Raw genomic sequence first — 72,089 nt, 5'->3', positions numbered from 1 at the left:
TCAAACTTCACACTTATTATTCCTGGCATGAATTCACACTTCATCCTAACATACACTCTTCAACCTTTATGAACTACACCCGATGACATGAAAACTTAGCTAACGCAGCGCAGGATTGCCTTCCCTACAAAAGTGTGTTGCTACAATAAGGATCCCCAGTTACAACAGTATTAGCTACGTAGTTCCGCTTGTATTATCATTTTCCCCGCACAGCGGACACATAAACAATACAAACAAACAAAAGACAACGACATAACCTGTAAGTCTAACTGTCAGTTACAGGTCGGGGCTAACAGGACCCTTTATCTGTAAGAAATAGTAAACATTTTGGAATTATAACATGTGTTAAAATGTAGGTACTAAATATTTTGAATTAAATCACTGGTTTTAAAAATGTATCTCACGCTTTAACGATAGGGGAAGAGGTCATTTCATATTAGGGGGGGTTATTAACTTTATGGAAAACAATATTCACACAAACACCGCTTAGAGCAGCTTGGAGATTATTAGCCATGTAAGCGGGGAGCAAAAGAGCGGATTTAACCAACTCTGTACAAACCCCGACACGGGGTATGATAACTCTGACGCGTACGTCTAATGATTATTGTAGATGTTTACAACTGAGGGAGTTGACAGTAGGTCAATGAGATGTATAAAGGCAAATTGACATAACGGACCTCAAAGACCAACAGCCTACTTAATAATATAGAATGCAGGGGTGTGTAATGAACATGTAACCATTATAAAACTAAAACAAACAAAAAAATGTCTCGAAACACACACATAGTTAGGGACAGAACGTGGAGCATATACTTTAACAGTAGCTGGTTGGTTTATTGTTGTTGAAAGCTTGAAATGTACACCCATTGAGAAGTGATTTTGCAGCAACAGTTTTAAAGTGGGTAATCGTATCATATATATATATATATATATATATATATATATATATATATATATATATATATATATATATATCCTTGCATGTTTGAATTAGAGCTCCTTTAAAGTGTTTTAGATTATGATAATAATGTTATATTATTTTTGTTAGACTTACAGGTTATGTCGTTGTCTTTTGTTTGTTTGTATTGTTTATGTGTCCGCTGTGCGGGGAAAATGATAATACAAGCGGAACTACGTAGCTAATACTGTTGTAACTGGGGATCCTTATTGTACAACACACTTTTGTAGGGAAGGCAATCCTGCGCTGCGTTAGCTAAGTTTTCATGTCATCGGGTGTAGTTCATAAAGGTTGAAGAGTGTATGTTAGGATGAAGTGTGAATTCATGCCAGGAATAATAAGTGTGAAGTTTGATTTCCTCCCTTCTGTAATAAGCAGCCAATGAGGTATTTTTTCCTTTATTCATGTGTTTAATCTGAACCCGTTATAACGCCGGTTAAACTGTTATGTATGTAAGCACTTCAGAGTTATACCAAGCTAATAAGTCACTCCTAAGATAATGTTGTAAGAGTGTGCTTAACTGTATTTTTAATTTACTTTATAGTTCTCACTGAAGGGGATAATTCTCACTGAAACTACAGAATAAAGCCGCCAGTTAAAATCATGGAACGGTTGTGCTCGTGGTTACTGAAGGGAGCTACAAGACCATTATTCGTTTCGAATTCACCAACTCAAAGACGCTTGCCCGCTCCATCATAACTCCGTAAGTTTTCCCTCCCTGTGTAGATCAAACGTCCTGCCTGTAAATCCTGGGTATGCCCACATCATTAATGAATAAGATGTGTAGAAAACTGTTTAGCCATAGTTAAAGGCCTTTCATAAAGAGCCTGTCATGATTGCCTGTGCCTCATGTTTAACACGTATTGCTTGTTACCGAATACTCCTGTTGTACATTTAATATCTACTAGCCGATTTCGTCGCATTTGCACAAATTCTGTCATGTTACTGTGGTCTTTTTAAAAGTCAATAAATATGTGTGTAGAGTGTACATGTTTGTTTCACTGTAGATCTGTTTAAGACCTCCTAGAAACACCTAATTTCATCCCACAGCATTAATTAATAAGCTGTGTAGAAGCTGTTTAGCCATAAGTAAAGGCCTTTCATAAAGCAGCTGTCATGATTGCATGTCCCTTATGTTTAACACGTATTGCTTGTTACAGAATACTACTGTTGTACATTTAATATCCCCTAGCAGATTTTGTTGCCTTTGCACAAATTCTGTCATGTTACTGTGGTCTTTTTAAAAGTCAATAAAAATGTGTGTAAAGTGGCCATGTTTGTTTCACTGTATATTTGTTTAAGCCCTCCTAGAAACACCTAATTAAAGGCCTTTCATAAAGAGGCGGTCATGATTGCATGTGCCTCATGTTTAACACGTAATGCTTGTTACAGAATACTACTGTTGTACATTTAATATCCCCTAGCAGATTTCGTTGCCTTTGCACAAATTCTGTCATGTTACTGTGGTCTTTTTGAAAGTCAATAAATATGTGTGTAAAGTGTACATGTTTGTTTCACTGTAGATCTGTTTAAGACCTCCTAGAAACACCTAATTTCATCCCACAGCATTAATTAATAAACTGTGTAGAAGCTGTTTAGCCATAAGTAAATGCCTTTCATAAAGCGGCTGTCATGATAAACCTGAATCTGAAAGTACCTTTAGGATCTTTTCTTTGGGGTTCTAATCTCCCCGTGTGTACATGCACTGAAAATCCTTAGGCTGGAGCCATCTGGAAGCTCTGTGCCTGTACATATAAAGAGAACTCAATAGGAAACTAGGCTGAGAAACATTATTTAGATGGCTGTTTAATTGTTGTTTAAAGCCTGAAATGGACACAATGCCCAAGGGACCTTGTTTCTAACACACACACACACCCACACACATTCCTTGTTTCTCACCCACACCCACACACACCCACACACACACACACACATATTCAGGTCTTAAAAATGGCTTGTTCTGGACATTTATAATGCCTATGTCCCAGCGCTATCTATAGCCCCAGACATTCCTGCTTCATAGATAACAACCATAAGGGAGATAAAACTGGGGGGTGGAGGGGGGGCATGGGCCCCAAAAGTTCAAACACCCTCTAACACATGACCACACGAACAGGGGGGGCGGGGCGGGGGCACATATTCAGTACACGTCATCAGGTCATAAGGTCAGCAATCAATCAATTTTGACACATGCCGTATCCTATTACTCTCTTACGTGCTCGTAGTTTGTCTATTTTATTATTGATGGATTGTTCGTTCGTTGGCTAATAGGACCGATGTTAAATGTAGATTACCCTCTCGTGACGGATCCTTACAAAACCAGGACCGTCATCCACGATATCTCCGTCTTTTCCTCCTGTGAATGATGGGGATGAGAGCCCTGTTGGGCGTCTGAAATCAATCTGCAATCCAGAGATTGTCATAAGGAGCTATTGTCTGTAACGCTCCGGGTGTCGTGGGTGTGGAGTCAGACGCAGGAAACAGAGAGTTCACTACTGTGCTATTTAATGCACTCACGAAACACTGGGTATTCAAAAACAAATGCCCCAAACATGGGGGACGAACACAGTACAGCAGAATACACGACCAGGAACAAACACGTTCGTCTACTACCTACACGAAGGTTACAATAATTAATCCCGCACAAAGAAACAGGCGGGCCGGCTGTCTAATTAAGACCAACTAATTACTAACATACAGGTGCTAACAATAAACATACAAGGAGGGGGAGGAAAATAAAATCAGTGGCAGCTAATAGGCCGGCGACGACGACCGCCGAGTGCCACCTGAACGGGAAGGGGAGCCACCCTCGGTCGAACTCGTGACATTGTCCAAAATGTATGCCACTCTGGGCATCATTTCAAATACAATAATCTTAATTTTGTTTAGTTTATCTGTTCCTAAAATCATAATATTTTACATGTCATCACATATTTAATATTTTGAAAAATATCACTATATCTCGAAGACCTAAAAGATTTATGACAACAAAAAAAAAGTACGATTGGAAAATGTTTTCATTCCAATTTTCTTTAACTTTTTTTGACTAATATTGAATACAATGCTATAGGTTTTATCAGGTATCAAGGTAAGACCCAGATGCAGACCGTGTCGAAGTAACAATGTTTATAACAGCAACAGGGGCAAAGGTACAGGACAAGCTCAGGGTCAGGGGCAGGCAGAGTGGTCAGACGGGTGGGTACAGGGTCAGGACAGGCAAGGGTCAAAAACCAGGAGGACGAGAAAACAGACACTGGGAAAAAGCAGGCGCTGACACAAAAACGCTGGTTGGCTTGACAAACAAGACGAACTGGCAACAGACAAACAGAGAACGCAGGTATATATACACAGGGGATAATGGGGAAGATGGGCGACACCTGTAGGGGGGTGGAGACAATCACAAAGACCGGTGAAACAGATCAGGGTGTGGCAGGTTTAGGTCCAAAATGTACATATGATAGATATTGCTATACTGATATGATATATTGGTACAATATCTGAAATCAATATATTTGGGATTTTGAGTAGTTTTATTAATACAGTGGAATAATATACCATGTCAAGTTTACTGTAGTACTGGAGAAGGCATACTATATGTTTGCATCCCAAATGTCACCCTATTCCATATATAATGCAGCACTTTTGACAAGAGCCCTATGGATCAAAAGTAGTGCACTTTAAAGGGAATATAGTGCCATATGGGATGCAGTTTATGTTAGTTAGTGACAGATGTAGCTGACACATCACATTAGCTGTTGCTTGCTAACCAGACAAGCTGTGTGTGTGTGTGTGTGTGTGTGTGTGTGTGTGTGTGTGTGTGTGTGTGTGTGTGTGTGTGTGTGTGTGTGTGTGTGTGTGTGTGTGTGTGTGTGTGTGTGTGTGTACGCATGTATTTGTGTGTATGTGCGCGCATGTATTTGTGTGTGCACGTCTGTTTGTGTGCGTTCATTGCCGGGGGTGTTTGGGCTTAGCTGTTTTGTCTACACCTCACCCACCTCTGGCCGTAATGTGGAGGACATTAGTAACCTGCTGGGCCTGAGCCTGGCTTAACACAGAGTGGCACCGGTTCCAAAACACTCTCCACGTCTAACATTACATCAGCTTTCACAAACAATATGTTCAGAATAGCACCATACCAACATTCCTCGGTGCCCATGCACTGTGACACACACATTCTTCCCTTTATAGTGCACTATAAAGGGAATAGAGTGCAATTTGGGAAACAGGTTATGTTAGTTAGTGGCAGATGTAGACGCTGGATAAATGACACCTCACATTAGCTGTGAGACAGGCTGTGTGTGCATGCGTGCGTGCGTGTGTGGCTCTGAACTCATTTATGGTGTTGGATACTTTGGCCTCGATCACAGCAGACACATTTCCAAGAGTTCAAATATTTACATTTGTCCAATCAAGCAGCAGACAGTAGCGCATATAGTTCAGTTAGGTCATTAGTGTCCCACTCCCAGCTCAGAGCTTAAGGGATCCAGTACTGTACTGTAGCTCACAGAGGTGGGACCAAGTCATTGTTTTACAAGTCACAAGTAAGTCCTCAAGTCTTAGCACTCAAGTCCAAAGTCAAGTCCCAAGTCAAGACCGTCAAGTCTCAAGTCCTAAACTTTGAGTTTCGAGTCCTAAACAAGTCATAATATGCTCTTCACCAAATGTAATACGATTTCATATTTTTAACAAGAGTAATAGTTAATATATTACAATTACGCAAATCATGAATGCTTTTAAAAAATATATACACTGCTCAAAAAAAAAAATGGAACACTAAAATAACACATCTTAGATCTGAATGAATGAAATATTCTTATTAAATACTTTTTTCTTTACATAGTTGAATGTGCTGACAACAAAATCACACAAATTATCGATGGAAATCAAATGTATCAACCCATGGAGGTCTGAATTTGGAGTCACACTCAAAATTAAAGTGGAAAACTACACTAAAGGCTGATCCAACTTTGATGTAATGTCCTTAAAACAAGTCAAAATGAGGCTCAGTAGTGTGTGTGGCCTCCACATGCCTGTATGACCTCCCTACAACGCCTGGGCATGCTCCTGATGAGGTGGTGAATGGTCTCCTGAGGGATCTCCTCCCAGACCTGGACTAAAGCATCCGCCAACTACTGGACAGTCTGTTGTGTAACGTGGCGTTGGTGGATGGAGCGAGACATGATGTCCCAGATGTGCTCAATTGGATTCAGGTCTGGGGAACGGGCGGGCCAGTCCATAGCATCAATGCCTTCCTCTTGCAGGAACTGCTGACACACTCCAGCCACATGAGGTCTAGCATTGTCTTGCATTAGGAGGAACCCAGGGCCAACCGCACCAGCATATGGTCTCACAAGGGGTCTGAGGATCTCATCTCGGTACCTAATGGAAGTCAGGCTACCTCTGGCGAGCACATGGAGCGCTGTGCGGCCCCCCAAAGAAATGCCACCCCACACCATGACTGACCCACCGCCAAACCGGTCATGCTGGAGGATGTTGAAGGCAGCAGAACATTCTCCACGGCGTCTCCAGACTCTGTCACGTCTGTCACGTGCTCAGTGTGAACCTGCTTTCATCTGTGAAGATCACAGGGCGCCAGTGGCGAATTTGCCAATCTTGGTGTTCTCTGGCAATTGCCAAACGTCCTGCACTGTGTTGGGCTGTAAGCACAACCCCCACCTGTGGAAGTTGGGCCCTCATACCACCCTCATGGAGTCTGTTTCTGACCGTTTGAGCAGACACATGCACATTTGTGGCCTGCTGTTGGTCATTTTGCAAGGTTCTGGCAGGGCGCCTCCTGCTCCTCCTTGCACAAAGGCGGAGGTAGCGGTCCTGCTGCTGGGTTGTTGCCCTCCTACGGCCTCCTCCACGTCTCCTGATGCACTGGCCTGTCTCCTGGTGGCTCCTCCATGGTCTGGACACTACGCTGACAGACACAGCAAACCTTCTTGCCACAGCTCGCATTGATGTGCCATCCTGGATGAGCTGCACTACCTGAGACACTTGTGTGGGTTGTAGACTCCGTCTCATGCTACCACTAGAGTGAAAGCACCGCCAGCATTCAAAAGTGACCAAAACATCAGCCAGGAAGCATAGGAACTGAGAAGTGGTCTGTGGTCCCCACCTGCAGAACCACTCCTTTATTGGGGGTGTCTTGCTAATTGCCAATAATTTCCACCTGTTGTCTATTCCATTTGCACAACAGCATGTGAAATTTATTGTCATTCAGTGTTGCTTCCTAAGTGGACAGTTTGATTTCACAGAAGTGTGATTGACTTGGAGTTACATTGTGTTGTTTAAGCGTTCCTTTTATTTTTTTGAGCAGTGTATATTTATTACTTTCCAAATTAACTTTATATTTCCATGGAAATACATGGGTAGCCATGAAAAAGTCCCCCCCCCCCCTTAGTAATCTACTATCAAGGATCGCTATGGGGCTCAATCGGGCGATGTAGGCTTGTACACAATCTCCCAACCTTAACACACACAGACACACACATACCCTCTGTGTGTGGTTACAGTAGGTTAACGTATATCAATGGTTTTAGGAACAGGATTTAGCAGGATTTAGGCTACCAACTGCCTAGCTAGTTGTAGCTCAATCTTGAGTGCAATGTTCACGTTCCCGCACTGACTGACTGTGTGGAGGCTCATTGATTTAACCTTCCATTGGCCTACATGCTGCACTAGCAAAGATATAAATGATATAGCTGTCAGCTATATTAGCCACGACTTACCGTTCTTTGTGCTGCTTCAAATGTTGAACAAAGTTGGAAGTTGTTGCGCCTCCGTCTGTAATCTTCTTCCCGCGTGATTTGCAATTTGCAATCCGTTTTTTGTTGATACAGCGTAGTCTTTATATCTGAAAATAATCATTTTGGCTATCATCTTTCCAAGGGCTCCATCTGAATTTACCCGCTGACGTTCCTCCTCACTGCCACGAACAACTTTTTTGTCGGCTGGCACAATTTGATTGGCTGCTGTCCGATTCAAACTGTAATCTGTTAAATGAAGAGTTGATGCGCTGCACACTTTTTTAATAGCATCATTTTCAATATCTGGGCTTGGGGAGGGTATCAAGTCAGGTCGAGTCAAAAGGCTCAAGTCCAAGTTAAGTCACGAGTCATTGGTGTTAAACTTAAAGTCGAGTAAGTCATCATATTTGTGACTCGAGCATGACTCGTGTCCAAGTCATGTGACTTGAGTCCACACCTCTGGTAGCTCATAGTAGTCTCCCTGACACAGAAGAATCAGTCGCACACACACACACTCACACCGTCGACCGTTATGGATGTTGTCCCCATTCCCTTCCTCTTCTGTCTGTCTTTCCCAGCTTCAAATGCACTTTTGAGGTGGTTTATTTTCATCTAGATTCTGTTTTGGACCACTTCAGTGGTCCCCCCCTGTTTTCTCCTTGATTTATTTTCTCTTGCTCTCTGTGTTAGCATTGCAACTGAAATGACAGCCATACAGGGGTCAGAACCAGGCTACCGTCATATATTTATCAGTGAACATATGACCGGATAAGGTGCTAAAAAGTCTTCTGAGATGTCATTTCCACCCACAATGTTAGTTTTATTAGGTTCATTCTAAAAACAAAAACCAGATATGTATTATTAACAGTATAAAATATGGAATACATTTTTAAAAGTTTCGTAAAGATCTTATGAACTATTCTCTTATTGATGCTCGAGATCATTGGTTATATTATAAAGAGCTATTGTTGGGCTACCTACATAATACTGTATAAATCTACACTGAGTGTACAAAACATTAGGAACACCTGCTCTTTCCATGACATGATCCCTTATTAATGTAACTCGTTAAATTCACTTCAATCAGTGTAAATGAAGGGGAGGAGACAGTTTAAAGAAGGATTTTTAAGCTTTGAGACAATTGAGACGGATTGTGTATGTGCCATTCAGAGGGTGAATGGGCAAAACAAAAGATTGATGTGCCTTTGAACAAGGTATGGTAGTAGGTGCCAGGTGCACCGGTTTAAGTGTCAAGAACAGCAACGCTGCGGGGTGCAACTCAATCATATTATTAGGAAGGTGTTCCTAATGTTTTGTACACTACAGTAGTTCTTTATTTCTATAAGTGAGGACTCTGTGTATGATTCAATAGCAGTCCTTTAAATGGGAGGCATCAACGCAAAATGATATACATGAGGATGAGATAGCACCCTATTCCATATAGTGAACCACGATGGGCCCTGGTCAAAAGTAGTGCACTATGAAGGGAATTGACTGCCATTTGGGATGCAATTTATGTTAGGCAGAAGCCACTGGAATACAAGGAAAATCTCTATAGAGATAAATGATGTTGATTCAAAAAAGCGGAATAATCACTCACACTCTATAATACAATCAAAGCCCTCTAGTTATGTCTAGCTTACTCAATGCAATTCTTGCTTCAATGTTTGCACGGCTATTCTTTATCTTCTGTAGTCACAGTACCCAACCTGACCACGATTATTGAATGAGCTTATATAAGGTGGATGATGAGCTATGCGTCTTGATAGGCACGCTCCCTGTGAACACACTCCTAAGTTGGGTAATATGTAATATATCGCTGGCTGGATGATACATTTCAGGCCTGTGAAGTAGAATGGCTGTGCAGAGTGCATCATAATTCCAGCTTCATTCAACTGTGAATCTACAACAGTGAGACCATGAATCCAGACATCTCTGCCATGACATTTTACATATGTTGTGTACACACATAGAAAAACATACACACTAACATTCCACATATACTGTACGCTGTACATATAGACATACAGTACAGACTATACAGCTCATCATATACACACACACACAAAGATACACACACTCTTCATACGTATCATACACTACCGCTCAAAAGTTTGGGGTCACTTAGAAATTTCCCTGGCCTTCTAGGCAGAGTTGCAAAGAAAAAGACATATCCCAGACTGGCCAATAAAAAGAAAAGGTTAAGATGGGCAAAAGAACACAAACACTGGACAGAGAAACTCTGCCTAGAAGGCCAGCATCCAGGAGTCGCCTCTTCACTGTTGACCTTTCAACTGGTGTTTTGTGAGTACTATTTAATGATGCTGCCAGTTGAGGGCTTGTGAGGTGTCTGTTTCTCAAACTAGACACTCTAATGTACTTGTCCTCTTGCTCAGTTGTGCACCGGGGCCTCCCACACCTCTTTCTATTCTGGTTAGAGCCAGTTTGAGCTGTTCTGTGAAGGGAGTAGTACACAAGCATTGTACGAGATCTTCAGTTTCTTGGCAATTTCTCGCATGGAATAGCCTTCATTTCTCTGAACAAGAATAGTTGGACGAGTTTCAGACGAAAGTTTTTTGTTTCTGGCCATTTTGAGCCCGTAATTGAACCCACAAATGCTGATGCTCCAGATACTCAACTATAGTCTAAAGAAGGCCAGTTTTATTCAGCTGTGCTAACATAATTGCAAAAGGCTTTTCTAATGATCAATTAGCCTTTTAAAATTATTAACTTGGATTAGCTAACGCATTGTGCCATTGGAACACAGGAGTGATGGTTGCTGATAATGGGCCTCTGTACGCCTATGTAGATATTCCATTACAAATCAGCCGTTTCCAGCTACAATAGTCATTTACAACATTAACAATGTTGCTTTTCTTTCAAAAACATTTCAAGGACATTTCTAAAAAATAAGCATTTGTTCTTAACTGACTTGCCTAGTTAAATAATAATAATAATAGTTAAATAATAATAATAGTTAAATAAAGGTAAATTAAATAAATATATATATATATATATATATATGTCCGAGTCTGTAATACCAACATGTTTTAAGCAGACCACCATAGTCCCTTTGCCCAAGAACAGTAAGGTAACCTGCCTAAATGACTACCGACCCGTAGCACTCACGCCTTGTAGCCATGAAGTGCTTTGAAAGGCTGGTCATGGCTCACATCAACACAATTATCCCAGAAACCCTAGACCCACTCCAATTTGCATACCGCCCTAACAGATTCACAGATGATGCGATCTCTACTGCACTCCGCGCTGCCCTTTCCCACCTGGACAAAAGGAACACCTATCTGAGAATGCTATTCATTGACTAAGGCTCAGCGTTCAACACCATAGTTCCCTCAAAGCTCATCACTAAGCTAAGGATTCTGGGACTAAACACCTCCCTCTGCAACTGGATCCTGGACTTCCTGACAGTCACCTCCAGGTGGTAAGGGTTGGTAACAACACATCCGCCACGCTGCTCCTCAACACGTTGGCCCCTGCGGGGTGCGTGCCTCCCTGTTCACTCATGACTGCACGGCCAGGCACGACTCCAACACCATCGTTAAGTTTGCCGATGACACAACAGTGGTAAGCCTGATCAACGACGAGACCGCCTACAGGGAGGAGGTCAGAGACCTGGCCATGTGGTGGCAGGCAAACAACCTCTCCTTCAACATGATCAAGACAAAGGAGATGATTGTGGACTACAGAACAAAGAAGACCGAGCACGCCCCCATTCCCATCGACGGGTTGTAGTGGAGCAGGTTGAGAGCTTCAAGTTCCTTGGTGTCCACAACACCAACAAACTAACATGGTCCAAGCACACCAAGACATTCGTGAAAAGGGCACGAGAAAACCTATTCCTTCTCAGGAGACTGAAAATATTTGGCAAGGATCCTCAGATCCTCAAAAGGTTCGACAGCTACACCATCGAGAGCACTGGTTGCATCACTGCCTGGTATGGTAACTGCTCGGCCTCCGACCGCAAAGCACTACAGAGGGTAATGCGTATGGCCCAGTACATCACTGGGGAAAAGCTTCCTTTCCATCCAGGACCTCCATACAAGGCTTTGTCAGAGGAAGGCCCTACAAATTGTCAAAGACTACAGCCACCCTAGTTATAGACTGTTCTCTATGCTACCACACAAGCGGTACCGGAGCGCCATGTCTAGATCCAAGAGGCTTCTAAACAGCTTCTACCCCCAAGCCATAAGACTCCTGGACATCTAATCAAATGGCTGCCCAAACTAAATTGCTGCCCCCCCCCCTCTTTTATACTGCTGCTACTCTCTGTTGTTATCTCTTTAACTCTACCTACATATTCATATTACCTTAATTACCTCGACTAACCGGTGTTCCCGCACATTGACCTTGTACCGGTACCCCCTTGTATATAGTCTCACTGCTGCTCTTTAATTACTTGTTACTTTTATTTATTTTTCATATTTATTTTTTATTTTATAAACGGCATTGTTGGTTGGGGGCTCGTAAGTAAGTATTTCACTGTCAGGTCTACACCTGTTGTATTCGGCGCATGTGACTAATAACATTTGATTTGATTTGATTTGAAATCTGTCCTTTGGTCAAATTTGGGATTTTTCTTTCCAACTGTCGTGTCTTTGTGAGATGCAGAGTAGTAGAACGGATGATCTCCGCATGTGTGGTTTCCACCGTGAAGCATGGATGAGGAGGTGTGATGGTGTAGGTGCGTCTTGCTGGTGACACTGTCAGTGATTTATTTAGAATTGAAAGCACACTTGGCTACCAGCATAGCTACCATAGCATTTTGCAGCGATACACCATCCCATCTGGTTTGCGCTTAGTGGGACTATCATTTGTTTTTCAACAGGACAATGACCCAACACACCAACCAGGCTGTGTCAGGGCTGTTTGCTCAGCATATGTGGGGAACTCCTTCAAGACAGTTGGAAAAGCATTCCATGTGAAGCTGGTTGAGAGAATGCCAAGAGTGTGCAAAGCTGTCATCAAGGCAAAGGGTGGCTACTTTGAAGAATCTAAAATCTGAAATCTATTTAGATTTGTTTACCACTTTTTTTGGTTACTACATGATTCCATATAGCCATTTGATTCCATATTCATGGTAACATTACAGTTTTGGCGGCTTGTCCAGGCTGGAGCGTTGTGAGTCGTATTTATTTGCTGGCCCTGAGAACTGGGTGCACACTGATGCCATGCTTCCTGCCAGGTTTAGTTTCCCTTATCGGTCTCTCTCTCTAGCTCCCCAGACAGATCACCAGAGGAGAGTACCTTTCTCTATATAAGTCCTCAGCATGTTTCTATGCAATTCAATCAACACGTGTGTGTGTGTGTGTGTGTGTGTGTGTGTGTGTGTGTGTGTGTGTGTGTGTGTGTGTGTGTGTGTGTGTGTGTGTGTGTGTGTGTGTGTGTGTGTGCGTGTGCGTGTGTGCGTGCGTGCGTGCGTGCGTGCGTGCGTGCGTGCGTGCGTGCGTGCGTGCGTGTGTGTGTGCGTGTGCGTGCCATAATAGTAGATCTACTCATTCTCAATATTTCTAATATTATTTTATAGAAAACTATCCTGGGAGTGTGATCTGGACACATGGAAGCCTTTGTGTATAATTTGTTCCATGCACCAGTCAATGAGATATGATACCCTGTACATGCAGACAGGCGATTCAAACAGGGAGAGGCAAACTCTGTCCATCAACAATGTATCTTTGTGTTTCTAAACACAGTGTAAACGTGAGGGGGCCTTACAGGCCTGTCACAAGTGGCACCCTATTCCCTATATAGTGCATTACTTTAGACCAGGGCCAACAGGACTCTTGTCGAAAGGATTTCACTATGTAGGGAATAAGTTGTCATTTGGGACAGGGCCACAGTCTCCCCAACCATCCTCGTCCCTGCCAAGCCACATTCCTTCAGCAGCTGCCATTTTTTACATCTGCTGCATTGACGTGGTTTAACTTGACTGTAGTCAGGAATTGACTTAACTTTTAAAGGGACACTTCAGGATTTTAGCAATGAAGCCCTTTATCTACCTACACAGATTCAGATGAACTCATGGATACCATTTTTACGTCTCTGTGTGCAGTTTGAAGGAAGTTGCTAACTGGCGTTAGCACAGTTTCTAACTAGCGTTAGCACAGTTTTTAACAGGTAAGTTGACTGAGACCACATTTGAATTTACAGAAATTACCTGTGGAATAGGTACAAGGGAGAGGAGAGGAGCTAAATGAGGTAATTGGAAGCTGAGGATGTTTAGGTGACCATGATGGTATGAGTGTCAAAGGATAAGGATACTGTTAAGGATACTGTTGGTCCTAGACTTGCTGCTCAGGTACTGCTTGCCGTGCAGTAGCTGAGAGAACAGTCTATGACTTGGGTGACTGGAGTCTTAGACAATATTTTGGGCCTTCATCTGACACCGCCTAGTATATAGGTCCGGGATGTCAGGAAGCTTGGCCCCAGTGATGTACTGGGCCGTACGCACTACCCTCTGTTGTGCCTTCCAGTCAGATGCCGAGCAGTTGCCATTCCAAGCGTTAATGCAACCGATCAGGATGCTCTCGATGGTGCAACGTTAGAACTTTTTGAGGATCTGGGGACCCATGCCAAATCTTTTCAGTCACCTGAGGGGGAAAAGATGTTGTCGTGACCTCTTCACAACTGTCTTGGTGTGTTTGGACCATAATACTTTGTTGATGATGTGGACACCAAGGAACTTGAAACTCTCGACCCGCTCTACTTCACACCCGTCGATGTTAATGGGGGCCTGTACAGCCCTCCTTTTCCTACAGTCCACGTTCAGCTCCTTTGTCTTGCTCACATTGAGAGAGAGGTTGTTTTCCTGGCACCACACTGCCAGGTCTCTAACCTCCTCCCTATAGGCTGTCTCATTCTTGCCGGTGATCACTGCCCATGGGCATTGGGATATTTTTTAGACCATAGGAAAGAGTGGCTCTTACTGGCCCTCCAACAAAACTTCCAGCAGCATCTAGTCTCCCATCCAGGGACCGACCAGGACCAACCATGTTTAGCTTCAGAGGCAAGCCAGCAGTATGATGCAGGGTGGTATACTGCTGGAAGTCTATTGTCTCCTTCCAGTCATTGTGCTAATACTAGTTAGCATTGGCTCGCGAAGCTAACTCTGACTTCCTTTATACTGGATGCAGAGACGGTATCCCTGAGTTCTTCTGACTCTGGGGAAGTAGATAAAGGGCATCATTGCCAAAATCCCGAAGTATCCCTTTAACAAATACTACACACAGAACAGAAACATAGACCCAAACTTTTTTTCCTCTTCTCTTCCTTATTCTTGATCCCCCAGCTGTCATTATATTATGAGTGGTTATGGCGCCTGTTCTGAGGCTTGCCCAATGTTACTTCTTCTGCTGAACTGGTGCATGTGGGACATTTCTGACTTAATCCAACCTTCACTGTCATTGGACATGGAATGGCAAATATTTTTTTTAACTTGAGTAGAGAAATATTTGAGTGACTTCCTCGTTACCATGGTAACACGACTGTTTAAGAGGACTACACAGAGAATATCAAATCCAGAATAACGTACAGAGAATATTTAATCCTGAAGAATAGACAGAAGAGAGAATACCAAATACAGAATAACGTACAGAGAATATTTAATCCTGAAGAATAGACAGAATAGAGAATACTTAATCCAAGGGAAATTGGGAGAATGAGGAAAGTACACTGAACTAAATCATGGGTCTTGCTGACGACATAGGTTCTATTATTCCTTAGATGATGACATTCAGAAACTGAGTTATACCTGGTTATAGCTGTTTTTAAACATGCTCTTAGGACCTTGGGCCAGCATGAGGTGGCAGGTAGCCTAGTTAGAGTGTTGGGCCAGTAACCAAAAGGTTTTCTGGATCAAATCCCTGAGCTGACAAGGTAAAAATCTGCCGTTCTGCCTCGAACAAGGCAGTTAACCTGGGCCCCGGTAGGCTGTCATTGTAAGTAAGAATTTGTTCTTAACAGACTTGCCTAGTTAAATAAGAAATAAATGGTGAGGTGAAGACAATAACTGGGTCTAAGTGATGATGGTTTATGAAAGGAGATACTGTAAGAGCAGCCAAGTCATGTTGGTAAGAGTCTTCTATTTTCTCTCAGTAGGGATCTACAGGCTGTTTCAAGTCAAACCATCAATAATGTGGATTTGGCCATCAGCTACTTGTATCTACTGGTAATCTGGTTCTCTTTACCTCGTTTTGGCAAAGTGTGTGTGTGTGCGTATGTGTGATTGTGCGTGCTTGCATGCACGTAAAAGCTTGACATTGTTTGTAGCAGCTGTTTCGCCAGGTCCGTCTCAGGAGAGCAACAACAGGTCAATTATGAAGAGAGGATTATGAAGGTTAGGAAAAAGCTGAGGGGACACGCAGCTGAACCTGGCTTTTTCTTGCTCTGTGTGCGTGTGTGTGTGTGTTTTTTTACACTTCTGCTATAGCTGCAGGCTATGTGTGACTCCTGGCTGGACTAAGACCTGGGATACAGGGGAGACAATTCACAGGAATTATCCTGAAATAAACACTCAAGGAATCCCACTACATATGGCTGTGCATAACAGATTTGTTTTGCATTTTGGATGCAATTTTATAATGATCTTCTCAAGGTGTCCACTGGGGTATGTGGGAACATTGCTTTCAATTTCAGTCACGCTACGGCGCTGAACCTCTGCGATACCAATCGAAGAGAGCATCTCTGGTCATCCCTACTGCCTCTGATCTGGCAGACTCATTAAACACAAATTCTTTGTTTGTAAATGATGTCTGAGTGCTGTAGTGTGCCATTGGCTATCCATAAATTAAAATAACAAGAAAATGGTGTCGTATGGTTTGCTTAATATAAGGACATTTATTAAATGAATCATACTTTTACTTTCGATACTTAAGTATATTTAAAACCAATTACCTGTAAACTTTTACTCAAGTAGAATTTTTCTGGGTGACTTTCACTTTAACTTGAGTCATTTTCCATTTGAGGTATCTTTACTTTTACTCAAGTATGACAATTGGGTACTTTTTCCACCACTTCTATTTTCACACCAAGATCAACTGGTCTAAATCAGCACTACTACATCTTAACTCAGCTATGGGAAGCATGCATCTACCACCCATGATTCCAGTGAAGAAACAAATCACCAACTTATGCATTACTGTATCCTCCTCTATTCACACTACTGCAGGAAGAACTATTTAGAAACCATTCAGAAGATATACAAAGATGGTCCGCTATGTCCACTTCTTTGCATGTTACAATCGCAATAATTAAAATGAATGTCCTCTCTCATATCAATTTTATGGGTTCCGTGTTACCACTGACTCCTCCTATAGACTAAAGAAGTTCATTTTTTTGGGGGGGAGAGCACTAATTAAATATGCAACACCACAGAGAACAAAAGTATTCAGTGGCCTTGCAGTTCCAAATCTAAAATTGTTTCACCTATCATTCCAAATGAATTTCCTGAAGACCTGGTTATACCCAGAGGCTTCTGTTCCTTGGCGTGCTGTAGAAAAGTCAATAGTTTCACAAATTAGATTACAAGATGTATTATTTTCTGGGTTGACTCCTAAAAAGAAAAATGCTGTTATTGTTTGGACCCATTATAGCATGTTCAGTAGATGTGTGGATAGCTACAGAGAAGCATATGAGATCTAATCTTAAATGGCTTTCATACTATCCTATATGATGTAATAAAGAATTCTTAGTGTGTAAGACACACATCAGATTCTTGGTCTAAGAAGTGTATTTATATTTTCGAAGACATTTTCAATTTGAATGGACTCCTCAGTTTCCAGGAAATCCGCCAGTGTTTTAATGTCCCAGGTTCATCATTTTGTCTTTACCTTCAACTCCGCCTATCCATGAGAGTCTATGGGGTCCCCTGGGGAGCAGAACTAGCAGTACACCCATTGGTCAAACGTCTGACGGAAAGACGCCCCTCAAAAGGACTTGTTTCTGATGTCTATAGTCAATTAATTCTAGCAGCACAAAAAACATGAACTCTATCCACTGTGTGGGAAAATGATTTTACACTTGCTGACAGACAAATGGATTGGGAGATGGTATAGAAAAATATATCTGGATCATCTAAAAAAACAATCATCAATTTAAATTAAAACAATCACCAAATTCATTAATTAAAACATTTGCAATAGAACCTATCAAACACCTCAAAATCCATCGCCATTATGTGAGTTCTGCACCACACTGGTACTTTTCAGAATGTGTTGTGTAAATGCCTTTTCTGGGGGAAAGCCAACAACATAATGTTTGTCCTTATAGATAAAATACTGCTGTTAGATCCAATAGGGATGCTGCTTTGTGATGACTCTGATTTGCACTCGTCAGAACGCCAACAGATAGTGTGGTTGGCAGGAACCACAACCGCTAAGATAATGATTGTACAAAGGTGGATTCAACCTCATCAGTTACCATTGCAACAATGGCTGTTCAAATTTAAAGAAATTGTACTTATGGAGCTCTCCACAGCCATGGTCCACAGGGCCAAGGTGTCCACTCTCCACAGCCATGGTCCACAGGGCCAAGGTGTCCACTCTCCACAGCCATGGTCCACAGGGCCAAGGTGTCCACTCTCCACAGCCATGGTCCACAGGGCCAAGGTGTCCACTCTCCACAGCCATGGTCCACAGGGCCAAGGTGTCCACTCTCCATAGCCATGGTCCACAGGGCCAAGGTGTCCACTCTCCACAGGCATGGTCCACACGGCCAAGGTGTCCACTCTCCACAGCCATGGTCCACACGGCCAAGGTGTCCACTCTCCACAGCCATGGTCCACACGGCCAAGGGGTCCACTCTCCACAGCCATGGTCCACAGGGCCAAGGTGTCCACTCTCCACAGCCATGGTCCACAGGGCCAAGGTGTCCACTCTCCACAGCCATGGTCCACACGGCCAAGGTGTCCACTCTCCACAGCCATGGTCCACACGGCCAAGGTGTCCACTCTCCACAGCCATGGTCCACACGGCCAAGGTGTCCACTCTCCACAGCCATGGTCCACAGGGCCAAGGTGTCCACTCTCCACAACCATGGTCCACAGGGCCAAGGTGTCCACTCTCCGCAGCCATGGTCCACAGGGCCAAGGTGTCCACTCTCCACAGCCAGGATCCACAGGGCCAAGGTGTCCACTCTGGACACATGTAAAAAAGCATCAGGGGATGTTTCTGAACTCTTAACCAACGGGCCTTTACATCCATGAATGTGTATCAATAATTTGTCATTATTTCTGAGACTATAATGGTGTATTGTTCAGTAGATTTACTATGGGCGGCAGGTAGCCTGGCGGATAGGAGCGTTGGGCCAGTAACTGAAAGGTTGCTGGATCGAATCACTGAGCTGATAAGGTAAAAATCTGTCGATCTGCCCCTGAGCAAGGCAGTTAGCCCACTGTTCCCCCACGGGCGCCGATGATGTGGAAGTCAATAAAGGCAGCCCACCACACCTCTCTGATTCAGAGGGTTGGGTTAAATGCGGAAGACACATTTCAGTTGAATGCATTCAGTTGTACAACTGACTAGGTATCCCCCTTTCCTAATATTCATTTTTTGTTTTTTTTGGTCATTATTTATTTTACATGATATCAGATTGCCAGTAAGGGGTGGGGTGATTAAAAAATATATATATCTATAAATGTATTGTATGAATCCTATGAGTGGAAATAATAATAAAAACCAATGTTTATTTTATTTTATTTGAACTGTTGCCACTTTTTGACCCATTGACTCCTGTGTGTCTTGTCGACACTCCTTATCATGAGAGTTGAGACTCCTACAGCATTATTCACGTGGCTTTGAAAGCCTCCACCTTTGTATGATGTAAAAGCCTCCTCAAATTATATGATGTATTAAAAAGACATGTGAAGGAACAGTGGGTTAACTGCCTGTTCAGGAGCAGAATGACAGATTTGTACCTTGTCAGCTCTGGGATTCGAACTTGCAACCTTTCGGTTACTAGTCCAACACTCTAACCACTAGGCTACCCTGCCGCCCCACTGATTGCAAAGCCAGACACATTTGTAATCAATAAATTAGTTGAGGAATTTATGAATTGCAAGCTGAATGTATTTTTCTGTTAATATTTTTCTCCAAGCGTACTGAGTGGTATGTATCCTAAATATATGTATCCTAAATGCACCCTATTCATTATTACTGCACTACTTTTGATCAGAGCCCTATGAGTCCTGGTCAAAATGTGTGCACTACATTTTGAATGGGGTGCCATTTGGGACACAGTAAGGACTGGATCTAATGAACGTACTGTTGGAGCATCCTCTCCTCTGCAAAGTAACTAATTACTTCAGTATGGTGAAGAGGTTAGATTTCCTCATCAAAAAATAGGAAATACTTTACTCTTTTTTTAATTTCATGGATTTTCAGGAATAATTTATTTGGTTCTTGGATTCAAACCTGTGTGATTTTCCTCTTACGGTATCTGAGTTGAATTCCTTTTCTGTCCAGGGTAAAAACAAGGTGATCTGGAATCTGTCAAGTCGTCCGCCAAGCGAGCATCTCCACTTGTCCATCTCCCGCTCTGAGATAACAGCTCTTAGTTCCGCACCGCTTTTCAAATCTTTCAGCAAATGTGTGTCTTCAACTTCAAGCCCACCAGACAAACACAAAACTTTGTCCCAAATGAAACCCTATTCCCTACACAGTGCACTAATTTTGAATACAGCCCCATTTGCCCTGGTCAAAAGTAGTGTACTACATAGGGAATAGGGTGCCATTTGGGACACAAAAGAAAACATGTTGGAATATCGCTTAGTATTTTCGATGGAAACTATTGCTCAGATGTGGGTGTTTTGCCAGGTCACTTAATGAGAGATGAGAACAGAGAGATGGGTCAAAACACCTGATATAATTATTTTGGCAAGTTTCAGGGATAGCTGTCTGAGAGACGGATAGAGAGAGGGAGAGGGGGAAGGGAGACGGGGAGAAAGAGCAGTAAGCTCCAGAAAGAGAAAGAGAGAGGCAGGGGTTAGCTCCAGCTGGCTTGGGGTCCGGGATCATGTGCATCCAGTGGATTCCCAGTGGTCCCTCGCTAAGCCGCTGGCCCTTCATAGAGCCCTTGTCTGATTGGTCCTGACTGACTGATGGAACCATGGGTGGAGGGCTTTCCAGGGCCGGGCAGCACCATTCCGCTTGGGGTGTTTAGTGTTCACTGCTATTCGCTTGGGAAGGACTCCTTTAGACTCTATGTTTCTGTCTTTTTTCTCTCTCCCTCTGTCTCTCTCATTCTCTCTCTACCTGTGTATGTTTCTCTGTCTCTTCCTTTCTGTCTCTCCCTATACCTCTCTCTTTCTCTCTCTCTGTCTCCCTCTAACCCCCCCCCTCCCCCCTCCCTGGAGTGAGAGTACCTTGGCCCCGACCCCGCGGTAGGGCTCAGGTTTGGGTGGCGAGCAGAGCAGTGGTGGCATGGTAGAGCCATTAAAATAAACTGAAGAGGAGAGGAAAGGAAGAGGAGAACACCACACCCAGAGGGACAAGGACACACCTAGAGGCTCGCCTCTGTGCCATGGATTCACTCTTCCTCCAGCTTCACTGTGGAGGGGAGACAGCATGATCCCGACACAAAGGCTTGATTGTCCACTCTCTCCACACGGTCTCAATAGCATTGTATACAATGCACATGTATTCACCACAATAGGTATGAAAAAAGTTGACGCTGTAATAAGTCGATGTGCACAACACACAAAGAAGGCACAACTTTCTGAAAGCAATGTTTGAGAATCCCAATGAAGGAAGTGAAACAAGACCAGTGTTACCAAACACCATAGCCCAGTGTAACAGTGTATATGTGGCGACAGAGACATCCCACTGAGGGGTTGTCTGATTTGTTTGTTTAGCTCTGAAAATGCTCTTTAGAAAACCACATCCCTCCTGTATTGTAAATAAATATGTCCCACATCTGTTGTTGAATCATGGCCTGCATCCCAAATGGCTTTTCACTGCTTGGTGGGTGACTTTTTTTCACTTAAGAAATTACATTACATAATTCATGCTCTCCTCCCTTGTATTTGTCTTCAGTGTTTCAATACTACTGAACAGAAACCAGACAATTGCATGTAGCTTAATTAATGGATTGCCTTTTCAGAAGAATTCACAGAAGAATTAGAGACTGAAGAAATACGTCAACAGCCTGTGTTTGAACCGGGGCCCAATCAGAGATCAATTGCTACATTGTATTTTTGCAAGGCTGTATGTTGAGGGATATATCCAGCAAACAAGACCGGGCTGGGAGGGAAGGACGACTTTAACCCAGAATGCCGAAAGTGAAAGTTCAAATGTGTTTTTAGCAGATAACACTGTTGAGTTTGTTGTTTTGTCAGACAAATACACACAGTGTAGTTTCTTCTAAATCTTTCTATTTTATGTCAAATTTACTGATGCAAGAGTTTCATATTTGTTATCAAAATAAAAACAAAATAACATGGTTGTTTTTTCATGTTCGAAAGTTGACAGAAAAATAACCCAGTGGTTGAACAAAAAAATTGAAAAAGTTTATATATTTTCCATGAATATATATTTTTTCTCAGGATCGCAAATTGAGCAATAGGGCAATATCATACAATTTCTTCAAGGGTTTATTCAATGTTTTGTGGAAGTAACCATAGTATCACGAAAGTAAATGTTACATAAAAGCGAAATCAGACAATAAAATGAGATATTATTCATTTGGTCATTGGATAACAATCCAGTCTCTATCAAAAAATTTGAACTCATATAACTTAACAATAAAAAACGGACTATTGTCACCAGCTTCTTTTTTTTCTTTACAATCCTTAATAATTTATAGATTTTCAAAAATATGACAAAAGTAAATTGCTCTCCGTTTGTCAGTTGTTGTTTTGAAAGCATGAGTTTGTGCACAGGAAAGGAAAATATCGATCACACTGAACCGAAACTTTGGGGTACAGTTAAACACTGCGTATACTGAACATTAGGAAAACCTTCCTAAAATTGAGTTGCACCCCCCAGACGAGGTGTTCTTAATGTTTTGTACACTCAGCGAAGTTGCTGAGTGACTACAGGTATAACAATGGCTGTTCTGTTCTGTGCTTTAGAAGCCTTAGTTTCTCTGGCAACTGTGTTCCGTATGAAGGGGGTTGTATTCCGTATGGAATGGGCTGCATTCCCTGTGAGGTGTGAGGGTTGTGCCCCAGCTAAACATATGGATGGATTATTAACACACTGAGCGAGGGAAAAGGTTACCCTACAGCGCCTCTTACAGGATCAGGTGTATAAAAAGTCTCCCGCATGAGAATATAGTGCCTGGGGATTGGCTAGTGTGATTCCTTAATTTATTACGCTGCTACCATAGGCACCCTAACAAAAATAAGTGTGTATATGTGTGTCTGTGCGTAGTTTAACAAGATATGTATAATAAACACATTGTTTTTCCCCCTAAACTCAATCCCATAAATTCTCAGTGACGGCTTTTCCTCTTGTTTCTTTCTAGTGGAGAACAGAGAGCTAAGTGCAGCTTATAACGGTTTGCACATTCAAGATTAAGAGTTGTTTCTAAAAGTAACTTTGTGCAGCTTTTCTCAATCACCCCTTGATCACAAGCACAGTCTAGGTTGTCAAACAAAGGGCCCAAACAGCAGAGAGAATAAAGAAGTGTACATTTTTGACACATAAACAGTACCTTGAAGATATACATACAATTAGTGAGTCGGCAGAAAATGACCGACTACAGTTACTCAAACAGTCCAACTTGGTTTCTCTCGGTTGCGTACTTGGCATCGGGGTTGCTACAATGTAAATAACCTATGCACTGTACATACTTTAGAAGTATTTCAGGAAGATTCTTTCCATTCGGTCAAAAAAACAACACTTAATGCGGTATGGCTAGGTAAAACTTTGATAGAAACAGAACAACCTCTGCGATAAACAAACTCACAATAACAAATACTTGAACACGTGTCGCTTTGCCTTCTGAGATAATACTGAGGGGAAAAAATTAGGTCAAACAGTAAGTCTCTCTCGTTCTCTCTCTCTCTTCTTGTAAACAGCAATTTGAATGTGATTCTAAACAGCTGAGGAGGAGTGTAGGATCAAACGGCCTGGTGAGCTAGTCTTTTTTTCCACTGTTGAAGTACCTTGTTCTGAACGGAAACATGTGAGAAGAGAAGGCAGCGACACTGTAGTTCATATAATACAACACTGATAACAGAAACAAAAGCATCCCTTTTAGTTCATGCCACTCTTCGTTTCAACAGCACTTTGCCGACCAAACCTTCGACCAGGTGTGTGTGTGCGTGTTACTGTGTGCGCCTGCCTGCGTGTGTATGTGCACGTGAGCGTGCCTGTATGATGGTGCTAGTTCAACATTTGCTTGGGCTTTCCAGGCTAAAGCCTTGATAAGAATACTTCCACGTTGGAAAAGAAAATCCCTGTGGAAAATATGATGGTGGTGGTGACTATCAACAGAACAGTGGATCTGCTGCTATCCTATCGATTCTAACCTTCATGTCAGTGTTAGTGTGTTTTGCTGCACTGGAGTGAACTTTATATATATTCACAATTATTGTTGGCAGGTCTGTTGTATTCTGTCTGAGACATAACAGTGTTCAATTTACAGTCATAATGAGGACTCAGACAAAACATACACAATGCCATCAGGGAGATGTGGCTTAACATGGTGTGTGTCTTGATAAATTAGATCAGTTCAGATGTTATTTAACAGCTGTGCCTCGATGATGAGCTAAATTCATCCAAGTTCTAAGGCACATATCAGGGAGAAAGGGACCGCTTCAGAAGAAGCTTATATGACCATATATTTCTACTTCACTCACCTAGCCACTTCAAATAGTCCTTTATGTTCCCAGAGACACTCTGTCTGTACATTATTTACCACACAGGGTGTGTTGCTCTGCTTCCAAAAGGCACTTTGGCAAAAGTACAATACAAATTTCGGAGTATAAAAAAGCGAATAAGTTAACATTACAAAAGTGTCTCGTTGAGAACAGAATAATGCAGTTAAAGATGATCATATCAACACTTGTCTAATGCATGTACTGCAGGTTTTAAAAAATAAAATAAAAACACATTGACCGACACACAAAATAGGTTGTCTTAAGTTCTGTTGCATTTATACTGACTTAAACCAAACAGAACCAAAGAAGAGAGTACTTGTTACTTGTTTCGTTTTTTTTGACTGACTCTTCAGAGTGAGTTTTCAGAGGGAATGTTGGTGTTGCATAGAGAGTGGAAGGGAAGATAAGTTGGAGGCAGACGACTCTGGTGATAGGCGCTAGTACTTCTGCACCAGAGGCACTTTGACAGTCTTTACTTCTGATATATGAGAGGACTTCTGGATGATGCAGCTCGTCGTCCCTGATGCATTGCTGTCCTTTCCCTGCGCCAGGTTAGTCAAGGCCATGGCTGCGTTGATCTCTTTCCAGTACGTCTCGTCTTTGCCCCGTACCTTCTCCTTCAGAACGCCACCCCTGAACACAACACACAGAGAGACAACGAACGCAGAGTTTAGAGGAGAGGACACTAAATAACACCGAGAGAGAACACAGATTTAGAGGAGGGAAAACCTTACACAGCATGCAGGAGAGAGACAGAGAACGCAGTCAGAAGAAGGAGAACATTGCACAGAGAGAGAGAGAGAGAGAGAGAGAGAGAGCAGAGAAAGAACACAGAGTGTCTGTGTCTACCTGTATGCTGTCCTCGAACTGCATTTTCTCTCACAACACACACAGAGAACGTCACAGAGTTAGAAGATGGGAAACTACACACAATGCAGAAGAGAGCACGCAGAGTTGGATGAGAAAGAGGTGAACAATACACACACACAGAGAAGAGAGGCAGAACAAACACAGAGTTGGAGGAGGGGGAGTTCTACAAGTAGTTAATAATCATAGAGAGAGAAAAAAAACATGCAGAAGGTATCTGTAAAATACACTCACTTGTCACATTTACTTGATCCATGATCCATGGTTTCTGGAATCACAACAGTAAAATATTAAGGATTTTCTTGAGGGCTGGTGAGGTGGTGTGTGTGCGTGGTGTGTGTGTGTGTGTGTGTGTGTGAGTGTGTGTGTGTGTGTGTGTGTGTGTGTGTGTGTGTGTGTGTGTGTGTGTGTGTGTGTGTGTGTGTGTGTGTGTGATGCAGTAACATGTGTTTCCGCTCTTGATTCAGATGTCAAAACAAATAGTGGCCATGTAATAATGGACATATCTAAAAAACTAAAAAGGCACTGTAACAATCATATTTTGACATAAATCACACCTGCACTTTCTGATATTTATGACTCCTAAACTGTATACACTAATACTTTCCTTTGAAAATAAATGAGACTGAGAATATATGATTGTGTTGTCAGAGAGAGAGAGAGAGAGAGAGAGAGAAATAGAGATACGTATCTTCATATGCTTTACCAACACACACATACTCAAATAGTAGCCGTTTATAGCTCATATGAAAAACATTAGTCAGGAATAAAACAATGAAGTCAGTCAATCGGTCTGTTCACAACCAAGCCCATCTATTGTTCTGTGTTCTCACTGTGTGATTACCAGACAGACCTTAAGGTAGAAGGACTGTTATGATGGTGTGTGTGATTCTGTGTGTGTGTTTGTGTGCGTGCTTGCGTCCGTGCATGTGTGAGCGTATGTGTGTGAGTGTATGTCTGTATGTGTGTGTGCTTGTGTGTGTTGGGTAATGGTGGCACAGTCGCAGCAGGCCTCATGTACTCTCACTAGCTGCCAAGCTGTAGAGAGCTTCGAGAGGGGGTAGGAAGTAGGGTGGGAGGGTGGCGTGGTGGTGTGAGGGGGCAGTGTTTGGGTCCAGGGCTAGCCTCTGCCTAGCGGCGAGTTCTAGCCAGTGATGATGATGACACTGGCTTGGGACCCTCCAAGCCCATTAAAAGAGACCAGAGCATCTGGATTTCCTGCTCATGAAGCCTTCAGGCAAACACTTTGAATTAACAAAACACATGGCTAAGGCCAATGAGCTGCTTTTAAGGAGGGAGGGTGTGATGGGAGAGAGATGAAACTAAGAGGGAACCCGTGAATGTCTGTGCTAAAGTTAACACTACCACAAAGCTTCAGGTCTGTCAGATTTGCTGTGGAGTATTGTGCCTTTCTCTGAAGAATTTGTACAGTAATACCCAGCATTCTTTGCTTAGATAATCAGCTGTCCTGTGTTTGAGTTGAGCATTGAGTCTAGACCAGGCGACTGATTTGGGTGAGGCTCTATCTCTCTTTCTTTTTCTTCCATTTATCTCTCTCTCTCTCTCTCTCCCCCTCTTTCTCTCTCATGTGGACGCCAGCTGCTTTCATTTACGATGATTGCCCTCCCAGATCGCCCCATAGACTCAGAGACACGGAGGAGAGACAGACGCTCGCCTCGCACCGCATTTCCCCTTAAAGAAAATGTTTGTAACAAGTATGAGTCCCTTTAACAAGCAAACACTTGTACCGCCAACACCGCAAGTCATTTTAATCGTTTTGTTACACTAATGAAAATCCCCATCGCACATTTGCACTGGAATTTGTTCCCACACATCTAAATAGCAGGGAAGGAGGGTCGGGTGGGGACAGAGTTGTTAGTTACAGTCATTTCTCCTACACAACTGTGGAGCTGGAAAACCATGTCCTCACTTCCTCCTGCAAGGGTCCCAGAACCCCTCCGACACCGGAGAATGGACAGACGGATTTCACCACTGCGCACCGCCGCCTTTCACCTCACCCGTTCATTTTTCCAAAGACCTAAATCCGGAGTCCAGACCGGGAATACAGACTCCTGCAGGGCCAAACAGCAAAACACCTAATCATTCCAAACGCCTTTCTCTCCTCGCTGGCTGCTTGTTTTCCCGAAAACGTTCACATGTGCCGTGACCCGCGTTGACCTGCAAAACCCCAGGCTGATACGAGGCTGATTATGACATTTCCTGTTGTTTCCTGTTCCTCTCAGTAATAGTTTAACTCCACAGAGAGAGATGGTCTTTAGGGGGATAAAGTCAACTCACCTTGTTTGAGATTCTAAGAGAGAGAGGGGAGGAAGGACAGAGAGAGAGAGAGAGGAAAAAGTTGTGAGGCGATTACAAAGAGAACAAACTGCAGCTTGGGTTTCAACTCTTTAGAACATTCCTGAATACTCGTCTGGCCACATCTCTCTCTCTCTCTCCTTCTTTTCCATTTTCTTTTGGTTCTTATCTCTCGCTTCATCCCTTGAGTCTCTCCCCTCTCTTTTACTCTCTCTTACACTCTTTCCTTCTCTCTTTATCAGTCTCACCAGTTCTTTCTCTCTCTCTCTCTCTCTCTCTCTCTCTCTCTCTCTCTCTCTCTCTCACACTCTTCCTCTGACTGGAGTGACGTACAGTATCTCTCTCTCTCTCTCTCTCTCTCTCTCTCTCTCTCTCTCTCTCTCTCTCTCTCTCTCTCTCTCTCTCTCACTCTTCCTCTGACTGGAGTGACGTACAGTAACACACTGTGTTTAAGGTGCTTCAGATTGACCGTTCACAGGCAGTCCAGCCAAAACAAATGCAATTATGTTTCTCCCTTTGCTTTCGCGAGGAAAAACTATATCTGTTATATGTCAAGAACAAGCATTTCTTCCACAGCTTCACAGGCCATTTAAAAACCTTGAAATTAGTACAATGTGTTTTCTTCTTCACCCTCCTGTCCCTTTCCAGCTTTGCTCTCTGACTTCTGATTGAATTGACCTAATTTTTTACTTTATCTCTACAATATTAGGTGAAAACCCTTCTACTTTGTTAGACTGCTGTAATACTTCACAGGAATTTGCAGGGGTCTACTCATACATTAGTAATCAGTGGAAATGACAAATGACCCAATGGAATACGATCATTTTATGGTAAGAAAAGTGGAGGTGCCAAAACATGTTTGCTTCCCCTATTTTGATAGGGAGCAAGCACTCTATTTTCTCTACGGCTCAGGTGCCAATGGTTTAGTCTATTCCAGCATATTTCAAGGACATGTATCTATCTATCTAGTCTCCCTGACTAATACCAGTACTAGAGACAGGATTGGGACTGATTTAAAATATGCTCCATTCAATCATTCATTCTGTATAATCGCAGCTATGTAATTACATCCCAATTACATTGTTTTAATGTGCTGTAAGTTGTTATGTTGTAATGTTCCTACATGGATATATTAGCACAATGTTTACTATGGTGTCAGGATTGGTTGCTAATGACGACAAGCCATACAGCAATACCCTACAAGGGATTATGGCATTGCTGCAAGACACCTTTTTGCATCTTTTTGCCAATTGTGCGTCGCCCCACGGACCTCCCGGTCGCGGCCGGTTACGACAGAGCCCGGGCGCGTACCCAGAGTCTCTGGTGGCACAGCTGGCGCTGCAGTACAGCTCCCTTAACCACTGCGCCACCCGGAAGGCCCGTCAAATACTTTTCTATCGGATCAATTGCAACAGGCAAGCTCAATGAAGCACAGATTAAAAATAGACATTTCAAGTATTATTTGGACCCAGATCTGGTCTGCAGAACTCTCTCTGAGGCTGAAAAGGGTTCCAGTCCAGTGTGTTTCAGAGCAGGGCAGCCAGTGTCCAGATGCCATTGAATCCCCTCAAAGTCCCATAAAAGCCGTGTTTGTGTGACGCCTCCTGCAGGTTAGGAGCAGAGCAGAGTGGAGCAGAGGGTGGGGCCACAAGCGTGGTTTACCCAGAATCCCCGACTCAGACCCAGGCCAGAGCCCAGCAGGGCCACCGCCTCCGGGAAGGGAACGACGGATGGAGAGCTGAGCTGGAAATGGATCATCTCAAGCTAAAACTCCATTTCCAACTTCCTTTGCCTAAAACATCTAAAACTCTGATTTTTTTTTTAAACAATGACTGTGCCAAACAAACTATAAATTGTCAATAAACCATAGCAGGACCTTTTATTATTTTTCTGTTCTTTTGGGGGGGTTTCTCCTTCTTTGCTACTGAACTGAAAGTCAAGCAGTTAACTTTGCTGTTGCCTTTCTGTTATACTGACAGCAGGATTTCATAGACTTTTTTTAAAAGATCGGCGAGGGGAAAGAAGTTTGATGGCTTCTGGCGTGGAGGTGAAAGTCCAAAAAGATTTGTTCACTTAACATCACTGCGGGTAATAGAGGAGAGTGAATACAGCGGAAAATGTAGAAACAAAACATTGGAGCAAAAACAATCAACAACAAACTGACAAATGAGAGTGGGAATAAATTCCACCTGCTTAGAGAGGATGGGTATGCTTTATCACAACCAGCTGGTGCTGTTGTTAGCGACACACAACAATAAACACACCACACCAGCCTCTGGTGCACAAACCAAACCAAAGGCTGCGCTAGATTAGTGATCAGTGAGCTCAGCCTATTACCCGCGCAGCTCCTGAAAGCCAGACAAAAGAGAATATATATACATCACAGATGGGGCCGGACGCAATCACAGACACCCCACTGATAGACCAGAGGTCAACCGACCAATGGAGAGCTGGACAGCACTGTGATCATCCAATCATGCGTCTCCGCTATCTGGAGAAGGTCAATCAGTATGTTATGACTCAGGAGTTACAGTATTAGATTCTGTCTCAAATAGCACCTTATTCCCTACATAGTGCACTACTTTTGACCAAAGCCCTATGGGCCATGGTGAAAAGCAGTGCACTATATATGAAATAGGGTGCTATTTAAGAAGCATCCTAAGAGATGAGTAATCCTGAGTGCTGTCATCTCTAACAGAGAGGAAGCCGTTCAGTCCGCAACCAAGCTTTCAGCACAACTTACTGGAAAAGAGACATTATGGGCCAAGTTAACTCTGTTAACTTAAAAAAACAAAAACAAAAACAATAACGGGCCATACTGGCGAACATTAGAAAAAGTATTTCTCTGCCTCAAAATTCAATTAAAATCACTGATAAAGGGGTTAGGGCTCTATTTAATCTGTATCGCTGAAGCGCTACAGATTACGCGATAGGAATTTAAAGATAATTTCCCATTGAGCCGACATATGCAGCATTTACAGTGAATCACAGGAGGTTTGTGGCACCTTAATTGGGGACAACGGGCTCGTGGTAATGACTGGAGTGGAATTGGTGGAATGGTGTAAAATACATCAAACACTTGGTTTACAGGTGTTTGATGCCATTACATTGGCTCCTTTCCGGCCATTATTATGAGCCTCTCTCCCCTCAGCAGCCTCCTGTGCAGTGAATGCATGTTTTATGGTGATTGGGATATACATGGGGGCAGTATCTACAGTGCATTCGGAAAGTATTCAGACCTCTTGGCTTTTTCCACATTTTGTTACGTTACAGCTTTATTCTAAAATTGATGAACTCGTTTTTTCCCCACATCAATCTACACACAATACACACAATGACAAAGCAATGACAATGACAAAGCAAAAAACGTTTTTTATAAATGTTTGCAAATGTATTAAAAAAAACTTCACAAATATCACATTTACATAAGTATTCAGACCCTTTATTCAGTACTTTGTTGAGTCTCGAGTCTTCTTGGGCATGACGCTACAAGCTTGGCACACCCGTATTTGGGGAGTTTCTCCTATTCTTCTCTGCAGATCCACTCAAGCTCTGTTAGGTTGGATGTGGAGCGTCGCTGCACATCTACTTTCAGGTCTCTTCAGAGCTGTTAGATCGTGTACAACACCGGGCTCTGCCTGGGCCACTCAAGGACATTCAGAGACTTGTCCCGAAGCAACTCCTCCGTTGCCTTGGCTGTGTGCTTAGGGTCGTTTTCCTGTTGGAAGGTGAACCTTCACCTCAGTCTGAGGTCCTGAGCACTCTGGGGCAGGTTTTCATCAAGGAGCTCTCTGTACTTTACTCCGTTCATCTTTCCCTCAATCCTGACTAGTCTCCCAGTCCCTGCCACTGAAAAATATCCCCACAGCATGATGCTGCCACCTCCATGGTTCACAGTAGGGATGGTGCCTCCAAATGTGAAGCTTGGCATTCAGGCCAAAGAGTTTAATCTTCATTTCATCAAACCAGAGAATCTTGTTTCTCATGGTCTGAGAGTCCTTCAGGTGCCTTTTGGCAAATTCCAAGTGGGCTGTCATATGCCTTTACTGAGAAGTGTCTTCCGTCTGGCCACTTTACCATAAAGGCCTGTCAGAGTGACCATCGGATTCGTGGTCACCTCCCTGACCAAGGCCCCTCTCCCCCGATTGCTCAGTTTGGCTGGGTGGCCAGCTCTAGGAAGTGTCTTGGTGGTTCCAAACTTCTTCCATTTAAGAATGATGGAGGCCACTGTGTTCTTGTGGACCTACTATGCAGCAGAAATGTTTTGGTACCCTTCCCCTCGACACAATCCTATCTCAGAGCTCTACAGTAATTCCTTCAACCTCATGGCTTGGTTTTTGATCTGACATGCACTGTCAACTGTGGGACCTTATATAGACAGGTGTGTGCTTTTCCAAATCATGTCCAATCAATTGAATTTATCATAGGTGGAGTCCAATCAAGTTGTAGAAACATCTCAAGGATCTCATTGGAAACAGGATGCACCTGGGCTCGATATCAAGTCTCAAACCGAAGGGTCTGAATACTTATGTAAATGATCGTTATGATGCATCGTGTGTAGATTGATGAGGAAATGTTCTTATTTAGAATGACGCTGTAAAATAACAAAATGTGGAAAAGGTCAAGGGGTCGGAATACTTTCCGAATGCACTGTATGAAGATATTTGAATGGGGAATGGGGAAACATTTTTCATGGTGGGAAATTCATCAACAAATATGAGGATACAGAAGACCTGCAAAGAACATTTGTTCATGAAGCCAAAGATTCGCCTCTTCCTCCCTGTGAAATGCGTACTTAACAGGCCAACAGCACATTATGATCATCAAATCAACTAGATCACATGCATTTGACTGACTTGTCACATACTGTAACTCTCAGGGTAGAGCGCCTAGCCCCTCACATCAGATAATAATTTATGAAGTTCTTTATTCAGTCATGATTGTTGAAAAATACATTAAAAACCCTATATGGACCCTATATTTATTCTCAAACAAATAAACAAACCAAGGAGAGAAAAGAGTGAGGCAGAGAGACATATTGTAACTAGACTGTCACTAGTGACATGATGAAGAGCTTGGTTTTGTCCTCTTATTTTCCCGGGGTGGTTTTAAATGATCTGCACTTTTTCATAATGTCAAGGGGTGTCTGTGAATGAAGTTAGGGATGCCTTGGCACTTCTCTTGCCCCAGGACTGCCAACCCATCCCTGGGCCCTCCCTCCACCCTCTACCTTCTCTCTTGGGCAGCCACTCCGAGGCTGGGGCTCCATGGGCCCACACTGGCACATTACTGGCCGTCTAGGGGCCAAAGCCAAAATATAAGCCAGTCACACTCACACATAGAGACACAAAGACAGAGAATTTATGGAAAATGTGCTTTCGATGCTTCCCTGCCTTGCTTACAATGACATGGCTTTGAGTTCATAACTTTTACATTGAAAAAAAGAAGTTCACAAAACCAGTGAGTGAGTAAACGCAAAATAGGCATAAAAAGATATGGTATTCTATTACATTGCCAATTTGCATGAACTTTTATATTCCAGTCAAGTACAGTACGTGAATCCAAACTAGCAGGCGATATTACAGAGTATTAGCATTCAAACCAGTCCAGAACATTTCACCTTTCTAGGGATGCGTACCAAAAGGCACCCTATTCTCTACATAGTGCACTATAGGGAATAGGTTGCCATTTGGGATGGACACTAGGTTTCAGGTTTTCAGTCTGTAAATCTATCATGGCTTTGACTTGGTTGAGCGCTGCAGCACGTTGCTGAGTTGGATAATCCTCTAGTAAGTCGTAACTTTGCGGCCACAGAGGAGCCATTGTACTGGGAGTAATAGGCTGCATCCCAAATGACACCCTATTTCCTTTGTAGTGCACTATTTTTGACCAGGGCTCTAGTCAAAAGTAGGTAACCATATATGGAATAGGGTGCCATTTGGGACACAGAACGGATTCAGGTCAGCAGTCACTGTATTCCTGCTAGAAATATTACATTATTGTTCTCTTTCTGGTAAGAACCCCAGATATTACTGTAGCTAGTAATGACCTAGTAATAGTAATAACATCCAGGCTATGTTATAATAGATATTAACAATCCCAGATGCATAACATATTAACCATGCACACTATATATAACTTTTAAAATGGCTTAGTCTTTCCTTTTTCCTATTCCTGCAACTTCTTCTACTACGTGGAGGCAGATGACACGGACCATGACATTCCCAGACCACAATGCATCAGTCAGTGATAGGGGGAAAAGATAACAATCCCCCCAAAAATTCACACTTTGTTTTTGGAGATGAAAACATAACAGTGTTTGGTGTGTTTAAACATGGCTGAGTTTCAGAGAGTCTGTATGTTTACGAGTGGCAGCAAACACTAGCTAATCAGAGTCACAGCCAAATGAGTGGGCTGGAGGAGAGCAATTCCTTGTTAATTAACTAAGGCTCATCTCTTTTTGTGTGTGTGTGAGTGAGTGAGTGAGTGAGTGAGTGAGTGAGTGAGTGAGTGAGTGAGTGAGTGAGAGAGAGAGAGAGAGAGAGAGAGAGAGAGAGAGAGAGAGAGAGAGAGAGAGAGAGAGAGAGACGTCGACCACCACCGCACATCAACATCCCTGAGGAAGATCTGAACCTCAGCAGAGATCAGCGTGACAGGGATTCATACATGTCTGTTTGCTGCAGATGGTTGGCACGGAAACGGTCATCACGACAGCGAGCTCTGCTCCTCCTGCGGTTAGAGATTAAGGAGAGTTGGACTCCAATCGGAGCCTTGTCTGAAATCTGTGGATCAGTACGTGCATACTTCAAACACTGACCTAAAGACCAGAGAGGTGTATGGTTCACTGGGGAAGTATTAATATGGTAACGATATCACCCGATGACGTAGACCGAGTGGTCGAAGTGAGATTCAGAAAAGGCCCCATTCTTAAACTATTCAACAGATACTTTATCACGATCCTCTGTTTGAATGAACAGACGCAAAAAAACACGCTGCTCTGAATCTGAACCAGAGCTAAAAGCTATTTCTGCTCCCAGCCTTTCTCAACAAACCCTGGTCCTCTGAGACAAATGGAAGTTGTTTGCAGTACACAAAATGCACTAAAGAAATGATGTACACCAAACTCTTTTGTAAACACAATTTGCTCAGGATTTTTAAGTGTTTTCTTGGACAAAAAAATCTGAAGTTGGAAGTTCCAACTTGGAACCCATATGATATGTTTGTGCTGCAGTCGTAACATCATATGTCACAATTCCCTGTGTGTGTGTGTGTGTGTGTGTGTGTGTGTGTGTGTGTGTGTGTGTGTGTGTGTGTGTGTGTGTGTGTGTGTGTGTGTGTGTGTGTGTGTGTGTGTGTGTGTGTGTGTGAGGGTCTTGACTCCTGGTCTTGACTCCTTGACTTCTACTATCTCATTAAGCCATTCTCTCCCTTCACAGCCATCCCATGGGAACACTATTGTGGGCAATTGTTTTAGACATGAGGCTGTTTGTTTTATTTTTATGAAACCAATTTGTGATTCTGGACGCTACTCAAACTTTGACGCTGACGACTAGCTTTTGATCAATGCCTCTGTCATTAATCTCCCACTTCTGACATCTATGTTAGGAGTTTCACTATACACAGGGCCTAGGCCTATGTTTGTCACACTTAATTTCTCTATGAAACCGATTGTTCTGAATGAACTAGGCTTGTTCTGTACTACTCCGTTTCTGTTCTGTTCGCATCACACCCAATTTCTGTCTGGTAGGTGGTGGACAACATTTATCTTATAAATATAAAACCAGCCCAACCGAACTCAGCCCTCCTTTTCTTTCCATGTACCTATCCACCCACTAGCACACTTCATACTCTGTACCACAACATCAAGCCAAGATCAAGTTCGAATCAAGCCAGGATCCCACTTCTGTTTGCCACCATAAGCAGTTACCCACCACACCCAAAAAGACACAATGGGGTTGCAATACATTAGATATTCTACTCTACTCCACTCTATTCCACTCTCCTCTTTTGTGGGAAATACCTGATTTACTTCACATCCTAACCATTATGAATGTTTTACTAACGATGGCTTTTGTCGTTCTGTTGAAAAGTCTTCATTCTACCAGACACATGGACACACACACTCATTCATTCCAGCCTTTCAACAAAATATACTGGCGAAGAGAAAGAGAGGACGGCTGGTGTACGCCACGCTCTCTCTGTCTTTTACTAATCACAGCCGCAACGCTCACTTTCTTCTCCCGACAGCCCCCTCCACTCTCTTGAGAAATATCTGGCCCCCCTCTAAAAGTCAAGATCTTTCTCACAGACACACACAAACATGCAGGAACGTGCACACACACAGACACCACACACACTGGACTTTAGTGAGTCTTGGCTGATGGGTTGTTCTCTTGGAACAGCCTCTGTCCTGCTCCCTCCCTCCATCCTCTCCCCCCTTCTCCCTCTCCTCCTTTATTATTATGAAAGGGTGGAAAGAGGAATCTGTGGCCAGTCCTCCCGTCCCTGCCTGGCTAGTTGGATTCCTAAGATGAGCCACTGCAAGAGGAATCCGCATCCATCAATGTCACAAAGGCTGTGTTTACACATGCAAACTAATTCTGATCTTTTGCCCAATTATTGGCAAAAGAGATGATCTGATTGGTCAAAAGACCAATTAGTGGTAAAAAAAAAAATCTGAATTGGGCTGTCTGTGTAAACGCAGCCACAGAGGCTTATTGTCATCATACAGAGCCAGTAAAGTATTGTCCTCTCAGCTCCCTGTGGCCGCCTAACAACTAGCTTCACTAAATTACACATCACTCAACGAACGCTACTGTCTGAGACATTTCTCTTTTCTAAAATCAGACGTTTTCCACTTTCCACCCATTCAACGGAATTGTACTGCTGCTTTATAAATTAGGACAGTACTCAGTTTCTTTCATAAACGTCCTGAGAGTAGTAGGTTGCGTTTACACAGGCAGCCCAATTATGATCTTTTTCAACTTATTGGTCTTTTGACCAATCAGATCAGCTCTTTCTACAATAGTTGGGCAAAATATCAGAATTGGGCTGCCAGTGTCAACGCAGCCATGGAGGAGTCATTGATCATGGGGATACATATCCAGCTGCATATAGTATTCTATAGCTTATTAGACTAGACGAAAAGGAGACCAGCTCCACTGATAATGATGACTGTGTTCAAGATGTTGCCTTTTTTTTCCCACCTGTATGGGACGGCAGGCTGACACTCTCGCTATGTCATCGCTCCAAGGCACCTACCGAGTCAGCCTGGCAGCTACGAGGCTACTGAACATTTCCATTCAGGTAGATAGGATTTTTAAGTGCTTTTTAAACAGCTTTTTAGACTACAATTCTCTAGGATTCAATAACCGTCTGGCACTTGCTGTGACCTAATTCAACAGACCCTTATGAGTCTCAGAGGCCCTGTCAAACACTACTGTTTTCATTGAACATATTTCAGACTCAACTATGTGTTAAATGTTGCCTCCCTGCATTCGTAAAAAGTCACTTTGAGACCAATGTATTTTACAAATAATTTTACAGGTGGTCTTCAATCATAACGTGATGGTTGTCCCTGAATGTCAGTCAACGAATGGCCCTGTCTGTCTGAGAAAATGGCTGAATGGAAAAAAGTGTGTTCTTCTCGAAATTACTGAGACGTTTTGGGCCTATGGAATATCACAAACACATCAACCACATTTATCACTATTTAGTAGAAATATAAACCATGCTGTCATGGTACTAAACTACAAACAATAATAGATTTTAAATGAAATTACACAATTAGGGAAATAGACAATAATTGATAATTTTCTTCTTCTTGATTGATCTACTTATCCAATCTCAACAGAACCTATAAAATATTTTTGGGGAAACTTGGCTGAACAAACCAACTGTTTAGTACATTTTTAAAAAGAGCACCATTAACTTAATATGAAATTCTAGCAAAAGAAATCACAAATTAAGGGCGCTATTCAATCCACTAAAGCAGGAACGTTGCCTTTAAATTTAAAAAATGCTATAAAGCTGAACTTCTGCGATGTGGATTGAATAAAGCCCTAAGTCATGTATTGATGATATATCAGTTGTGCTTACTTATACAGTACATTACACTACGCAGAACAGAACCTGAGAAAATGTACCACTGTCAAACCTCTGAGAAACCTCTGCCAAAGATCTTTCCCCTTTCGCAGAAATGAAGATAATTATTTGGCGTGTAATGATCTATATCATATCGGACGGGGCAAAATCTGGTAGTGAGCAAGAAGAAAAACATTCAGTGAGATTCCTGCCATTTAATATGCCATTAAAGGGTAATTTGGCATGAAACCACTGGCATGTGCATTGGACTTCTACTGTTCCTTGTTTTCAATGAAATTCCCAACAGGATATTTCAGAGATATGTTTTCTTTACGTCAAGCAAAAAAAAGGCTTTTGGTTTTCCCACTGAGTGCAGGGACAGAGAAAGCTTTCATCCCAAATGGCACCCTGTTTCCTATGTAGTGCACTACTTTGACCAGAGCCCATAGGGAAAAGGATGTAAGGAATAGCGTGCCATTTGGACGCATAGAGTAAATCTACACTCACCATCTCCTGCCACGTCTGACTGCTCTCTGAAGTCAGAGATAACACCCACGGCAGACATCCACCAATTGTCCCATTAATGGACATTTAACCAATGGGCTCTGATCAGCGGGCACGACACATTGGCTTAAGCGAATCAGAAGTGAGGCAAAGGTAGGGGCTCATAACGAATGTGCCAGTGCCAAGAACTCTGAGAGCTCAGTCTCTCAATCTCCTACAGCCCCTCAATCTCCTACAGCCCAGGCATGCAGGCACGCACGAACACACTCACCCACACACACATGCACACGCTCAGACACACACACACCTCCAGTCCGGGAAGCTCAGCTCAAGCCTGAAATTTCAGACACTCTATAATTGTCAAAAGGCTCAGGAATTATTTCACTACTAAAATATCTGGAATGTTAAGTCAGGAGAAAAAAACTCCAGAGGAAATGATGCAAATTGGAGCTTAACCATTCTCTCTCTATCTCTCTAATTCTTTCTTTCTTTCTTACTCTCGCTCTCTCTAACGCTCCTTCTCTCTCCCTCTAACTCTCTCCCTTCCTCTATTTCACTCTCTCTTACTCTGTCTGAGCCTCTCACTCTTTCCCGCTCTTTCTCTGACAACAAGATCAGATGTAGAATCATAGAATTAAACTTTAATTTAATTTGTTTTCTTTTTTGCTGAGTTTTGATGATGAGGGGCTAGCAGGTGTTCATGTGAACTTTCTTGTGAGCTCAAGCCTCAGATAACTTTCCGTGCATCGGGATTCAAGCTCCCTTCTTTTCTCGCATGTAACCGTTCCCAATAATGCCTGGCTGGCCAGCCCAGAAACCCAAGAGAGAGAAGTCACAGCCAAGACATTAGAATTACCATGGAGATAAAATAGTTACTTTCTATTAAAACATTATGTGGGCCAGGTAAATAATTCCTTATATATTTTTCTTATTAAATCGAGTCCTTTTCTGAAGCCTAAGCTAAGCCTCTCCCTCTCTCTCCCTCTCTCTCTCTCTTTTGCTCTCTCTCTCTCTCTCTCTTTTCCTCTCTCTGTCTCTCTCTCTTTTGCTCTCTCTCTTTCTCTCTTTTGCTCTCTCTGTCTCTCTCTCTCTCTTTCTCTCTTTTGCTCTCTCTGTCTCTCTTTACCTTTTTCTCTCTCTCACTCTCTCTCACTTCCTCTCTTTCTCCGTCTCTCTCTTTCTCTATCCATCTCTCTGTCCCTCTTTCTTTCTCTCTCTCTCTCTCTCTCTCTCTCGCTCTCTGTATTTCTCTCTGTCTGTGTCTGGCTGGTGACTGCCGTGCTCAGCAGGTGTCTCAGTGAGAGAAATAGAGTTTTTCGGGTCAGGGAGTTTTAAGGATTTGATGGAGGATAGTAACAGTCGTGATCGCTGGAGAGATTCATTGGACTGCCTCCCCTATCCGGTTAAACATCACTTCAAATTCAAATCAAATTGTATTGTCACATGCGCCGAATACATGCGCCGTGAAATGCTTACTTACAAGCCCTTAACCAACAATGCAGTTTTAAGAAAATAAAGTTAATAAAATATTTACTAAATAAACTAAAGTTTAAAAAATTGTCCGGGTGGCCATTTGATTAATTGTTCAGCAGTCTTATGGTTTGGGGTAGAAGCTGTTAAGGAGCCTTTCGGACCTAGACTTGGCGCTCCGTTACAGCTTGCCGTGCGGTAGCAGAGAGAACAGTCTATGACTGGAGTCTTTGACATTTTTTGGGGCCTTCCTCTGACACCGACCTGAATGGCTTGGCCCCAGAGATCTACACATTTAGCCATATGATCAAGTTTGAATCAAAATTGGATAATATCCCTCAACCTACCCCATCCCAATCCCACTCTTCCACCTCAATCTGAATTCCCTATAGGCACTTTTTAATAAACAGAGTCCCAGTTGTTCTAGAACTGAAGAGGAACTGTAAGAACTTCATGCAGCACTAGTAGGTCTGATTGGTAACAGCACCTGGAACCTGTGGGTGAAACATCATGAAACCATGAAGCCTTTATAAGACACAGCACATACAGCCGTTCTGATATCCAAGGCCAGCCCACAGGCACTAAAACCAGAGGTTAAGGGACACTGCACTGTGAGAAATTCATATGCCAAGTGGAAAACTCACATGCACACTCTTTGTTTCATGTGCCTCGCTCAAATATATCCATTGTTTTGTATTACTTTAGCTTTGGTTTTTGTTTTATTTGCACTGAGCCCCTGCTCCGCCTTGGGGAAAGCTGCACGCTCACAGACGCTGGCTCACACACGCTGGCACACACACACACACACACACACACACACACACACACACACACACACACACACACAAGTTTCCCTCCCATGTCTGCCCTGTTCTCTCTCTTTCAGTAAGGCCTCATGGCAGGATCAAAGACATGCTAAACAGTAGTCAGAATGTGAGTAAGTTACACATGTTCTTATTGTGTCTCTAGTGTTAAACCGTAAACCCCAGACCTAAGACAGGGAGAGACCAGGGTCTCTCTGTTGGTATGAACGGAACACACAGAGAGATTTATATTAGACTTGGCCAGGTCCCAAATGGAAAAAGTAGTGCGTTAAATTGGGAATAGGATGCCATTTGGGACACAGATTTAATCTAATAATAGACTAATTTAAGGCTCCGGCCAGGCTATCCTTTAAGGCTCCGGCCAGGCTACCTAGGAGGTCCATTTCAGTAGCCACAAGTATCATATTAACTTTCACACATCTGAAATTAAAGGAGAGTGTGAGAACAGGGAGTACAGAGAACCAGAACCAGGCTGTTGAAACTGGACAACAGGGAGTGGAACAGCAGTGGAACATCGTCACAGCGCCCAAGAATGCCTTCCTCACAACGAATGGGCCAGATGGGGCTGAGGACCGGGAATTAAAACAAAATGTGCAGATGGGGACAGAAAGAGAAAAAAGAGAAGAGAGAAGCAGCAGGCGGCTAAATCTTGAGGAAAGAATGTGAGAAGGAATGTAAGGACTCTTACCAGCTCGATAAACAAAGTTTGCCTCGGTTTCTGAGGATGACGGGGAGAGGAGATCATCGTCGTACTCATTGGAGCTGAAGGATCCTGAGTGGTTCCTCTTCCTGGCATCCATGACGGCGTTGGCTACCATCACGTGTCGCAGCGAATCGTTGAGGTAACGGTGGAGCAAGCTACTCTTGTACTTGGGAGGCGGAGTCACATAGTCCTCGGCCAATGAGGCAGCGGCGGCAGCCCGGAGCCCCACCCCCATCATGGCTGCGCCCTCTTTCTTGATGACGCTCTGGTACATGGGCTTGCTAAACTCAACGCCACTCGTCTGCATCCGCTGAGTGTTGTCCCCATCTACAACACCAGGGGGCGCCACCAGGAAGGAAACAGACAAAGTAGAGAGAGAAAGAAAGAAAGATCTGACATTTACTTCCTCTGTCTGTATGCCCTCCAGTTTGCAGGACTTCAAACAACTACAGTAAAGAAAGACCTCAGCTATCAGCTTAAGACCAAGGCATCTACACCTGCATTGCTTGCTGTTTGGGGTTTTAGGCTGGGTTTCTGTACAGCACTTTGAGATATCAGCTGATGTACGAAGGGCTATATAAATACATTTGATTTGATTTGATTACCAAACCATAACGGTTGGTAGCCCATTTCCTCTCTATAAAAAGCACATTGCTGTTACTCTTTGCAGAAATAAATCCTTTCCAGGGAGCTCTTTGCGGCTGAGATTGAATTAAAATATTGGCCCCCTCTGATGAAAGAAAATACAGAGGATAAAACACGTTGCTGAAAAACAGTAACCCTCTCGGGATGAGGGAAATCAAGAGAGCTCCACTCTAGATAGTGTCAGTGCCAAGACTGTAATTGGGTAATTTCGGCAGGTCTGAGTTTTGATTCAGTTTGGGCCAAATTATAATTATAGCTTTTACATATCAGAACCACATGGACAAATTTGCTTTCCTTCCCCCTGCTTTCTGAAGTAGATATTTGAGGCGTATATCGAGGCATACATTGCACATCCGAGAGTGAGGTTGAAATCCTCAGGCGACATGTAAAACAAGCTAGCCAAAGGTTCCTTTTTTAAGCCTTTGACATTGCTCTTTCATGCCTTTCCTCAAGTCGGACATAAACCTGAGCTACATGTGACCTTTAGATTCCCCCGGTCTGACCCCTGACCTCTTCCTGTTGAGGCATTGCCACGGCAACCTCGCCGACACTGAGGTGAAATATCTAACAGCGAGACCTTGACAGTTAGACTGAATAGATACAGGGTCATTGGGATCATGGTCTACTCGGTCACATAACTAACTCTCTATAAGATCACAGTGGGGGATCTGATAGAGTGGCTTGGCCAGCAGTATATGGATCATGGCAGGGAGAAGAGCTGATAAAAAGTTCAGAACTGTATTATGACAAGAGAAGTAAGTCTCTGGGCACTGGAGAACACCATGCAAAATGAAGACTGTGCAAACTATAGACATTCCACCCTGCCCACATTTGTGTGCCTCTCCTCCTCAACAAACCTAATTAGGGATTAAGAGACTGAGTGACACCACAGTATAGGGCACGGGTGTTTTTCTGTGTCACCCGGAAAGAGCTGAGAGAGAGAGAGAAAGAGAGAAATACACAGCTGACAGAGCCTCTCATTTCCAATTGCAGGCTGGGATCTGAAGGGGAATCTAGTCCTCAGCCCTGCTAGCCCAGTAGGGTGTCTTAATGACAGCGTGTCACAGCCTCTGAACCTCAGCTTCTGTCTACCAGGACATACAGGGTGCGTCCCACATAGAACCCCATTCCCTATATAGTGCACTACTTGTGACCAGAGCCCATAGGGGTTTTTGTCAAAAGTAGTGCACTATATAGGGAGTAGGTTGCCATTTAGGACACAACCACAGACAGGCCATTTATAACACCAGCACATGGCCATGCATAAATGGATCCTTACTTTGGAGCTGGAGCTGTCGTATACGAGGCATATGGGAGGAGGAAGATGCTTGTGTTTGGCTGACCTCATTTTCTGAGCTAGAGATATGATTTGAAGGATTCGATGAATGATGTTATGAGGTGTTATGAGCTGATACTTAGGCAGTGATGGGTGGTTACCTTTTGAAACATATGTAATGTATGAGGTGTAATGTGATAGATTGGCCCTGGCAGTGAGGGTTATCTTTATTAGATTAGACATATGATGCTATAATATGATGGGTTGGCAGTGAGGGAAGGGTTGGGGCTTACCTTCTGAGCAGGTGTCATCGCTGCTGACACTCAGCCTCTCTGCGTTGCCTTGGACGTATTTGTTGTAGAGTTTGATGCGCAGGGCCCAGCTCAGGTCTGGCTGTCTCACTGTGTTCTTCAGCCTCCTTCTGGCGTTGGCAAACCAGTTAGAGACCTGAGAGACGGGGGGGAGAGAGAGAGAGAGAGAGAGAGAGAGAGAGAGAGAGAGAGAGAGAGAGAGAGATAAAGTGAGAAAAAGACAGAGGAGAAAGAGAGGCAGAAGAAGGAGAGTTAGAGAATCGATACAGAGACAGAGAGATTGAGAGGGCAGAGAAACAAAGACAGAGAGCAAGGTACAAGGAGAGTCAGAGAGAGAGAAGAAAATGGGGAGAAATGGGTAAAGAAAAAGTAAAGAAAAAGTAAATAGAAATCAATATTATTGTTTGGATCCAAAACACCCCCACATCCATGACATTACACAGACTATCCTTTAGGGAAACGTCTGCTGCGCCTCCCTCCATCCGGCCTGCCTTACCCTGGGCATGAGAGAGACGGAGAGAGAGTCAGGTTGCCGTATGGCAGACCCTGATACCAATAACACTGCTGAACCAGAGTCGCCGAGACATCCCAGACACACTGAGGAAATGGGTCGGAGCAGCGATAAAACACTGTAGCATTCATCTAGTCTAGTCATCTATCGTCCTCTAGTCTATATCAAAGGCTTTCAAAATCCCATTCACAAAGGTTTAACACCCCCAAATGCTTGACAGGACCAGCGAATGTAACGTTACATTAACTTATTTCCAACCCAATGTACCCAGTCCTATGTGCTTATTCTGGATTCTGGACACTCTCCTTCTAATATTTGTTTTTTTCAAGCACCCGTCTAATGCAATGAAATGATACCCAACCCTGCCTTCTCCATTTCACAAGAACCAGAGCCCATAAGATGTTATACTAGAATATTTGTTCATGCTCAATAGACTTCAAGCAATTTATGAAAGGGTTGGGCTGGACATATATTAGAGTACTTATTTTTGGACCTTTCCTGTGTTTCAGTATCACGTTTCTCATTAACGAAGAGAGTCCCACGTCCCTTTGTCTCTAGCTGAGGGCATGTTACACTAGGGGCCTTAGCTGAGACGTCTACATGTGGCTTGGAGAAGGCTGAGAAAGACAGAGAGCACTTAGAGGTCTGAGGCAATTTGCTTATCAGCCTGTAGGAAAATATGTTATTAAGACTGAGACTGCGAGAGGATGGATGGGTGTCACGCCTGGTCTACATCCAAAATAGCACCCTATTCTCCTATATAGTGCACTACTATTAACGAAGGCCCATAGGGCTCTGGTCAAAAGTAGTGCACTATGTAGGGAATAGGATGCCATTTGGGACTCACCCCTGATCACAATGACGGGTTACCACCACAGATATCAAACACAGTGTGATGATAATACACAGTGTTATGACACCACAGGGTTCATCACCTTGTTTCACAGACAGACAGACAGACAGACAGACAGACAGACAGACAGACAGACAGACAGACAGACAGACAGACAGACAGACAGACAGACAGACAGACAACATGAACATAACATGGCATTGCACCCCCGTATAGGGTGTGTGGGGGTGTGTGGGCCTGAGTGTGTGTGTTCCATGTAAAGCATTCTTCTCCCCAAAACAAACAGCTTCATTAGGACCCAAAGGAAAAACAGATGAGGCGACCGAAGCAGGAACGGGGAAATAGCCATGAAAGCCTTAGATCCCTCCCTCCCTCTATCATTTATGACCTTGTGTTGAGTGCAGATGACACAGCAACATGCAGATGTAGGATCTTAATTTGATCACTCTTTGTTGCTGAGGAAATGTAATTTTGTAGTGTATTCAAAGTTTTAAAATGTTTCTTAATTTCACTTTAAAATGTCAGACTTGATTTGCCCTTATGAAAAATGCATCAACCCCTACAAATAATGTCCATGAATTATAATCCACGTAATAATTTGCATTTCCTGTTGCTGCAGGATTATTTTACCATTATAGCAAACTGTCTCAAATTAAGATCCTAGGTCTTTACAAGCCCCATGTCAGACAAAACATACCATAGGGAGGAGCTCAGTTGTTGCGTTCTGTTGCTGCTCTCTCTATCTCACTCTATCTCTCTCTCTCTCTCTCTCTCTCTCTCTCTTTCTCTGGTGTTTGTCACTTTATGATGGAAACATAGTAATCTACAGGAACGCTATGCTCTATGACTCACAACACTAAAAGGTCACATAAGTGCAAACGGCCTATTTGCAAAGACAAGTAGGCTATAACGAGGCTATATTTTCAAACAAGTATAAACAAGCTTTAACAAGAGATATGAACAAGGAAAATATTGTTCATAATGAAAATCATAAGGTATAAAGATGGAATAAAGATGGATTATTCATAGAGACAAAATGTAGGCTACACTAGAATGAATTGTTATTAGGCCTTTTCACTATGATAATTACTACTAATGATTTATCCATATACTGTTCTATTTTCATTTCAATACAATATCATATCAACAACAATCAAATTACGTTGTGGTTAAACTGCTGTTCCAATTGAACTGTCCTGAAATCTTGAAATATTTCAAACAAGAGAAAAACCCACCTGGACCAAAGTCATTTGAGAGCCAAGGGCTAGCAGGATTTTCTCCGTTTTAGTCGGGTACGGATTGTCCCTGTGTTTGTAGAGCCACTGCTTCAGGGGCCGCGCCATGTCCTGAAGGGCCTGACGCTTGTGTCGCACCTTCCCGCTGTTCTGACGGCCCCTGCACAAGGGAGAGCGCGAGAGAGAGAGAGAGCAACAAGTGCGTCAGTCACTGCTCTAGAGAAAATAGGCCTAAATAATTGAATTGAGGCCCTTGTCAATAAACATTTTCGTTATGAAACAAATTTATTAAGAAAAATCTATATATTATTGACGTTTAATTTATGCGGAATAGTGGCACATACTTTTCTGATTTTGTTTTCATAACGTAGTTGTCAAGGTCGCAGACTGTAGGCCTATAAGAAATTGACATGATGAAACAATAGTGAATTTATAGAAAATATTAAAACATTGCTGTTAAGATTTTTTTTTGTAACACGGGGAAATGATTTTTGCTATTTCTCTTCGTAGGCTACAACGTATTTTCCCTTTATAGAAGTTGTTGGCAAAAACTTGATCAGTGATGCACAACTTTTACACTCAAGAGTAGACTAATTCGGTAATATTGTAACGACCCTGGGTTTATACTCGCGGATATCAATTACATTTAGCCTAGGGTTTAATTCACTGTGCATACATTAATTATACCTGAGGTAGGCTATATTAGTTCTAATATAGGCCAAAATACCATTTGGCTAATCAATTAAAGATAGCCTCTCATTAAAACGTATTTTGGAAAAACAACGATAAAGGAATAGGCTATAATTACCAACATATCAATTTCATATAATTAGACCTACATCTTAATGCATTTTTGGGTGGGGAAAAACAAGTGACGTGATCTTAGATTGAATTCGTGGATGAGTGGTACTTTATAAATAGTAGAGAGAATATTGTTGTTTATTTACACACGACCTAAAGTGGATATTCCGTCCATGTTGTAGTCTTACTTCATGAAGAAAGGCTATCCAGAGTCATAACACGTTAAATGGCCGTTGGAGAGTGTGTCATTTTCTCACCAAAGTGTGCTATATTTAAGCTGGCGCAGAGAAGCGTTTTATTGGTTGTCTGTTTTCTTTGCGGTGCTTCTCCTCCCGCAAAGCACGAAAACGTCGCAATTAAAACAAATAATAGCATTCCATTTTACACCCATGGTAGCAGCTAGACGTGTCTCAAGTATGGCTACGTTTTGCGTGGTGCTGTCTGTGTAAGTGCTATCTTTCAACCAAGTGCAAAATAAGCTACTTCCAAATCGAGCAATAGCCTACGTATTTTGGTAACGAAACATTCTCAGACTTTGATAATTAAAGGGACTCCAAATGGGAGAAATGTTTTCTTGATACTTCTAATCTGCTGCCTATGATTTTTAAACCTGTAGATGTCACTATGGCCCTGCGATATTCCTGCGTTATCTTCCGTCTCCGAAGCTCCGTTGCAGATGTAACATATTTTCTACTAACTTCAAGTCTGCCTGAAATTCATGTTCTACAAATACTTTCCTTCTAATGTAGATATGTATGTTAAAGGACATTTTACTCCCCTGTAGTGAATTTTGGCGACACACACCTCGTATCTAAATGAATATTCTTCATTAGTAATGATATTCCTCGCGAAGCGGCACCTCACCGCATTGTGTTATCTATCCCTCCGTCTCTCAGACGTAGCTCAATAACTCCGGCTCTGACGGAGACCGTCCGTGTGTGGGGCGTTTGCTTAAATTGACTAGTGATTCACCCAGCATCACGTTTGATTCGATGCTGGTGCCTATCCAAACATAGAAGGGACTACTGTACTCGTCTGTAAATACATTGCGTCTTGAGTGTAAACAGCCCATGACTGGAGTCAATCAGAGGAATTGTGACTCTCTGAGTACTGATTAGATGAAAATAACGCATGACATTAATCCCTTTTTACTCTCGCTCCCTCCCAAATAAAAATGCCATGATTGACTACACCACACATTGAGTTGAAGGGCACATTCATATATTGGAAACAGGCAAAGAGTGTTTTATACACGCTACTGAACACAGGTGGCCTAGATATTAATCTGTATATTATCTGTGAATATCAACACTAAAATACAAACCAGGTTGTAATAGTAAATAGTCATTTCCTGCAATTTCCCTAAAACGATGAGATTATATTGCATTGATGGGAAAATGAAATATGCATGTACAACCTAATGTGGTTCATATTTTGCTAAGATGTGCTATGATTTCATTTTAGATAACCTTTTGTCTGAATGTATCATTTAAATGACTGTTTAGAACATATCCAAAAACAGTATTAGATAACATTGCTTTCGAAAAGCCTACCTCTTGCATTATAAATACGTAATTGCACATCAAGCACACTTGGTTACCTGGGGTCACCATCATAAAAAAAACACGAATCTGCACAATTCAAACTTGCACCATCGACTTCTTACACCTTTCACACAGTGTGTATCAATCCTTATTCAGTTGCGCCACCAGAAAGGTTCCCTTACCCAAATATGACTTTACAATGCAAACCGAAGTGCATTCATTAAAACATCTAAACACTGTTGCAAGTTTTGTTGTCTGCTTTGTTTATGAGAAGTTTGAATGAGTGACATACCTCCTGTGTCTGATGCCGTTGTCTTTGATAACTTGATGATTGCTTGATAGCAGGTCTGGATGAAGGTCCGGATGCTGTCCATCTATTACCTCTAAATAATTGATGCTGCTCCTCTCGACCTCCTTCGCCTTCTCATCGAAGAGGACCTGGTTACTCAATTTGTTAAACACAATAGTATTCATCTTTGGTTCGGTATTCCTCTGTTATCTCTGCTTCGTAAAATTATATTTCTCAAATATTGTTGCACTTCACTTCTTATTGAAGCTGCTGCCCCAGTGTCCCGGTGAGTCCCCTGTGAAGCAAGTGGAATATTGATTCAAAATTCATGCAGCTGGGGTTATCAGATTCAGATTGGTATCATTTACTAAAGTTGGATATATGGTTTTGAATCTATGGATAATATGATGATGCGCAAAAAATCAAAGTGCATTATATTGTATCCTAATTCATGGTAGATCAATTTACGCAATAAGCGAAAGCCTGAATGAAACCACAGAGACAGTAGTGTTCTTGACTATACTCAAAGACCATCCATCTCAATAAAACACATCCCTCTCTGCACTGCTGTGCGGTGCCATGAATCCATTAAGCATTCCTGTGAGCGATATTTTCATATTTTACTCACTAAAATATATTCACTAGGCTACAAAATGACTAAAATGTCAAAAGAACCTCACCATACATACAGAGAATGTCAATACATTGAGAAAAAATACGGTCCATCAGATGTGCTAAATGGGTCCACAGCCGCACGGGCTCATTCGTAATGTCATTCCATCGCCTTTCCCCCCTTGATTTTAGAGATACAATGCATTCCACACCACCACATGTTGCCATGAAATCTCTCTCTATCGTCGTCAGACATTTCAGAGGTGCATTTGAGCTGACACACAAAATAGTTCAGCTATACATTTGAGATTGCTTTTGTTTGATTTTAAACCGTCAAGGTTTATGATTTACAGTTAGAGTAGCCTACTATCATACCGATAAATATTTCTGGCTTAACATGAGCATGACTCCAGTCACGGGAGGGATATACCGTGCCATCACAATGGAACAATGTTCCCAGATATATCCCATTCCGGGGATAAGGTAACGCGCTTTCAAGTTGAGGTAGACGTTTTTCCATTGTAGTCACACATAAGAAACCCCATCAGACGGTGTCTCGTTCTCAGTTACCTGTACCGCAGCCCGCCTGCGTCTTGTGTAGTGTGAAGTAATCCTGCTTCCAGTTGTCCATTCCCTGCTCACATGTTCCCGTTCTAAGTTCCTTAGCTGAAACCACACGAACCGCGGTCGCCTCTCTGCTTTATTCAGTGGCCTCCGATTCTCAGCCCGGGAATCTGAATGTGTCACCCTTCTCATGTTTCCTAGCACAGAGCCCCAGCATGCGAACATAAAGTTAATGCTCTATGCCTGTTCCGCGGCTCGCATAGCCTTAAGGCATCGGGGATACAGCGCTGCAGTGTTTCGCTGCTAGTTCGCGTCTAGACTTTTTCCATCGGTCTATTATTGCACTCGATATCAAATTTCTAAGCAATAAAGTATATATTAGTGAGATTTTTTGTTTCATTCTATTGTACGCACATTTTCTTGAGTATGTTGCAGGGGTAGTCTGAAGCAACACATTCTCACCAAATAACGGACCCTGGCTTGGCCAACTGCATCTGTGCAGGTGCTCATGAGTTTCAGCTATAGGTCGCAGTCAATTGGAGCGTGTAAAATGCGAGGTTATTTACAATTATGGACTTGAAATGTAATTCTTATTCCAGACATCAGTTCATTTTGAGCATTTTTAATTTTATGCACAATCTGCCAGAGTGCTTATGTTTTGAGTAAAGCCTATCAAAGGCTAACGTTTAAAAGTAGGCCAAGTTTAAAAAATGTTGTACTTTTAAGAAATACAACTATATAGCATTTGCATATATAACGTTAGCCTTATGTTATCACTTCTGGCAACACTTGATATTTTGTTGAGCTAACATACTCCTTGGTTTTTACAAGGTCATCAATCCAGCCCTGCTGTAGGAAAACAGAAAACAGCATATCTATAGAGTCCACAGTTTTTTTTTTTGTGTGTGGTGGCATTCAGGAAAAATGTTGTGCTGTTATAGATAGCCTAGCCTATCACTGATTGCCACTGATGAACCCTTTCATTTACTGTAATTGCACACGTTTTTTAAAAGGGGCAATCTGGGATTGGTACATCCATTTTTGGACTTTGAAACCAGGTGACCGTTTTGTTGATGTTTAAATCCCAGATGGCTCCTTTAAGGCCATTCTGCCTGAGTTAGAAATGCTGTGCTCTTGAGTTGTTGCCTTTTCGGGTTTATCCAAGGTAGTGATTCTCTGTATGTGTCTAAGCAGCAGACCTATATAGATGTTTAGAGACCCATGCAATTATTGTTTATTTGTGTTTATTTTCATTTAATGGGGAGGGGGGGGGGGCTTTGAATGAGTCTGTCATGTAATAACTGTAATTAAGGTTAGTTTATTAGCTCAATAAGCTAGCTATGTGTGATATCTAACTTGGCGGCATATGCCCCTTCTGAAAGTAACTCACTTTACCTGCTCCTGATATGATCTTTGACATTTAGGGTCACCTTTAAGGGTCAACATATCACCCTGAGATGAACATGTATAGTGGCTCCTCCTTTCAACAGCATATCTAAATCTACCATTTGGGCCATTCTACCATGTGGTGCCTTTTCTGTCCCCAGGAAATACATATCACTTCTTATTTAAAGTAGAACCTGGATTCCAAAAGGCTTTAAATATAATATCAAGTGTCCTTTACCTTAAAAACACAAAATTATGGATCTTGAAAGGGAATGTTATGTATTTAGATTTGTTTTAATGTGGATGTCATTATTTTTGCCATGTCCCTGGGTGATATTCATCAACTTCTACAATAAATATTAGCCATCAAGTAATAACATACAGTGAGGGAAAAAAGTATTTGATCCCCTGCTGATTTCGTACGTTTGCTCACTGACAAAGAAATTATCAGTCTATAATTTTAATGGTAGGTTTATTTGAACAGTGAGAGACAGAATAACAACAACAAATCCAGAAAAACGCATGTCAAAAATGTTATAAACTGATTTGCATTTTAATGAGGGAAATAAGTATTTGACCCCTTTGCAAAACATGACTTAGTACTTGGTGGCAAAACCCTTGTTGCAATCACAGAGGTCAGAAGTTTCATTTAGTTAGCCACCAGGTTTGCACACATCTCAGGAGGAATTTTGTCCCACTCCTCTTTGCAGATCTTCGCCAAGTCATTAAGGTTTCGAGGCTGACGCTTGGCAACTCAAACCTTCAGCTCCCTCCACATATTTTCTATAGGATTAAGGTCTGAAGACTGGCTAGGCCACTCCAGGACCTTAATGTGCTTCTTCTTGAGCCACTCCTTTGTTGCCTTGGCTGTGTGTTTTGGGTCATTGTCATGCTGGAATACCCATCCACGACCCATTTTCAATACCCTGGCTGAGGGAAGGAGGTTCTCACCCAAGATTTGACGGTACATGGCCCCGTCCATCGTCCCTTTGATGCGGTAAAGTTGTCCTGTCCCCTTAGCAGAAAAACACCCCCAAAGCATAATGTTTCCACTTCCATGTTTGACGGTTGTGATGGTGTTCTTGCGGTCATAGGCAGCATTCCTCCTCCTCCAAACATGGCGAGTTGAGTTGATGCCAAAGAGCTCCATTTTGATCTAATCTGTCCACAACACGTTCACCCAGTTGTCCTCTGAATCATTCAGATGTTCATTGGCAAACTTCAGACGGGCATGTACATTGGGGCAAAAAAGTATTTAGTCAGCCACCAATTGTGCAACTTCTCCCACTTAAAAAGATGAGAGAGGCCTGTGATTTTCATCATAGGTACACTTCAACTATGACAGACAAAATGAGAAAAGAAATCCAGAAAATCACATTGTAGGATTTTTAATGAATTTATTTGCAAATTATGGTGGAAAATAAGTATTTGGTCACCTACAAACAAGCAAGATTTCTGGCTCTCACAGACCTGTAACTTCTTCTTTAAGAGGCTCCTCTGTCCTCCACTCGTTACCTGTATTAATGGCACCTGTTTGAACTTGTTATCAATATAAAAGACACCTGTCCACAACCTCAAACAGTCACACTCCAAACTCCACTATGGCCAAGACCAAAGAGCTGTCAAAGGACACCAGAAACAAAATTGTATACCTGCACCAGGCTGGCAAGACTGAATCTGCAATAAGTAAGCAGCTTGGTTTGAAGAAATCAACTGTGGGAGCAATTATTAGGAAATGGAATACATCACAAGACCACTGATAATCTCCCTCGATCTGGGGCTCCACGCAAGATCTCACCCCGTGGGGTCAAAATGATCACAAGAACGGTGAGCAAAAATCCCAGAACCACACGGGGGGACCTAGTGAATGACCTGCAGAGAGCTGGGACCAAAGTAACAAAGCCTACCATCAGTAACACACTACGCCGCCAGGGACTCAAATCCTGCAGTGCCAGACGTGTCCCCCTGCTTAAGCCAGTACATGTCCAGGCCCGTCTGAAGTTTGCTAAAGAGCATTTGGATGATCCAGAAGAAGATTGGGAGAATGTCATATGGTCAGATGAAACCAAAATATAACTTTTTGGTAAAAACCCAACTCGTCGTGTTTGGAGGACAAAGAATGCTGAGTTGCGTCCAAAGAACACCATACCTACTGTGAAGCATGGGGGGGGAAACATCATGCTTTGGGGCTGTTTTTCTGCAAAGGGACCAGGACGACTGATCCGTGTAAAGGAAAGAATGAATGGGGCCATGTATCGTGAGATTTTGAGTGAAAACCTCCTTCCATCAGCAAGGGCATTGAAGATGAAACGTGGCTGGGTCTTTCAGCATGACAATGATCCCAAACACACTGCCCGGGCAACGAAGGAGTGGCTTCGTAAGAAGTATTTCAAGCTCATGGAGTGGCCTAGCCAGTCTCCGGATCTCAACCCCATAGAAAATCTTTGGAGGGAGTTGAAAGTCCGTGTTGCCCAGCAACAGCCCCAAAACATCACTGCTCTAGAGGAGATCTGCATGGAGGAATGGGCCAAAATACCAGCAACAGTGTGTGAAAACCTTGTGAAGACTTACAGAAAACGTTTGACCTCTGTCATTGCCAACAAAGGGTATATAACAAAGTATTGAGATAAACTTTTGTTATTGACCAAATACTTATTTTCCACCATAATTTACAAATAAATTCATTAAAAATCCTACAATATGATTTTCTGGATTTCTTTTTCTAATTTTGTCTGTCATAGTTGAAGTGTACCTATGATGAAAATTACAGGCCTCTCTCATCTTTTTAAGTGGGAGAACTTGCACAATTGGTGGCTGACTAAATTATTTTTTTGCCCCACTGTATATTTGCTTTCTTGAGCAGGGGGACCTTGCGGGCGCTGCAGGATTTCAGTCCTTCATGGCGTAGTGTGTTACCAATTGTTTTCTTGGTGACTATGGTCCCAGCTGCCTGGAGATCATTGACAAGATCCTCCCGTGTAGTTCTGGGCTGATTCCTCACCGGTCTCATGATCATTGCAACTCCACGAGGTAAGATCTTGCATGGAGCCCCAGGCCGAGGAAGATTGACAGTTCTTTTGTGTTTCTTCCATTTGCGAATAATCGCACCAACTGTTGTCACCTTCTCACCAAGCTGCTTGGCGATGGTCTTGTAGCCCATTTCAACCTTGTGTAGGTCTACAATCTTGTCCCTGACATCCTTGGAGAGCTCTTTGGTCTTGGCCATGGTGGAGAGTTTGGAATCTTATTGATTGATTGCTTCTGTGGACAGGTGTCTTTTATATACAGGTAACAAACTGAGATTAGGAGCACTCCCTTTACGAGTATAAAAGACACCTGGGAGCCAGAAATCTTTCTGATTGAGATGGGGTCAAATACTTATTTCCCTCATTAAAATGCAAATAAATGTATAACATTTTTGACATACGTTATTCTGGATTTTTTTGTTTTTATTTTGTCTCTCACTGTTCAAATAAACCTACCATTAAAATTATAGACTGATAATTTCTTTGTCAGTGGGCAAACGTACAAAATCAGCAGGGGATCAAATACTTTTTCCCCCTCACTGTTTTTAAATTCTTCTTTTATCCCCCTCATATTTATTCTATTTATTATTGTTGTATTTAACATTGTCTGTGTGTCCCTGATATCACTTTCCACCATGTTCATTTGTAGTAATTCTCCTTTAAGAAAACAGCCCCTTCCCACAATGACATCTCCTTCAGTAAGTGTCATCATTCGTTTGGTGCAATGCTAAATAAATTAAAACACTAGGTTTTATCTATTTTCCATGTTTTATGATGTTAGCCTGTTTGTCTCACTGATACATTTCCACCCCGTTAGGCTAAATTATAGAGAAAATTAATCAAATGTTAAAAATGTTAAAATACATTTCATATAAAAGTTCAAGTCTTCTTCAAATATTTACCATTAATGCAATCTTAATCTCAATCACCTAGAGAGCTAGGTTCCACTCCGTTAGTTAGGATTCTGCAATAACTGTATGGGATTATGCACCTAAAATGGATGCACAGCGCATTCAGAAAGTATTCAGACCCCTTAACTTTTTCCAAATTTTTGTTACATTACAGCCTTATTCTACAATCGTTTCCTCATCAATCTACACACAATACCTTATAATGACAAAGCAAAAACAGTAAAAAAAAAAATTGTGGCAATTTCTTACAAATAAAATCATGAATACCTTATTTACATAAATATTCTGACCTTTTGCTATGAGACTTGAAATTGAGCTCAGGTGCATCCTGTTTCCATTTATCATCCTTGAGATGTTTCTACATCTCGATTGGAGTCCACCCATGGTAAATTCAATTGATTGGGCATGATTTGGAAATACACACACCTGTCTATATATGGTCCCACAGTTGACAGTGCATGTCAGAGCAAAAACTAAGTCATGAGGTCGAAGGAATTGTCTGTAGTGCTCTGAGACAGGATTGTGTCGAGCCACAGATCTGGGGAAGGGCACCAAAACATTTCTGCAGCATTGAAGGTCCCCAAGAGCACAGTGGCTTCCATCGTTCTTCAATGGAAGAAGTTTGGAACTACCAAGACTCTTCCTAGAGTTTGCCCCCCAGTCAAACTGAGCAATTGGAGAGTTGACCAAGAACCCGATGGTGACTCCAGTGTTCCTCTGTGGAGACAACCATCTCTGCAGCACTCCACCAATCAGGCCTTTTTGGTAGCGTGGCCAGATGGAAGCCCCTCCTCAGTAAAATGCACATGACAACCCACTTGGACTTTGCCAAAATGCACCTAAAGGACACTCAGACCATGAGAAACAAGATTCTCTGGTCTGATGAAACCAAGATTGAACTCTGGCCTGAATGCCAAGCGTCACGTCTAGAGGAAACCTGGCACCATTCCTACTGTGAAGCATGGTGGTGGCAGCATCATGCTGTGGGGATGTTTTTCAGCGGCAGAGACTGGGAGACTAGTCAGTGTCAAGGGAAAGATGAATGGGGCAAAGTATAGAGAGATCCTTGTTGAAAACCTCCTCCAGAGCACTCAGGACCTCAGACTGGGGCGAAGGGTCACCTTCCAACAAGACAACGACACTAAGCACACAGCCAAGACAACGCAGGAGTGGCTTCGGGACAAGTCTCTGAATGTCCTTGAGTGGCCCATCCAGAGCCCAGACTTGAACCCGATCGAACATCTCTGGAGAGATCGGAAAACGCTCACCAACCAACCTGACAGAGCTTCAGAGGCTCTGCAGAGAAAAATACGGGTGTGCCAAGCTTGTAGCATCATACCCAAGAATACTTGCTGCCAAAGGTGCTTCAGCAAAGTACTGAGTAAGGGTCTGAATACTTATGTAAAAATGATATTTCTGTTTTTTATTTAGAATACGTTTGCAAACATTTCTACAAACATATTTTTGCTGTCATTATGGGATATTGTGTGCAGAGTGATGAGGATTTATTTATTTTTATTCCATTTTAGATTAAGGCTGTAACGTAACAAAATGTCGAAAAAGTCAAGGGGTCTGAATACTTTCCGAATTCACTGTAGATGTGCACTATCTTTTCACACATACACAACATGACCAAAAGTATGTGGACACCTGCTCATCAAACATCTCATTCCAAAATCATGGTCATTAATATGGAGTTGGTCTCCCCTTTTCTGCTATAACAGCCTCCACTTTTCTGGGAAGGCTTTCAACTAGACATTGGAACATTGCTGAGGGTACTTGCTTCCATTCTAGCCACAAGAGCATTAGTGAGGTCGGGCACTGATGTTGGGCGATTAGGCCTGGCTTGCAGTTGGCGTTCCAATTCATCCCAAAGGTGTTCGATGGGGTTGAGGTCAGGGCTCTGTGCAGGCCAATCAAGTTCTTCCACACCGATCTCGACAAACCATTTCTGTATGGACCTCGCTTTGTGCACCGGGCATTGTCATGCTGAAACAGGAAAGAGCCTTCCCCAAACTGTTGCCACAAAGTTGGAAGCACATAATCGCATATAATATCATCGTATGCTGTAGTGTTTTAAGATTTCCCTTCACTGGAACTAAGGGTCCTGAACCATGAAAACAGTGCCAGACCATTATTCCTCCTCTACTAAACTTTGCATTTGGCACTATGCATTCGGGTAGGTAGCGTTCTCCTGGCATCTGCCAAACCCAAATCAGACTTGTTGGAGAGGTGGTATCCTATGACGGTGCCACATTGAAAGTCACTGAGCTCTTCAGTACTGCCAATGTCTTCTGGCTGTGTGCTCGATTTTATACACCAACAGGTGTGGCTGAAATAACCAAATTCACTCATTTGAAGGGGTGTCCACAAACTAGTTGCATACCCAGGGCTGTTAGGGCTATATCCCAAATGCGACCCTATTCCCTACACAGTGCACTACTTTTCAGTGGTGTAAAGTACTTAAGTAAAAATACTTGAAAGTACTACATAAGTAGTTGTTTGAGGTATCTGTACTTTACTTTACTATTTATATATCTGACAACTTTTACTTTTACTTCACTACATTCCTAAAGAAAATCATGTATATTTTACTCCATACATTTTCCCTGACACACAAAAGTACTCTTTACATTTTGAATGCTCAGCAGGACAAGAAAATTATCTAATTCACACACTTATCAAGAGAACATCTCCGGTCATCCGTACTGCCTCTGATCTGAAGGACTCACTAAACACATGCTTTGTTTGTAAATTATGTCTCAGTGTTGGACCGTGGCCCTGGCTGTCCATAAATTAAAAAAAACAAGTAAATGGTACCATCTGGTTTGCTTAATATAAGGAATTAGAATTTCCTTAGACTTTAACTTTTGATACTTAAGTATATTTTAGTGATTACATTTACTTTTGATACTTAAGTACATTTAAAACAAAATACTTTTAGACTTTTACTCAAGTAAGATTTTACTGGGTGACTTTCACTTTTACTTAAGTAATTTTCTATTAAGGTATCTTTACTTTTACTGAAGTATGACAATTGTGAACTTTTTCCACCACTGCTACTTTTGAAAGTAGTCCACTATATAGGGAATAGGGGGCAATTTGGGACACATCCTAGATGCAATTAGTAGCCTTGAGACATGCAATTCTGGCAATTATAGTGTGTTAAGGAATACTGTAAATGTTTGGGCACACTATGCACTTCTAACATTTCCTACTTCTATGTACCTTTAAATATACTGTATGGCCTCCTAAAAACCATCAATGCCTTCTGAATCTCCTGAATATGTAGGTTTTATGCATTTCACATGTGTCTTTTATTGTTTCATATCTTTGTCGTTGACCAAAAGATTTCATGCCGCTCACTCTGTACGTGTGTTTTTCTTTGAGAAACTGACAGCAGAAAGTTGGGCTGTGCTTTAGCGTGACGCATTGCACGGAGGGGAAGGACATTCATTAATGTCAGAAACATAGCTGGAGAAAAACAGGATCCAATTCTGGGGAGGGAGAGCAGAACATGAGAGACAGGTTATGTATCAGGAAGCCTGTCTCTATTCTATTGGTGGAATAGAGACAGGTAATAGAGACAGGTAGGTTGATTGACAGGGCAATCAAATGACTGGCCCTTATATAGCTTTTGAGTAGAAACCTTGAGCACAATCATTTTGCATTTGAATAGCTACCTCTGAAGCATAATCTTCTGAAAGTCTCTCATTTCAGGTATAAATGTGTCTTTAAAAGTGCAGAAATACGTCGTTACAGGTACTCAGTAGGAAGTTCTGTTATACCTCACAGTTGATGTGTTGATTGGGTATCATTCCTCTGTGTTGATGTTTCTCCCTCTGTTGTCCAGAGATGAGCTGTGATAACTTGATGAAAACACCCTGATGAAAACTCAGGGATTATATAATTTTTGTTGGGGAGCCACGAGCACAGCTCTCAGGTTGATTCTGAACAATGAAGAAAATCTGGATGGCTTATGGCTCACAGCTGTGTGGGAGTGTGTCTATGCCAATTCATCTCTGTCTTAGTGCATGTGTGTGTGACTCTGCATGTGTCTGAGCAGATTTACAAGGTACTGTACGTGTACAGTATGTGCAGTAGCAGCCTACAGTGTATCAGTGTTTCCCAAAAGGTATATATCACAGCTATATCATTCCAGCTTGTGGTGTAAAGACTGGGTTTATCATAGTATATATTAGCTTTATGTTAGTAAATTATTACTTTTGGGTCAAAAGTTCATTTTTGTGAACACAATGGTAATGCCAGTTTTATTGATAAAACACCACAGGTTAACGGCTGAGCAATATTTGTCTATAAATCTCTTGCCCTTAATGGAAATGTTTCCTAATGCCCTAGCCATCACTGCCCTGCTCTCATTGGTCTGTAGAACCACAGGTAGGTTTCCTCTTTGAGCAAACCTCAAAGTACATGGGCTGTTATTACTAATGTAGGTATTATTTATTAATATTGTTGAGACCTTTATGGAGACATTACTCTACTAGCCCTGAAACATGACCCAGACTCTGTGGTATTTGCCCACTAATTTATCTGTTTATTTATTGTCGGGCCAGCTAGTTATTTACACTTTATGGATGGGAACGTCAGGATTAAAAACGTCTCGAAACCACCCAGTAATGCAAGTGGATTACAAGAAGCATTTAACCTTTTGAAGGAATATTGAATTCTGAGAGCACATGATCCGTGGGGAGGGAGACTGTCACACTGCCTGTAGCCCGCTGGGCAAACAGTAGGAGAGTGTTACGACACGCTACCACACTACTGACCAACCAACAAACAGGCCTGGCTGGCCCTAGATGTTTGTGTGAGAGAGCTGATATGATATAAAACCACATTTACAGATTGAGAACAGAGGCTGTGTTGAGTCCCATAGCCGCAGGAGGTTGTTTGTGTGTCAGGGTGCTGCAATTGTTTTGCATATATATTTTTTCAGTAATGGCCCAGTGCACTACTTTTGTGATTTTTTAAAAAACCGAATGTGTTTGAGTATTTACCAGCATTTGTAACTTGAGTCTGATAATTATCTATACAAAGTAGTTAATATGATAATACTTGTGGGAGAAAAAAAAATTGTTGCTTGATATACAGTTCCAGTCAAAAGTATGGACTCAACTACTCATTCCAGGATTTTTCTTTATTTGAACTATTTTCTACATTATAGAATAATAGTGAAGACGCCAAAACGATGAAATAACACATAAGAAATTATGTAGTAACCAAAAAAGTGTAAAACAAATCTAAATATATTTTATATTTTTCAAAGTAGCCACCTGGGGAGATGTGAGGTTTTCAGAAACTTCAAAAGAAGTGTTCCATTCTGAGACAGTTGAGCAGCTCGTATCCCAATATTTCACTACCAGTTCCTACTAAATGTATTGTCTTATATGGTATATTAAACAGTCAATATGACCTTTGAACCTTGGTTAAGCCCATCACTTGACCTATAGAGAATTACAGTAGTACGAAGTCTGGACTGTGCGTGTATTGTACAGCAGAGTCATGCTATCGGTCAGAGGTACTAGTCAGTCTAGCGGGTGTGGCAGCCAGGCCTTCACATTTCCTTGAACCTGGGGACAACAGACCGGTCAACAACAGTCAGGGATATCCCTCCACTATGTCTGTCCCCTGTCAATGAAGCCATAAGAAGGACAGAATCTCCAGTGATGGCGACTAAAGGGAAGGGACTGACCAGACGTAATTGCTGCCTCTGCCAAGGCGTGGAGACACAACCTCTAATTTTCCATGAATAATGTACCTGTGCCAGCCAACAGGCTACAGAAAGTGGCAGTTTCCTTTCTCAGAGGGATTGTGGCTCCGCTAATACACTCAACTGAACTGTGGGTTTATGACCAATGGGCCAGAGGACCAGAGCTCAGAGAAACCATCTTACTAGTTATTACTTCCCTTTCCTTTCCCTGATGTTCTTCAAAGTGCAGCACAGGGCTCAGAAACACAGTCAAGACAAGAAACACATTATTTATTGAAGATAACAAGGAGGATGCTTTCAATTGGTTAATTAGTCACCTTGACTGAGCAGCATACATTGGGAAGACATCGTGAACAAGAGGAATATATATATTTTATTTTTAAGCACTGTGGATAATGCTATTATGCCCCTTGAACTCCCAGGCAGCATTGCATCTGCCCCTCCTCTCCAATGGCTAAAACATGTAGTGGAGTTGTACATCTCATAAATTCCTTTCCTTCAGCAGAACATGCAACATTTGTTTAATGATGTTAGTTATGCATATCCTTCCAGTCAGCAACCTCCAAATTTAAACACTTAACAGAGAGAGAGCGAAACAGAGAGAGAAAGAGGCAGAGAGAGAGAGAGAGAGAGAGAGAGAGAGAGAGAGAGAGAGAGAAATACAGAGAAACAGAGAGACAGAACACAACATGAGGGGCTTGCTCAAGCATCTGCTTGTTTAGGTTACCAAATGCTTCTCATTTAAACGTTTCCTAAAAATCTGTTTTCAGATATGGCATGTTTTTTGAAAGGTCGTAAAGTGCATCTGCATGAGCAATGAAAGTGCCATTAATCACTGGGGAATTTATTTGTTTTGAATCGTTTCGATACAATGGCCTTCCTCAGCCCAGCTCCAGCTCCTCGTTCAGATTTTTGGAAGGAGCTCCCTCTTCAGAGTAATCAAGTTAAAGTTCACTCTCTCCTCTCTGTCTCCGTGCTCCCACAGTAACCCCCAGTGACAGCTGGTACTGTTTAAAACATCACAAGAGTGATGAAGATTTCTCGACCACATATTTTTGATGTTTTGCTAATTTTCAATATTAGCTCAGCCAGGCTGATATTATTAATGATGAAAGTCCCTTGAAATGTTTTATGGGAGTCAGGAGGAGTCAGTAGTCTCAGTGGGTGTGTCCCAAATGGAACCCTATTCCCTGTGTAGTGCACTACTTTTGACCAGAGCCGTGTGCACGATATAGGAAATAGGGTGCCATTTGGGATGCCTCCAGTGGCTCGGTGGCTCAGTGCTACAGTAAGCCTGGGAGGCTAATTAGGACCAGGACACTGGAGCAGCCAGACCAGAAGAGAGGTGGAGCAGCCATGGCCTGCCTGAATGCAGCCCATTGTAAAACAATGGAAACTAACATGGCCTGTTTTGACTAAGGACACTGGACACAAGACAGAGGAGGAGGAGAACATACTCACTCATCAAGTTTCCTACCACACTAGTAGGGATGTCTGAGCATAAGCAGCAATTCATTCTTCTTATTGAATCCCTTCACGTTTGTTATGTTTTGTTTTCTATTCAATAAAAAAGCAATACATTCTCTCTTTTTTATTCATATCATTATTTGTATAAATAGGCAGCAATAGTTATTGGATCTTAGAAAGATTCTGGTCACGTATGAGTCGTTTAATGGGTATTGTTGAGCAGATGCCACGCTAGTTTTTTGGTTCTAAGGTGGTCCCAGTGCCCACAAATACTTATTTGCTTGTTTTTTTTTACAGGCAAAAATAATGAGGACATTTCAAATATACATTTTCCCAATTACTTATAATGGCCATGTCTACCCATAATGCAACAGATAATACATTAGGTAATTGTGATTAATAGGGAAACTGCTCATACCAATTACATGTTAAGATTCATATTTACTCATATTTGTAGTGCAGGAGGGACCTTCTATTATATTCTGAGATGTTATCGCCGTATTCTGCCCGTTTACGTCAATGTTGATTGAATTTATGAGTATCATTCAACATTTACGAGAATATCTTCTTGATTTTGTATACAGACAGACAGACTGTTGAGCAAATAAGCAAACCTAATATATACTGACCCAACAATGCATTATTATGTTCCCAATATCTCTCAATGACTCATTGAAGGTTGCGTCTGTGTTTGTGTTCCCTGTGATTCACAGACATATTTTCAGTTTTAAGGTGCATGTGTTGAAGTGAGTAACACAACCAGATATGGTCTTGTTCAGTGTCTCATGTTTATTACGTAAGGAATGTGACTGAACAATACATGCTCTAAACCGCTTCACTCTCAGGTACAGGGATGGGGTATCTGGCATGGACACACATGTTTGCATGTCCTATATGTTTGCTTGACCTCCAAATGAAATAATGATCTAAATTCATGGGTAGCATGGACTAAAAGCTTCACACTATGACAGATGGAGGCAGAAGGAAGAAGGGACATAAATACACATGCATCACTCATCATATTTGATTTGAATCACACCTATATTCTGTGGGATGAGTGGAAAGGATAGAGGCATAGTGAGAAAAGTCTCTGTGGATGGAAGGCTACTGGAGTACATCTGGACCCATGACATCCAATCAGCAATAAGAGGTGATGATGAGGACACAGTAGCTGCTGGGGAGGTCGTTGTGGTTGTGATTGGTTAACCGCATCGTGCCTTCTTATTGGCCAGGGCAAAGACGGCGGATGTTAGCCACACAGCCAGCGGCTGCCTCCAGAAGGACCTCGTCAGTGGAGCCTATCATACCTAGCAAGAGCTAAATGAGCAGGGAGGAGAGAGGAGAGGACAATGTTAACCATCATCATCATCATCATCATCAGTACAGCGGGGGAGGGGGTGACAGGGTTAAAGTCACTACAATCTGTTCAATCTCATTCATTCATGTAAGGGGGCAGTTGGTGAATCAGAGGTGATGACACTTACATACTGTACATCTCTTGATAATGGAAAGTGTTGTAAGTATCAAGTAGTTTGTGCAAAGTCAGATGCTACTTGCTAATGCACACACCGCCACTCATGCTACAATGCACAGTATACGGTAGCTGTGACTTGTCTGTGACAGGCTCCTCCGTGTGTCTCTCTCTCTCACTGTTTGTCGCTCTTTAACCTCCTAACCAGGCCATGAGCAAGGGACATGGGTTACAGCTGCAAAGCAGCACGTCTGCCTGCCTCTCTCTGCAAAGTTTGTTCAGATGAAAGCATTTGTCTAGCATGCAGCAGCAGAGCTAGGCATTAAAAACCTACTCCAAAGGTCAGATTATATCCGACTATTACTGCTGCTTGTATAATGGATCTGCTGTTTGATCTGTTTGCTGAACATGTTCTTTTTGGGGGCCCCACATTTTGTTTTTTTACATCAAATACATTCAAACGTTTTTATTGTTTTCGAAAGAGTTACTTATTATACTGTCACAACATGTAAACCTATGGAGATTATTTGATTTGATTTAAACAGGCAAGCCAGTTAAGAAAAAAATTCTTACTTACAATGATGGCCTAGCCCGGGCAAACCCGGACGACCCTGGGCCAATTGTGCGCCGACCTATGGGACTCCCAATCACGGGCGGATGTGACACAGCCTGGATCTGAACCAGGGACTGTAGTGATGCCTCTTGCACTTGAGATGCAGTGCCTTAGAACGCTGCGCCTCTTAGGAGCCCAAATGGAGGAGCCTGCCAAATAAAAAAACTATATGGGTTTTAGTATGGTATCTTTGCTTTTTTCGTGTTTAAAAAGAGACTACATCAAGCTTGTGGGCAGCTGCAGTGCCAAATCAAAATCAAAGTAAATGCAGGCACAAATACTCTGGCACAATGGACATTTTAAATGTGTTCAATGTGTGCTCCTTCATTAAATCACAATGGTGTGCCGCACAACTTAGTTTTGGATTCTTTCTGGTTTGCATCAATAATAAACAAAACAGGTTACTTCAAATCTCTGAACTAAACACTCCAAAGCTCACAAGTCCCAAACAAAATGTATACTTGACAGTGCATTAATCATCCAGTATATTCTAGGTACTTTTCAGGCTCTAAAGTTTGAGGCCTAACTCAAAAGTAAGCTTTAAAGCTCTGTAAAATAGCAACTTTTGTAGTTGAAGTCTTGTATAGCAAGAATATGTTGAACCAGGCTTTGGAAGCGTGTATGAGCAGTCAACCAATTGTGTCCCTACGTTTTGGAGTTGAAACGACACATCCTTGGTGATCATTTAAGTAACACAGCAAACAATATTCTAAACAGTGTCCTGCATTCAAAGAAAAGTATCCTACTTTAAGACCTTCGTAAACAACTAACTCCCCCTCACTAAATTGATTCAGACTCATTTCATGAAACGGTATGCCTGCCTCTCCAATGGTTTAGCTCTCTGGTCTCTGTGCCTTAGCCTGACTTTAGCCTGACTTATATATATATATATATATATACACTGCTCAAAAAAATAAAGGGAGCACTAAAATATCACATCCTAGATCTGAATTAATTAAATATTCTTATTAAATAAATGTTTCTTTACATAGTTGAATGTGCTGACAACAAAATCACACAAAAATGATCAATGGAAATCAAATTTATCAACTCATGGAGGTCTGGATTTGGAGTCACACTCAAAATTAAAGTGGAAAACCACACTACAGGCGGATCCAACTTTGATGTAATGTCCTTAAAACAAGTCAAAATGAGGCTCAGTAGTGTGTGTGGCGTCCAAGTGCCTGTATGACCTCCCTACAACGCCTGGGCATGCTCCTGATGAGGTGGCGGATGGTCTCCTGAGGGATCTCCTCCCAGACCTGGACTAAAGCATCCGCCAACTCCTGGACAGTCTGTGGTGCAACGTGGCGTTGGTGGATGGAGCGAGACATGATGTCCCAGATGTGCTCAATTGGATTCAGGTCTGGGGAACGGGCGGGCCAGTCCATAGCATCAATGCCTTCCTCTTGCAGGAACTGCTGACACACTTCAGCCACATGAGGTTTAGCATTGTCTTGCATTAGGAGGAACCCAGGGCCAACCGCACCAGCATATGGTCTAACAAGGGGTCTGAGGATCTCATCTCGGTACCTAATGGCAGTCAGGCTACCTCTGGCGAGCACATGGAGGGCTGTGCGGCCCCCCAAAGAAATGCCACCCCACACCATGACTGACCCACCGCCAAACCGGTCATGCTGGAGGATATTGCAGGCAGCAGAACTTTCTCCACGGCATCTCCAGACTCTGTCACGTCTGTCACGTGCTCAGTGTGAACCTGCTTTCATCTGTGAAGAGCACAGGGCGCCAGTGGTGAATTTGCCAATCTTGGTGTTCTCTGGCAAATGCCAAACGTCCTGTACGGTGGTGGGCTGTAAGCACAACCCCCACCTGTGGACGTCGGGCCCTCATACCACCCTCATGGAGTCTGTTTCTGACCGTTTGAGCAGACACATACACATTTGTGGCCTGTTGGAGGTCATTTTGCAGGGCTCTGGCAGTGCTCCTCATTGCACAAAGGCGGAGGTAGCGGTCCTGCTGCTGGGTTGTTGCCCTCCTACGGCCTCCTCCACGTCTCCTGATGTAATGGCCTGTCTCCTGGTAGCGCCTCCATGCTCTGGACACTATGCTGACAGACACAGCAAACCTTCTTGCCACAGCTCGCGTTGTTGTGCCATCCTGGATGAGCTGCACTACCTGAGCCACTTGTGTGGGTTGTAGACTCCGTCTCATGCTACCACTAGAGTGAAAGCACCGCCAGCATTCAAAAGTGACCAAAATATCAGCCAGGAAGCATGGGAACTGAGAAGTGGTCTGTGGTCACCACCTGCAGAACCACTCCTTTATTGGGGGTGTCTTGCTAATTGCCTATAATTTCCACCTGTTGTCTATTCCATTTGCACAACAGCATGTGAAATGTATTGTCAATCAGTGTTGCTTCCTAAGTGGACAGTTTGATTTCACAGAAGTGTGATTGACTTGGAGTTACATTGTGTTGTTTAAGTGTTCCCTTAATTTTTTTGAGCAGTGTATATATCTCAGAGAGAGTACATTCCTACTGTGATTGTTTTCAATTAAAAGGGTGAAAAAGACACAGCAATAGCTTCTTAGAAAGAGCAATTTATCAAGCTATAATTTTGCTAGGCCTGTCTGGGTGTGGTCTGAGTGGGGAGGGGAAAACTGGAAAATAGCTCTTCATGTCAGAGAGGTTTGGAACTGTCTTTCTTAGTGGTCTATTTACTCAATTACCACCTGGTGATGACACCAGGCCCAAAACTAAATTCCACCAGAACAGGCTGAAATATCAGCCAGCTCTTACACTAAATTGGCATGATCACAATTTCACAAATCCAACATAGTGTGGAAATATATAAGAAAAATCATGTTTTTGACTGCACTGGGCCTTTAAGAGGTCTATATATTGACTAATATATAGTGTGTGTGTGTGTGTGTGTGTGTGTGTGTGTGTGTGTGTGTGTGTGTGTGTGTGTGTGTGTGTGTGTGTGTGTGTGTGTGTGTGTGTGTGTGTGTGTGTGTGTGTGTGCGCACGCGCGCCTTAATGTGAATCTCTGCCATCTAGTAGACCCTCACATCATGCCTCATTGACTCTTATCTCCAACTGTTTGAACCAGCCTGCTCTTGGCCCTGATAGGGAGTTCAGTACTGGGCTGATCTTTCCAGAGCAGTACTTGTCTCTGTTCTGTTCCCATGTTATCATTGTGTTCATAATGTAAGTCAATGGGAGGTTGAGGTTGAACTCTGACTCTTTCCGTGAAACATGTAAACTTAAAATCCTGCTCCGCACATTTGTGTGGTTAGCTAGCGGCCTAGCGTAGTGCCAGTGAGCAGAGAAAAAGACATTCCCAGAATGTTCTGCTCAAAGATAAATAGTGAAAGGAAAACAGATGAAAGATGAGGCTTCTATCTCCTCTCCGTATATGAGCAGTGAGCACACAAACAGACACACTCTGGGCGAACATTCAAAACCCCCAAAAAGCTGAGAAAATAATACTGCCATTCGCTTCTATTCCCATTAGTTCCCTGATTTGGACATTAAAAAAAAAGGATGTTGTCCTATGAATACTAGTCACTTTCATTGCATCAGTGTATCACTTAGTGTTTCTGTGCCAGTAACACTAGTTTATATGTTGTTGTTTTTTAATAGCATCCAAAACACCTTTGAAATGCAAACTTCATACACACAAGTCTCTTTTGTGAAAAGAGAGGATGCCTGCAAAGTGCCAGAATCAACGTTTTGCCAACTTCGTAGCATGTTATTCAGACGTGGCCAAATAAGGTCTCCCCAAGCCCACAGCTAGGCTAAGATAAGCATGTCTCTCTTTGCATTTCTTTTCCCTCTCTTCCTCCTCCTCCCCAGCTGGGATCTCAAAGAGTATAATGCACCACTTGTTAGAATATTACCAAACCGCGTTAACATGAACACTCGCACTACCCTGGTTTGAGAAAGGAATCAAGAGGGTCTGAGGTTTTTAACCTTTTACTGCAGTGGGCTAAATCAGGGTCACACAGAGTGTTTCTTGGTAGTCTTAAACAATCTACTCTGAAACAAAAGTGTACACCTCACACACATGGTTATGGGCTTTAAAAAAAACACCTGCAGCATGTCAGATATTTAAATGTATTCCATTTTAAGTTTTGTATCCCAATATTACACTTTATATATATGATAGAAGACTTAAATAGAACAAAACTCTTTAACATAAAAACACTGGATTTTCAGATGGTTTTTAGAAATGATGTTTTCTCAATCGCTTTGGCTCATTTTCTTAAACAGTCTTAACATTCTCTAAACTGTAAGTGCAATTGTCACAACTGTATTATGGGACATCCCAATTCTATTGCACGTCTGCAAAATGTAGTAACTCACCCAAAACATTTAATTCATGCTTCAAGTTATTGTGTCATTAAATTGGCCAATGCCACCAAAATGAAAAGTTTTTTTGTCATCATGGTTAAAATGTTTAGATGTTTTTTCAACATGGCAGTCAACCCTGGAAGTGTTTGTTACATACACATTTCAATTCTGTTCTACTTTTTTGTTGACACTGACTGCTTACTGTACTATACAATAATTTAAGTTTTGTCTAGCTGAATGCTATTGTGTATCAATCACACTGAGCTTTTTAGATACCGATTTTAACAGTAGGTCAAAGTTTACTGGGAAAAGTCAATACTGTAGTACACAGAAAAAGGATATGCACATTTGTATGTATACAGAAAATTTATTTTTGGAGCAATGTGTTACATGTAAACAGAAAATGTACATTTGCATGTCAATTTTTACATATTTCTGACATGTAAAGTAATATATAGTGAACAGAAAATTTGCCACGCAAAAAAACTGCAGTAGTCTGTAAAAAAACAATAAATTGTACCTCCTCACAGTACGTAACACTACAAGTTCCCATCTTCTTGGTGGACATCCTGTCGCTCTTGTTGGTCTGGCCGGAGACTTTCTTCAACATCACATCTGATGTTTTCCCTTGAGATGCACCGGGGGGAAAAATCTCCTTGCGTGGTGCAACCGTCCCCTGCAATGATCGCCTGTGATGTCCTCACAAGCAGCATTCACGGCATCTAACAGAGACATCTGATCTTGTGCCTGATAATCATATACTCTCCACCTCCATGCTGAACAAAACTCTTCTTTCGGATTCAGGAATGGGGAGGATGGTGGGAAGGAACTCCATTGTTATCCTTTCATGTGCAGCCAACCATTTCCTAACAATGTTGGATCGGTGGAAGCCGACCATTATCCCACACAATTACATAATATGGCAAATCTGGTCTAACTAAACCTCTTTCGTGTTCTGGGATTAGGTCTCTGTAAAGTGTATTTAGGAAGGCCAGGAGAAGTGGGGTGTTATAGGGCCCAATGTGTGGAATATGTGTGCTCACACCATTCTCAGAAATGGCAGCACACATTGTAATGTTGCCCCCACGCTGGCCTGGTGTGGCAATTGTGACTCGGTGTCCAATGAGATTGTGGCCACGCCTCCTGCCTTAGGCCAGATTGAACCCAGCCGAGTCCACAAAAACAAGAATGTGGGTCATTTCATGTCCTTCCAGCTCCATTATTCTCTATATAGCAACAAAATAGATGGTTCGTTTCACATAGCCTATTCTAGAATTAGACAGTTTAGTAAAGTATAAATGTTTTCTGTTCTTATGGGTATTTACAACTTCAAGAAGTATATACAAGCATCATTGAAGTACAGTAAAACTCCCTGTACAATATACCATGTGCACACCAATGGTTTACCTGAACATACTGGTACCACAGCTCCTACCTGGACATACTGGCACCACAGCTCCTATCTGGACATACTGGTACCACAGCTCCTACCTGGACAAATGTCTTGTTCTTGCTGATGGCTGAATACTGCTGCTCTGCCAACAGCATGAGGTCGTTGTGCAGTCCTATATATGACATGTAGAATTCACAAATACACCGTGCTACAGAGTAGTATATTGTATTCAAATGTTGCTGTATTACTGTATATTCCTCATACATATCTTAAGGTACATTGTGATTTTCAGACTTGCATTTACCTTTACAATAGTTTCTCTGTTGTTGTCAATGAAATCCTGTAACGAAAGTAAAATAATCTGTACATATTTACCTGTTTTCCCTACGGAATGTTTGCACAATTGATGACACTGTGGACCTGTTTACATTAGGCTGAACACTATGACCAGCCTCTTCCATTGTAAGACCGTGGTTTATGACATGTTCCACAATTGTGGCTTTGATTTCATCAGGGACTCTTATTCTTTGCATTCTACCTCTTCCTCTATTATGTCTTCCCCTAAACACCACCACCACGCATTCTTACACATCTTCTTTTTTTCACTTCCACGAGCATGTAGCTGCTGTTCAGGGTTGTGATGTTCCTCCTTGTTAAAAAATGATAGTAATTGTGCAAGCTCCACATATATGCTTCCAAATTTGATTGGTTGATTGGTAAGATTGTGATTCCTATTTCATTACTATGTCACCTGGCAGGTCATTTGCCAATTTAGCAGACACAAATGTTTCATGTCATTGATATTTATGGAATATACAGTACATCAAATCAAATCAAATCAAATTTTATTTGTCACATACACATGGTTAGCAGATGTTAGTGCGAGTGTAGCGAAATGCTTGTGCTTCCCCGCTCCTCCGCTCTCTCCACTGGCTTCCAGTTGAAGCTCGTATCCGCTACAAGACCATGGTGCTTGCCTACGGAGCTGTGAGGGGAACGGCACCTCAGTACCTCCAGGCTCTGATCAGGCCCTACACCCAAACAAGGGCACTGCGTTCATCCACCTCTGGCCTGCTCGCCTCCCTACCACTGAGGAAGTACAGTTCCTGCGCAGCCCAGTCAAAACTGTTCGCTGCTCTGGCCCCCCAATGGTGGAACAAACTCCCTCACGACGCCAGGACAGCGGAGTCAATCACCACCTTCCGGAGACACCTGAAACCCCACCTCTTTCAGGAATACCTAGGATAGGATAAAGTAATCCTTCTCACCCCCTTAAAAGATTTAGATGCACTATTGTAAAGTGGCTGTTCCACTGGATGTCTTAAGGTGAACGCACCAATTTGTAAGTCGCTCTGGATAAGAGCGTCTGCTAAATGACTTAAATGTAAATGTAAATGCTTCTAGTTCCGACAATGCAGTAATAACCAACAAGTAATATAACTAACAATTCCAAAACTACTGTCTTATACACAGTGTAAGGGGATAAAGAATATGTACATAAGGATATATGAATGAGTGATGGTACAGGGCAGCATACAGTAGATGGTATTGAGTACAGTATATACATATGAGATGAGTATGTAGACAAAGTAAACAAAGTGGCATAGTTAAAGTGGCTAGTGATACATGTATTACATAAGGATGCAGTCGATGATATAGAGTACAGTATATACGTATGCATATGAGATGAATAATGTAGGGTAAGTAACATTATATAAGGTAGCATTGTTTAAAGTGGCTAGTGATATATTTACATCATTTCCCATCAATTCCCATTATTAAAGTGGCTGGAGTTGGGTCAGTGTCAATGTCAGTGTGTTGGCA

At 42.4% G+C, this 72,089-nt stretch overlaps 2 pseudogenes; both read right to left on the bottom strand.

Moving 5' to 3' along the window:
- Nucleotides 1-22,294: 22,294 nt before the first annotated feature.
- Nucleotides 22,295-50,022, bottom strand: LOC115130456 (homeobox protein Mohawk-like; annotated as a pseudogene).
- A 13,220-nt stretch (nt 50,023-63,242) lies between these two features.
- LOC115131070 (outer dynein arm-docking complex subunit 2-like) overlaps nt 63,243-72,089 on the bottom strand; it is a 71,267-nt pseudogene continuing 62,420 nt past the window's right edge.

This window comes from Oncorhynchus nerka, linkage group LG6 (genome assembly GCF_034236695.1).
Source record: "Oncorhynchus nerka isolate Pitt River linkage group LG6, Oner_Uvic_2.0, whole genome shotgun sequence".
Lineage (NCBI taxonomy): Eukaryota > Metazoa > Chordata > Actinopteri > Salmoniformes > Salmonidae > Oncorhynchus > Oncorhynchus nerka.
Note: the sequence above shows the minus strand (reverse complement) of the source record. Positions and strands in the feature narration are given on the sequence as shown.